At 34.5% G+C, this 72,089-nt stretch overlaps 1 protein-coding gene and 3 pseudogenes across 2 annotated transcripts; 3 read left to right on the top strand and 1 right to left on the bottom strand.

Annotated features, from left to right (window-relative positions):
* Window positions 1-13,465: 13,465 nt before the first annotated feature.
* On the bottom strand, window positions 13,466-14,029 carry LOC114279120 (uncharacterized). The gene has a single exon (XM_028221324.2). The coding sequence runs from the start codon at window positions 14,027-14,029 to the stop codon at window positions 13,466-13,468; it is 564 nt and encodes a 187-aa protein (XP_028077125.2).
* Window positions 14,030-14,827: 798 nt separating this feature from the next.
* On the top strand, window positions 14,828-16,494 carry LOC114279141 (UDP-glucosyltransferase 29 pseudogene; annotated as a pseudogene). The gene has a single exon (XR_014327644.1). The product of XR_014327644.1 is annotated as a UDP-glucosyltransferase 29 pseudogene (transcript).
* Window positions 16,495-36,363: 19,869 nt separating this feature from the next.
* Window positions 36,364-38,079, top strand: LOC114279140 (UDP-glucosyltransferase 29 pseudogene; annotated as a pseudogene).
* An 11,861-nt stretch (window positions 38,080-49,940) lies between these two features.
* Window positions 49,941-66,523, top strand: LOC114279139 (UDP-glucosyltransferase 29-like; annotated as a pseudogene).
* The last annotated feature ends 5,566 nt before the right edge of the window (window positions 66,524-72,089 follow it).

Raw genomic sequence — 72,089 nt, 5'->3', positions numbered from 1 at the left:
ATCAAATATTTTTTGAAAAAAAGTAGTACATATATTGCACGAGTCAACTGTTAATATATATATATATATATATGATAGGAAAATTACAATTTATAGTAAATTTTTAAAATTAATTATAGGTCAATAATAAATTTTATAAACAATAATAATTTAAGTAACTTTGAGTAATTAGATCAATGTCCCAAGAGTACTGACCTGTGACAAAACAATTCAAAATTAAAAAATAATGTACAAGTCTACTTTTTAGACTCACTTTATAAATTTAGTAATGTCTCAAAAAGATTATTAATTGATAATTAAAAAATATTTAATTATTAACTAATTATTTTCTTAATATATCACTAAATTTAAAAAATAAGTTTAACTTTTAACTCTGAATAACAAAATGTTCTCAAAATTATTCATCCGCGTGGGTCGCATGGGAATAAATCTTCTATAGTGATGATGACCTCGTGTTTCCAGTGGTATTTGATAACCCATCACTCTTCAACAAAAGCCTGCGTGGACCAGGATAGCGTGTCGACGGTGAAACCACCCATCAATAATAAACATGGTTAATTATTTAATAATTTCATAATATAAATACGTGATATTTTATAATATTGTAGTTGGTGAATAAAATAGGTAGGTAGGATATTACATTGGGTGTAAACAGCGGATGTACCGATCTGTCCAAGCTGACCGAACCGAAACGATCCGTCGCATTTTGGACGGATGTGTGATGACGAGCAGACGGTTGCGGATTAATTTTTTTTAATTTTTCTAGTTTTGGACGGATAACGGATTTGAAATTCTTTTGGCTCCAACCGAACCACTAATCCGCGAGTACCCCTCGTACTTTGTAAGACTTGTGTTTTCAATTTATTTATATATTTTGTTTGTGTTTTCAATTGAAAAAAAGTTTAAAGATTTTGTTAAACAAGAGTTTTCAACTTGAATATATTTTTTGAATTGAAAAAAATAAATGTATTATTTATCTATATTTTTTGGTTTTTAAATTTAACTCTAAAAATAATAAATAAATAAGATGATATATGTTGGTTGATTTTTATTTTAAAAAACAGATATATAGATGTAACAATACAGAAGCATACAATCTCTACTACTGCTCTATTCATGATTTTGGTGGTTTGAATTGTTTTTATATTTTAAGAACTACAGATTGTAATACTTTATGTGGATGAGACATACAGTGATTGTAGTATTCTAAATTTTCAAACTTTTAAATTTTCTTTCTTTGGATGAGGCATGCAATGGTTGTAAAACTTTTTTAAGTCATTAACTGTAATACCTTTTATTTTTATTTTTATTTTTATTTTTATTTTTATTTTTATTTTTTGAAGAAGTGCACAAGTTGAATTATGTTGAAAATTTGCAAAATTTTAAACTGCCAAACCGATTCGCATTCATCCGTCAATTCACCAATGTGCTCAATCCACATTCGCCGAATTAGCAGATGGATGCAAATTGATTTTCTCTAATCCGCCAATCTTGCCGAAGAATAGCAAATTGGAGGTTCCATGGTTGCATCTAACCCGCTTCCACCCCTAGCGTTGGGTGATTGGAGAACATGAGAGGACATATTAAATGATGATTGGTTAAGGAGTACAGACAAGTGATATTCCAAAAATATTGAATAATTTCCCAATAAACATATATATATATATATATAATGAATCTCACTTTGCTTGTTTTGAGAAAAAAATTAAAAGTTAATTTTTTAAGTTTTGTTATTTTTTTCAAAAAAAAAATTAAAAAAAATAAAAATATGGTGTGATTAAAAAAATTAAAAAAATAAATTTTAGTTGAGTCAGTAAATAATTATTAGATAGTGATAATATATCATTAGTACTGTGACGATCCCAAAATGTTAATCGTAATTATAAGTGATTAATGATGTATTGAATTTTAATTATGACATGTGCCAAGTGATTAATTGTGAATTATCTAATTTGATTCATTGTAAATATCTATTTAAATCGAGAAGCTATATGTTGTGAGATTGTCTTTGAAACTGAAGTTGACAACCTTAATGGGTTCAGAAACTAAAATTGAGTATATAGATATGTTAATGGGAATATTTAGAGCCATTTGGGAAGTTTAAATGAAAATTTATTTCGTCTAATTCGTTAAGGTGTGTTTGGGTGGATTAATTGCAACTTTACACTGCAAATTGAAAGTCGTAGTGGTTTCAGAAACTAGAATGGAATACATAATTATAATCAACATGATTTTTAGGACTTAATATGAAGTTTTACAAAAATCTGATTCAGAATGACTTAATTTGATTATATTAATTTAATTATGTGTTTAAATTTAATTGTGATATTGTGAACATATGTGTATGGATATGAAAATTGAAAGCCTTAGCGGCATTTGAAATCAAAATTGGTTACATGAATAAATTATTTGGAATTTTTAGAACATTATGATAAGTTTAATTGGAATTGATTCAATTTACTGAAACTGTCTGTAATCGGATTGAGCCTTAATTGGAAGTATTCTGAGTAAATCGAGTTTTATGATAATTTTGATTAATTGTATTTGCCCAAGATGTTACATGATTAGTGTCTAATTCAGCTGTATTCATGATTTAAAATTTGATTAAATGTAAAAAGTGTTTGAGCATTTTGTGATGGTGAGTGTAAGAGATTAAATTCTGGTGAGTGTACTGAGATCTGGGTGTGTGTGTGCAGAGAAACCAGTGTGCGTGTGTGTATGTGACTATTCGTGATGTGCAATTCAAATGGGAGGGTGTGTGTGTATAATTTGATGCTTAGAATGAAGGTTTTATTTTTTTGGTTCATTGTGTTGAGAATATATATATATATAGAGAGAGAGAGAGAGAGAGAGAGAGAGAGCTCAAGATTTTGATGAGAAAGAAGAAGAGAGCTAGGAAGAGATCACCCTATAATCTAAAATCAAGCTCTAGGTAAGTGTTTATTTATAAATTAGACTCATCATATCTTTGGATTTAGGAAATTATAGAGTTAACGTAAGAGAGAGCTCATAGATGATGAATATGAAAGATTAGCTCCCATGTATGAACATTTATGTGTTCTAGTGTTGAATTCATGGAAGTAATTTGGTCTCTTGCATATATTTTGTCATAGAAAATCAAGACATAGTTGAATTCCTTCATACATGGATGATTTCATGAAGATTTATTTATATATTTTGCAATTTATGCATGGGCTTTCAAGATTGAAGGAAAATGTCATGGATTTTGAGGATTTAAATTTAATCAAGAAGAAATCATGCATGAGTTTTCCAACTTGAGGAGGAAACCTCCATGAAGTCAAAGATTAAAGTTCAAGATTATGAGTTTGATGTTTTAATTTAAGGGTTTGAAGTCTTTTCATGGATTTTGAGTTTCAATTTAAAGTAATGAGTTTGTTGGAAGCTCTAGATGGTAAATTCAACATGTTTATGGGAGGTTTTGGGCCTTGATTTGCTTGAACATGAAGTTGAAATTGCGAATTTATATGTTTATGAATTTCTGATTCAGTAATTGAAATATGACTGAATAATTGTAATTTAATGTGCATGAGCCTAATTTAGGCTTGATTGTGTAATTAGTGAACTTAATAAGGATTGGTTTATGATTAGATTATTTATATTTAGTTACTTTGGTTATTACATACCTAAACATGTTTTAATTAGAGATTAAAAGAAATTAGTAATCTAATTAATTCATAATTCTAGTCATTTATATTTAAAAGCTTAAGTGAACTAATGTTTAAGATGATTGTGTATCGTGCTATGCATATTTGTGATTGTAGGTCACGAGTCAAGGACTGCTTGACCAACCGTTCTGGAAGCCCACTGTGAGTAGCGTTATTGTAAAGATATGTTCATATGAATTATGTTCCAAATGTGATTTGATAAGTTATGATTTTTGAAACGATATTTGTTTATGTGAACGAATGTCCTATATTTGAAATCTATTATGGCATCCATAGATAGTCCCAAGTCATGGAAGACGGCATGTTAATGCGGGTCCATGACATATATGTGATTACGACATCTCGTTAGCCACTTCATTGTGGTGATATGTGTTTAATCGGTATCCAGAACCGATTACTCTAGTCGGAAGACGATATGTGATATGTTCTATGAGATGTACCATTATGTTATGTTCTGATATGAGACTGATATGAATGATCGTGTCATGATTTGTTTTACGGATATGATATATTTGGAATTCGTTCATTAACCCTTTTACTTTAATGTTATTCATTGGATTTTAACTCATTGTTTATATATATATATATATGTATAGGTGAGTGTTCTGGAGGACAAGTCTAGAAGGAGTCTTTAGTCGAGCCATCGTTTTGAAATTGTGGGGACATATTTTTTGGGTAGTCCGCGTGGCCAAGGTTGTCAGCCGAGGTGCTACGTGGGCAGAACATGTTTGTCGAGATATTTAGGGGCACTACCGAGGTATTCTGCGGAAATACCGGAATCCGAGATAAAGCAGATAAGGGACAAGAGTCCTATAATGGGAGAAGACTTCAGTTTGGGTAAAGATGAGACTCTTAGAGAGTTTATCCTAATTCAACTGGGAGTCCAAGATTAGCAGTAATCTTAAGTCCATTAGAGCTAGGCTTCTATTGGGACTAGGATTGTGTTGGCTATAAAAGGGAGGCACCCCCATGGGTCTAAGGTATGCAATTTGTATTCTGAATAGTGAGTTGATCACTTCTGATATCATTGAGAGATAATTGACTTGATCGTCGGAGTGCCCCTAGGTGGACGAGTTACCACCGGGATCTCTTCTTTCTGTTGCAGGTCGCTCGGGCTTAGTCTATTCTGCCAGTGTTCTCCAGTTGAATGCTTGATTGGCAGTGTGGTCGGAAATTGACACACACAATTTGGCACCGTCTGTGGGAAATAAAGAAGAATAGATGGCCAGCGACAGACAGAAGAATAAGGTTGGAGACGAAATCCCTGTTGGGAACGGTAATCATGTTGGCCCTAACATGGAGGAAGATGGTTGGAACGAGGAGACTCGAAACCAGAATCACGGAGAGAAAGACGTCGGCCAGAAGGATGACATACCAAAGAAATCGGATCGAAGCGGGTATTACAATGAGGACGACCTCCAGGTATGGAAAGATAGATGCCTGTTGAGGGACAAAGAGGTGAAAGAGATGGCGAATAAATTGACAAACCTGCAATCAGTCATCAATTTCATGATGTAAAACAACGTCATGCAGTTACCGTTCCCGCTGCAGGACACGCCGATTCCAGCGGCCACTGCCCAGAAGGGAGGGCAGAAAACAGTCCCTGCAGTGCCCCAACACACCAGGACCGAAGAACACTCTCACCGACTTTCAAGGGAGGTTGGGCGAGGAGGGTCGAGAAGGGAAGAATCTTAAAGGACACACCGTACCAAGGAAGAAGACCCCAAAGAACATCGGCATGTTCAAGGGTAGGAGTTGTGCTTCAACACAACTAATGGAGAAAGGTCAAAAATGGCTCACAACGAAGCTGAGAACAGTGCACCGAAAAGATTAAAGTCAGGAGATAGCCGAGCTCCTGGGCGGACCAAGGAAGACTTGAGAGATCACCTACAGAAGAAGCAACAAGACGCCGAGGTAATCTCCCCGGTCAAGCCAAATTGGACAAATTCGAAGCCCCGAAGAGGTTTAGCATGCCGAGATTCCAGATCTACGACAGTAAGTCGGACTCCAACTTTCATGTCGGCTTGTACCTGAACTCGATGGCGTTGTACACCGAGAACGAGCCATTGTTCTGCAAGGTGTTCCCCTCATCCTTCGGAGAAATTGCATCGAACTAGTTTCACAAGTTACCGAAAGGAACTGTGAAAACCTAGGAAGGCCTGGCCGAGATGTTTGTGGCCAGGTTCGTGACAAACAAGCTACAGCCATTGAAGGTGGACGCCCTAATGGCCCTGAAGATCGGCGATGATGAAACCCTCAAGGCCTACGCCAAAAGGTATTATGAGGTATTCAACCGAATACCAGGATGCAACCAAGAGGTGGCGGTCGTGTCGTTTAAAAACGACTTGAAGAATGACTGCCCGCTTCAAAAATCACTGGTAAAGACATTGCCGAAAAACATGAAGGAGCTGATAGCCAAGATAGAAAAGTATGCTAGAGCCGAGGAGGACACGCCGGGGACAAAGGCGTCTAAACAAGAGAAGAGAAATGGTTCGCCGAAGCAAAGCCAAGATAACATTGGATACGAGAAGACAAGAGCTCAGCCCAAGTGAGTAGATCCCAGATCCCAGAAAATAAGATCTCGGCTTAGATGATTAAGTCCGAGAAGAGAAGAGCTTGGCCTAAGTTAAAGAATTTTTTCCACAAAGGAGTATGTGGAAACCATGCAGGGGGCAGATCCCTTGCCTATAGAGCAATATCAAGGTCAAAGCCACGTGCCTAATGAGAACCCAAGTGGAACTTAAGTTCACATTATGGGGCAAAGGGCTGAAGAATGATGCTTGGGAGTTGGAATTTCACAAGCCGAGATTATGTTTAACACTTGTTGAAATTCTGAGAGAATTTACAAGTTGAAGTTAAATCGAGATGATGTTTAACACTTGTTGAAATTCTGAGAGAATTTACAAGTTGAAGTTAAACCGAGATGATGTTTAACATTTGTTGAAATTCTGAAATAATTTACAAGTTGAAGTTAAACCGAGATTATGTTTAACACTTGTTGAAATTCTGAGAGAATTTACAAGTTGAAGTTAAACCGAGATCATGTTTAACACTTGTTGAAATTCTGAGGGAATTTACAAGTTGAAGTTAAACCGAGAAAAAAGATTGATTCAACACTTGTTGAAATTCTAAGAGAATTTACAAGTTGAAGTTAAACCGAGAAAGAAAATTGATTTAACACTTGTTGAAATTTTGAGAAAATTTACAAGTTGAAGTTAAATCCAAGGTTATAGAAGTATCTATACACGTGCCGAGGTGACTATGTTACCAAGACTTGGAAGATAATGGAAGAAAGAAGTCTTAAGAAGTAAAAGCAACACTTGTGAAAATATTTGTTACAATGTTTTCAAGTGTTAAACCGAGACCGAGATAAGCAAGGTCGGAAGTTTTGTCCGAGGTATGTTAACCTGGGGAGATTGCATAGTTAAAGTGTATGTTGAAGACATGCAAATTGTATTCTAAGTATGGAATCATACAAGGCATTAAGAAGAGGGCAAACATTCAAAACACTTGAAAGAAGAAGTTAAAAAATGCATTCAGATAAGGAAAGAAGGCACTTCGGCCTGACATTGAAGAATAAATTGTTTGAGTAACAAAAAAGTACAAGGTACAAAGACAGTAAATGTTCAGTACATGGTGAAATTCAAGATACAGGTTAAATGATCAAAAGACATGAACGAGTAAAGCAATGAAGCCGAAGTAAAGTTCACCGGGATCAAACGGTGGCCGTAAGCAAGGAAGTGCAGCAGAAGGCTCACCAGAGGGGAGAGTGAAACTGGTTGCAGACAACTTCGCAAAAACAGTAATATAGGATTTGAAAGAGAAAGTTTAAACAAAAACGAAGATACAGAAGTGAAGAGATTTTGATCAAATACGCAGATACAAGGTGACTTAATGACGCGTATCAGACACGGCTCAGTAGAGGAAAGATGCGTGGCAGAAACGATTGAAAAGTTGTACGTGCCAGCTCATACGCATGAAGAAAACTCTTGAAGTTCTTGATTTAATGAAACAAATACCTCGGCTAGAAGGACAGTTTCGGCTGAGAAACTTGAACGAATTTGGTTGTTGGTTCCAAAGCCTTGATGAAAGCAGACTATAGGTCTGGGTCATATTGAGTCGACGAGTTCTGACTTTGGCAATAAATGATAAAGCAAGCTTAGCCGACGTGCTAGATGAAAGAGATAATATAGGTTCCATCACCTCAGTTTGCCGAGGTAATAGAACCTAGGGAGCAGTTGTGGGGACATATTTTTTGGGTAGTCCACGTGGCCGAGGTTGTTAGCCGAGGTGCTACGTGGGCAGATCATGTTTGCCGAGATATTTGGGGGCACTGCCGAGGTATTCTGCGGCAATACCGGAATCCGAGATAAAGCGGATAAGGGACAAGAGTCTTATAATGGGAGAAGACTTCAGTTTGGGTAAAGATGAGACTCTTAAAGAGTTTATCCTAATTCTACTGGGAGTCCAAGATTAGCAGTAATCCTAAGTCCATCAGAGCTAGGCTTCTATTGGGACTAGGATTGTGTTGGCTATAAAAGGGAGGCACCCCCATGGGTCTAAGGTATGCAATTTGTATTCTGAATAGTGAGTTGAGCACTTCTGATATCTTTGAGAGATAACTGACTTGATCGTCGGAGTGTCCCCGGGTGGACGAGCCATCGCTGGGATCTCTTCTTTCTGTTGCAGGTCGCTCAGGCTTAGTCTATTCTGCCAGTGTTCTCCAGCTGAGTGCTTGATTGGCAGTGTGGTCGAAAATTGACACACACAGAAACTTACAGCGTAGTTTTGAGTGCCTTAGAGTTGAGGCTAGGCCTAGAAGGCCATTGTCAAGCTTTTGATCGAGAAATAAACTTTTATTATGTGCATTTGTTATGTATAAGATGTTAAGTTACAAGTTATGTAATGAATGTGGATAAATTAATGTTTTTGCATGTAAATATTTGTTCATATAGATACACAACTCATTGGACTATTGGTGTTTTTGTATATTGCTTCCGCTAGCCCCGATTATTTATGATGGTACATGAAGGCCTTTCGTAATCTCAGATGACTGATTGGTTACGACGCCAAACTTATAGGGGCGAGTTTGGGTCGCGACAAATACATATTACTGTTTTTTATTATTTTTTTTTAGCTTTTTTGTGAGAGAGGAAAATAGGTTAAAAGTTAGAAAATGACTTTTAACTCACTTTTCAAAATGATCCATAAGAGCAACCTCATCAAACTCGGTAGACAACTTCTCCAGCTAAACTAACGAGATGAACTCCAAAAAACCAGGCACATCAATCTCGCTACAAGCGCGCCAAAATTTGAGGATGCTACAGTAGCTCGTTATAACAAATGAGCTACTGTTCATCATTATTCAATTTTTTTTTCCTGCCAAACTCTACCCTCTTCCTCTTCCGCGCCAAAACTACATAGCGGCAACCACTCCACAGCATTTGCTTTCATCATATCTGAAACTCAGGTTCTCTCTCTCTCTCTCTCTCTCTCTCTCTCTCTCTCTCTCTCTCTCTCTGTGTTGTACTCTAAATTTGGATTAGATTGGATAAATTGGGGTCTGTAATTTTTATTTGAGAACCATCAATGGCTCTTTGATTGAATTAAGTTGTTTGAACATCGTTGAAAATTTGTATGCACAAAATTCTTGTATCACAACTGTTTGATAAATTGCCTCAATGAAAGTAAATGCATATGTTGATATTTTAAAGCTGAAATTACTTGTATATTTGTAAAATCTTTAAAATTGGGTAAAGAAAATTTCTATCATGTTGAGAAAGAACATATATAGTTTGTGATCTTTATGTTTTTTGTGATACACATTGTATACAACTATGGTATAATTTTAAGATTTTTAGATTTTTGTTGAGTAATTAGTGCATAAAATTAATTTGCCCCATTGTCTACCACTGTTGAGTTAAAAGTAATTAAGTGTGAAATGTATTGTTGATTGTTCATGTCATTAAATATAACTCTCAGAGAGAGGATAGATAAAGGTGAATTACTATGAGAACAAGTAGAAAAAAATAAAGGTGAAGTGTGTTCAAGTTAAACAACAAATTGAGCCAAAACCAAATGTTTAGCCTTTTATGTTTGTTACCTTCTGTATATCTAATTAAGGCATTGAAACTTTTCTGTTGTTTGAAATCTCAGGCATATAAAGCTAATGTTCTTGATGTGCATAGACAAATGACATTAAAGAGAAAGACAAAATCCTCTCGTGTCAAAGGGGCAAGAAATAGTCATCCCTAACTTTTTTTTAGTTATAATTAAGTCATCCTACATTTGCCTATTGTTTAATCTTCAACTCCACTTTTTGATCTCTATTTTGTTTAAGTGGAATAGAAAGGAAGTAGTGCTTTAAGATTTTAATCTTTCTCAGCATACCATTTTAGAGTATAACAATATAGATAAGTCATTGACAGTATGAAGTGTGGTGAATGTGCTAGTTTTCTAATGGATGCTTTGCTGCTATGGTGTGGAGTATCACCAATTTCCTGCACAACCTAGAGGGCATGTTCTGGCTTGCTGGGAGTTGGTTGTGTTGGTGCCTTACCAACACTTTTTTTCCAACCTTGTTTGCAGTTTTTGCTAGCATTTGATTGGGTAGTTGTTTCCATATTACCTCTGTTGGGATGTTAGCTTAGCTACCTATGATGCTTCCTTATATTAAGCTTTTGTTATGTAATTTTGTTTATATAATAAAATCTTCCTTTTGCCTTTCACAAAAGAAAAAAAATTCAAATTTTAGTAAACAATAATCAAAACACTCCTCCAAGCTCAACCCTTTACTCAAACTTATATCAACTTGAGTTATACTCAAAGGAAGACTCAAATTCTTCACTCAAATTCATATCAAATTTAATTTTTGCAAAAAAAAAAAAAAAACTGTTAACTCCTCTTATTTAATCCAACAAAAACTTAACACATGTGCTCTTTTCCCCAAAATTGAGTTAAGGGTTGGAGGTGTTCTTAGTAGGCTTCATTGAATCGATTTTATTTTATACGAAAGTGCTAACTTACTGTCTTGTTAGGATGGATTCAATTTGAAATTTTTCACTCTATCTTGAACGATGGATTCATTTTGATTTGATTCACTCTATCTTGTAGGATGGATTCAAATGGAGACCCCTTCTTTACCAATCTTTTACAAGAGGGCTCCAGCCTTGACAACCAATTCATGAAGTCTCAATGTCTGAACCAAGTTAGTCAAGGTGCTAGCCAAGAATCTCAGTTTTCAACCAAAAAAGAATCTGTTATGAAAAAGTCACGCAGTAGCAACATTTCTAAAGAAGAAGACAATTTGCTTATATCAGCTTGGCTTAATACTAGCTTGGATGCAGTGCATGGAAATGAGAAAAAAAGTAAGACATTCTAGAGGAGAGTTGGGGAGTACTTCCACGAGCACAAAACATTTATTAGTGAACGTACTGATAATTCTTTGATGAATCGGTGGTCAATCATTCAACTTGGAACCAATAAATTTTGTGGGTACTTTGCTCAAATTGAATCAATGTGTGAAAGCGGTGTGAATGAGCAAGACAAGGTATCAATTACATAGATATTTAAACATTTACCATTCAATATATTTTAAAATTTTGATATATATATATATATATGTATGTATATATATATTCCAGATTGGCAAGGCAAAACTCATGTACCAAGAGGTTCATAAAACCTTATTTCCATTCGAACATTGCTGGAATGTGTTGAGGCATTAACCAAAATGGTTTGAGACGTACCAAACAAAAAATCCAAAAAGGAGTTGAAATTCCACATCTTCACATTCAACACCAGAGTTAGTCAATCTAGAGGAAGATAAGATCTCATGAGATACACATATATAATTTGAGAGACCAATTGGCAAGAAGACAGAAAAAGAAAGGCAAAAAAAATTGAAGAGCTAAGATACTACAAGTTCTCCGATTGTAGACTTGCTAATTGACATGAAAGAAGAGAAAAAGAAAGGAACTGAGAAAAAACTTGAAATGCTTGAGAAATCATATATTATTCACGTTAAAAAAGCTAAATTCGAGAAATTGAAGGAAGAAGAGAGAATCATAATGATGGATACGAGTTGGATGTCCCCAATGCAACAAGAATACTATTATTAGCGCCAAATGAAATCATTGAGAATCGAAGAAAGAGCAACATTTCCGAGTAATTTATGAAACTGTTATGCTTTTTTGTAACTTTTGACTGTTAGTTTGGTAGATTTTGTTTGGATGAAATAGTTAGATACTTTTGTGCTATTTGGTTTGACGATGTAGAAACAAGGGTTTTTTTTGTGACTTTTGACTAAAGTAAGGTTTATGTATATTTTGTAACTTTTGCCTATATAATACATTGGTATTTTGTAAGCTCTACTTGTTGAAGTTTGGTGCTACAAAGATTATTCTATTTCTCAATAAGAAACATACATATATTATATAAGTTGATTTGCATTAATATGAAAACATGACAAATTAAAAACTACAGGTCGATAGACCAGTTTCTTGCATATAACACATAGGAAATCATAATGAAATTGAGCTGAACTGGGCTGGTTTTGGCTAACCGATTATCCCACCGGTTATCCGCCCAGATGTCCACCCAATGTATTTTCAGCCTCCTTTGTTCTGCTGCTGCTTGTGCTGTTTTGTTGCTGTTTCAGGGCCTGTTTTGCTACTGTTTTTGCTGCTGTTTTGGAGCTATTTTGCTGCTGTTTCGGGGCTACTTTGCAACTATTTTTGTGCTGAATTTGGGGCTATTTTGTGGCTTTTTTGTGCTGAATTTGGGCTTGATTTTCACCTCCAAAAACCACAAAATAATATGATGAATTAATATGGATAATTTATAACATTTTGATCAAATGAATTCATCAAAAAAAATCAAAACATAACATAAATAAAATCATCAAAATCAATATGTCTAACAAATGACTTTCCCAAAAATCAACTTACAAGCTACAGTAGTTAGAAAAAAAAACTTACAAGCTATAGCAAAGGTTGTAATCATGAGATGGATAATTAGTACTGAAAGCATTATAAAATGAACACATTAATCATATAAAGCTGTCAAATAGAAAATAGAACAATTTTTACAACCTAAGATTGGCTATAGATTTGCTACAAGTGCTCAACCAAATCCGATTGGAGTCGAGAATGAGTTTCTCTATCTCTTATGCGATGATGTTCTTGAATAAATTCCATGATATCAGGTGTACGTTCAAGTGACACTTGTGCATGAGGGATTTTATTGATTTGTGCATAATCAATGTTTTGCTCTCTTCCGTCATCTCTTTCAGCCTCAATGATCATGTTGTGTGGTATTATGCAAGCCTTCATAATATCTTTAAGAGTCTGAAGATCCCATGGTCATGTAGGTCCATGCACAATTGCAAAATGTGCTTGAAGCACTCCAAATGCACGCTTTACATCCTTTCTATATGCCTCTTGGGCCTCAGCAAAATGTTTATTCTTTTTTCCTTGTGGACAAGGAATTATTTTAACAAAAGTTGCCCATTATGGATATATACCACCAACAAAGTAGTATCCCATGGTATATTCATTTCCATTAATGGTGTAATTAATTCGAGGAGCACGCCCTTGAGCAAGCTCGGTAAATACGGAAGGCCATTCTAAAACATTGATATCATTATTATACCCAAGTAACCCAAAAAATACATGCCATATCCAAAGATCATATGATGCTACTACTTCCAAAATAATTGTTGGCACATGTGCATGGCCAGTATACATACATTTCCATGCAGTTGGGCAATTCTTCTAGGTCTAGTGCATACAATCAATGCTCCCTAACATCCTAGGAAAACTGCAACTTTCGCCAACAGCTAAAAGTCTAGCAATGTCATCGTTGTTCGGTGACCTCAGGTACTCATTAGAAAAAATTGCAACCACTGCTTTGAAAAATTTCTTTAGGCTTTTCATTGCAGTACTTTCTCCAATCCTCAAGTATTCATCCATAAAATCAACTGATACTCCATAAGCAAGCATTCTAGGAGCCGCAGTTATTTTTTGAAGAGAAGACAAACCGAGAACTCCAGCACCATTTCTTTTCTGGACAAAATATGGTTCATAAGCTTCTACTTCAGATTGAATGCAGAGAAAAAGAGAACAATTTATTCGAAACCTTTTCCAAAATAATTTGGGAGGATATACTGGTGGATCAGCAAAATAGTTGAGGAAAAGCCTTTGATGGCCTTGCAAAGGATTACGCCAAACGAACTCACGTTGTTTACGAGCAGCATGTCGTGACCTTGATGAACTCTCGACTTCCATAGAAGCTATTGTAACTATCTCCAACTCATTATCGGAGTCGGAGTCATAAAGAATCATGTCTAGAAAATGAAGATCCATATATAAAAAATTAATGAGGATAGAATGAAAGAAAAATATTTCATTTAGCTTGTCAGAACTAGAGAACATATGTTATTGTTTATAGTAGAAGGATATGACCGTTGATAAATATAGCCGTTGGAATGCACATCAGAATGATTGAAGAAAATGGTCCAGTTTTGGATTTGGGGTCTTTATATTTTGTGCGAAACGCACCAGTTGGCCACTGTGTCGATGCCTTTCTAATGATTCGATATGTTCATATTTTAGAGTTGATTGAGTAGATCAACCACAAAAATTTCAACTCAATCGGAGATCAACACAATGGCTATCCGAGCCAAACCGCAAGCCCCTATTTCCTCCAGTTTTACCATTATGTTTGGCTAGAAATGCTATTTGATCAAGCCAACTCATCAATTTAATAATAAAAAAAAAGAAAAAAAAACAAATATAATAAAAAAATAATATTTTAATCGGATTGAGTTAGAATAGAGAGTTTGATGAGGTGAGTACTAAAAATGTGACTAGCTAAAATAGCAAAATAACTTTTTAAGTTATAACTTAACTAAAAATTTGAAGAGATTTGTGTGATACTCTAATACCGTTATATTTAACATATTTATGTAAATCACGTGGGAATGAATTTTTTAAAATTATTGGCCTCGTGTTTTCGTTGGTACCATCATGCGTCAACATGATGTTATATAAATGCATATGTATATACTTTTGAGTGCATCACCATTCTTGCCTTGATCACCCATCACCAAAACAAAAGCCTCACCAGAGAGAGAGAGAGAGAGAGAGAGAGAGAGAGAGAGAGAATCATGGATTCAAAACAGAGCAAGATGAATGTCCTAATGCTACCATGGTTGGCCCATGGTCATATCTCTCCCTTCCTAGAGCTTGCGAAGAAACTTTCTGAGAGAAACTTTCACATATATTTGTGTTCAACAGCAATCAATCTCAAATCCATCAAGAAAAGAATTACAGATAAGTTCTCTCTCTCCATTGAACTAGTAGAAATCCACCTTCCATCCTTCCCTGAGCTTCCTCCTCACCACCACACCACCAATGGCCTCCCACTCCATCTCAATTCCACCCTCCAAAAAGCCTTTGAAATGGTAAGCCAAGACTTCTCCAACATCCTCAAAACACTAAGCCCAGACTTGGTTATTCATGACTTCAACCCATCATGGGCACCATCCATTGCCTCCTCGTATAATATTCCGGCAATTCTGTTCATGATTTGCGGAGCTACGGTGTTTTCCGTTACCCGTCATATGATTAATCACGATGGTGGTGTTGAATTCCCATTTCCGGCAATTAAGCTTCAGGGATACCATGAAACGCAATATCGCCATTTTCTCGAGAATGCTAAAGCATCCAGAGACAGGCAAGTTGCCCCTGTAAATGATCAACCATCTTGCAACTTAGTGTTGTTCAACACTTGTAGAGAGCTTGAAGGAAAATACATCGATTCTGTCGGTAATAGGTGACAAGAAGGTTGTCCCTGTTGGTCCACTTATTCAAGGCATGATTAACGACGAAAACGAGCAGTCTGATATCATACAATGGCTTGACAATAAGGGTGAGTCATCCACTGTGTTTGTTTCCGTTGGCAGTGAGTATATTTTATGTCCAAGGATGAGATTGAAGAGACAGCTAATGGGTTAGAGCTTAGCAAGGTTAATTTCATATGGGTTGCTAGGTTTCCTGATGGAGAGAAAGGAGAGCTTGAAAAAGCACTGCCAAAGGGGTTTATTGAAAAGGTAAGAGAGAGAGGAGTGGTTGTGGAGGGTTGGGTTCCACAAGCAAAAATTCTGGCTCACTCAAGCATTGGTGGATTTGTGAGTCATTGTGGATGGAATTCAGTATTGGAAAGCCTAAAGTTTGGGGTTCCAATTATAGGCATACCCATGCATTTGGAGCAGCCATTCAATGCTAAACTAGTGGAGGAGTTGGGTGTGGGTGTGGAGGTGAGCAGAGACATGAATGGAAGACTCAACAGAGAAGAGATAGCACAGGTAATAAGGAAGGTTGTGGTGGAGAAAAGTGGGGAGGACACAAGAATTAAAGCAAGAGAATTTAGTGAGAAGATAAGAATACAACAACAATGATTCATCCCACTAAAAACACTACCACTAATAGCACTAATGCATTAAAAAAGTAAAAAAAAAAAAAAAATACAACTCCAAGACCAAAACATCACATCACTACTGGCGGGACCCACTCCCACTAATTAGTGCTCCAAGCATTTTTCAAGAATACAAGGAGAGGAGCCATATAGATGATTTGGTGGCAGAGTTGTTGCAACTTCGTAAGTAGAATTATTTGGGTGATTAGAAGAGCTTTGAAAGTTGCCTTGATCTTGATGTAGAACAACGGCAATGATGTACCGCAGAATTTAGGCCAAGTTTGGCATATTTCAAATAATCAATTTTTATATCTTTTTTTCATCATATCACCTCTTTATTTTTTTGCACATCTTTTCGTAAAAAGACAAAAAGTGCACTTATTTAGGTCATCTCAAACAATCCCTAAGTTGCCTCGATCCGTGTACACCCCTATTCCCATTTTCTGAATTTTTTTTCATTTCTGTTTGTATAAAGGCAAGGTATTTGTTGTGTTGCCCCTGAAGTCTGGTGATTTATCTTCATTTCTGTTTGTATGAAGCCAAGGTATTTGTTGTGTTGCCCCTGAAGTCTGGTGATTTGTTTTCATTTCTGTTTGTATGAAACCAATGTCTTGTATCATGAAAATTTAACCCTAATTTTATCCTCAAAGTGTGGTATAAATTTAAAGTTACTGAAATATGGGTCGCACCCATAATTAGGTAAAAATAATTTAAATAAATTTAAAAAATATATAATTATAAGGAAGTTTGAGGAGGATTGCTTTCAATTTTTAAGCTATATCAAATAAGCCCATAGATGGATGTGCTCTAGCCGCTCTACACTCTTTGAACATGTCTGTTTGGAGGGATTGAGTCATGAGATATGATTCATATCCCGTGGATGGAATAATTTATTATTTGGTTTAAAATTTTGCACCATCAAACTATTAATCCCAAATATATTGGATTGGGGGTGGGACACAAATCCTAGGGTAACTCATACTATAGGATTAGATAATAAAATTATATTTTTGACCCTTTATTAGTTAATATCTTTTTAAAAATAAATTTTATTTATTAAATTATTTATAATTAGTAAAGTATAAATAATTATTTATTTTAATAATCATATGGTACTGAATATACTTAGTAAGATAAAATAAATTTAAAAATCCCAACTACAAATTACAAGAAATTTATATAATTTTTATTAATATTTTATTGATTTATTTTTTTAAAAGTTCTAGTAAAAAAATTAAATAAAATTTATAACTCAGATTTAATATTCCTATTATTTAGTAAATAATTCAAAAGGGCAAAATAATCTTTTGAACATTTATCCTTCTCTATAATATCCTAAACAAATATAGAATTCAATAAAATAGTTCAATTCAGACATCTAATTACATGACTAAACGAACATAAAATAAAAATGCAATTCAACCAAGAATAATGTATCAAAAAATTAATACTTCAGTGCATTACAATCCTCTTATCCAGTTCGTTGGTTGAAAGAAACACACCCCTTCGGAGAAGATCTCAATACGAAGGTTGACTTTGGGACAAAGCCCACAAAGTGTCCACTTGGGCACCCAAAAATTGGTCAAAAAAGGGGCCCGAAAATGTGTATTACTATGTTAATCCCCCCAAAAAAAGCTCACCTGATTTAAAAGGCCCTAATAAAATATATTAACATTTTAAAATTTATAGATAATTGATATGGTGAATTTATCGGAAGAAACTAAAAAATCAATTTTGTGATGATTTATTTTAAATTAATGGATGATTATTTTACCAAATATGTAAGAACATTATTGACTACATGAGTTACAACTACTTCTAATGATGGAAACTTTTCACAGTTAAGACCAATTACGTCTTACTTTCAGTTAACTAAATTATAAGAAATGTTGAATGGATTAACACTTTTATCCATTTAAAAAGATTTAGTTGATATCTAGTCATAAAAAGATTTAATTGATATCTAGTCTTATTCCTTTATTAAAGGAAATATCATTTTGCCCATCAAATTATTACGCAATAATCAATTTGGCATCTATATTTCATCTAATTTTAATTTGATACCTAAACTTTTTGAAATTTGATCGATTTACCCCCCCCCCCCCCACTATTTGATTTCATCTACAAGAAAATGGAATGTGCTAATGTGATACCAAACTTTATTTGGAATTTTATTTTACCCCACAAACTATACCTTAAAAATCAATTAGCCCTCCAAATATAAAATAAATAAACAAATAAATTTAAATATTTAACAAATAATTTTTTTTATCTCAATAATGAAAAAATTAAATTTTAAATAATATACTTTGCCAAAAAATAATTAAAAAATTATAAAAATCCTCATTTGGAATTGTTTTTTTAAGTCTTAAATTATCTTGAGTCGATCCTACAGAAACTAATTGAGCCGAAAATTTCTTGACTACTTTATGTGTGTGTGCGCGGGCGCAATTGTAAAGAATTTATTTCTCAAATTAATTTGGGGGATTAGGTGATAGCCCCCTCACTATCTAATTTGTCTTTCAAAAGGACAAGAATTATATAAGTACTTTCAAAACCCCTTAATATTTTAAAACTTGTTTCTTTTACTATATTACTCTCATATCTATCAGCTCTCCTATTAAGTCATCTTCACTATATATTTTAGAGTAAAATTTTACTTTATATAAAAGTAAAATTTTACATTCTGAAACTAAAAGTAAAATTTTACTCTGTATGAAAGTAAAATTTTACTCTGTATGAAAGTAAAATTTTACTCTGTATAAAAGTAAAATTTTACATTCTGAAACTAAAAGTAAAATTTTACTCTGTATGAAAGTAAAATTTTACTCTAAATAAAAGTAAAATGTTACACTCTGAAACTAAAAGTAAAATTTTACTCTGTATAAAAGTAAAATTTTACTCTGAAAAACTAGTAAAATTTTAGACTCTACACAAAAGTAAAATTTTACTCTGTATAAAAGTAAAATTTTACTCTGAAAAATGAGTAAAATGTTAGACTTAACACAAAAGTAAAATTTTACTCTGTATAAAAGTAAAATTTTACTCTGGTTCTGTCAAATAAAATTAGATACAAAACAACAAAAATAAATAAAAAACAAACAAACAAACAAAAACAAAACAAATTAATCAACAAATCAACATATCTAATTGAGAAGAAAAACTTCTAAAACTCAATCAACAATCACAAATCTCAATGAAAAGAATACATGTGTTCAACAACACTCATACACACAAATATATATATATATATATATATACATATATTCAAAACTCAAATCTGTGCTCAACTCCACCCGCACTCTTCTCCACGTGGTCATTGCGAACTCGATGGATCTTCAAATTGCAATAGAAGCTTCAAATTGAGTCTAATTTCGCTTCAAGATAGCAAACACAAGTCTGATTTCGATTCAGTTAGCGAAGTCGATCTGCAAGTCGTTCGAACTTAGAGTTTGTAACCTTTAAGCCAGATGCAAACTGAAATCGCAATTCCAATTAGAATTTGAAATCCAAAGTTCTCATCGAAGTTGACTCAAAGAACAACGAGTCACAAAAGAGAACCCAAGTTCAGATCGCGAAGGACTCCAGTTCGTAATCGCGAGTTCCAGAAGCTTGAATTCGGGTTGATTGTCGAATCAGATCAATTTTGCGATGAAGTCCTTGGTTTCTTAACAGACGCAAATTAGATTAAAGCTTCAAACTAAGCTTCAATTCAAATACATAGGTCAGATTGTGATTGCTTGAACCAGGTCAGTGTTCCAGGTCAAAGATTGAATGAATCTTAGCAGGAATGGCAACGGGCGCGGGGCGGGGCCGGGGATCACCCTCCCCGTCCCCGATCCCCGATGGTGAAAATTACCCTGGCCCCGGCCCCGATCCCCGACGGGGGACCTATCTTCGTCCCCGCCCCCGTCCCCAATCGGGGATCGGTTTTCCCCGACCCTGGAAATTCCCCGGGCCAAAAAAAAAGGAAAAAAAAAAAAGAAAAACAGAATAGCAGCAACAATGATCCTCTGTGTTAGATCTGAGATGAACAACAATCAACAACAATAATAATCTAACAATGATCCAAAGGGTTGAAAAAAAAATCTGCAAAAAAAATTAAAATAAAATAAAAAAATACTTCATCAAAGGACTGTCATCACTTTTCTTCATAGTAATACATCCTCTATCTATTTTGTTGGCTGGTTAGTAGTTTTTTGTAGCTTTAAAAAATTATTTATAATTTAACCTTTTATTTATTTATTGACCAAAATACATGACCAAAATACAGCAAGATCCAAATCGTTTCTCTCCTTCGTTGCTCTCATCTGTCGTTGCTTCGATGTCCTCCGTCGCAAGATCCAGATCCATAGCTCGTTGAACAAAGCTTAGATCTCAGTTTAGATCGTTACAGATCTCGAGTCGACGATGATGATCGTTGCAGATCGATGGTGATGGGAGGAGGGAGAGGAGAGTGGAAGGAAGGAGTCGGCTGTGATGATCGTTGCAAATCGGTGGTGATGAGAGGAGGAAGAAGACAGCGGAGGGAGGGAGGAAGGGAGGGAGTCAATGATGGCGGGAGGGTTTCAGAGAGATAGAGAGACCGTGGGAGAGAAGATTGAGAGGCATGTGTGACCTAAACATATAATATATATATATATATATACGGGGATTAGTCATATATATACGGGGATTAATCGGGGATTAGTCGGGGCGGGGCCGGGCCGGGGCCGGGTTTGGGAAACCTATCCCCGTCCCCGGCCCGAAAACCATCGGGGATTTGATTTTCAATACCATCCCCGGCCCTATGGGGATAATTTTCGAGGAAAACCCGTTCCAATCGGAGTCGGGGGGTTGGGTCCCCATCGGGCCGGGTTTAAATTGCCATCCCTAAATCTTAGGCTTAGATGAACTCGATTTTGGCTGGTCAGAGTCATAGAGACCAAGAAGGTGGAGAGAGAGTGGGTGGAGAAGGTGGGAAGATTTAGTTGAGGATATAATAGTCTGAAAAAATATTTAAATAATAAATTTTGTCCTTTATGCAAGATTTTATAATTATGAAGGGGTTTAGAAAATTTAATTTTTTTCTTAGTCCTTTTAACAATGAAAGGAAGGTAAAGGGGGTTTATAGCCAAATTTCCCAAAAGTCTAACACATCTATACTATTTATTAAGCAAAAGGGGGTTTTTAACGCCAAACTTGTGGGAGCTCCAATCTTCCAATCTAAATTTCTTGATTTTTTGATTTAAAAAAGAAAAAAAACCTTAGCATTTATTAACTTCTCCCAACCCCCAAGTCTTACCCTCATAATAACAATTTAATTAATTAAGAACAAGCATAAAAAAAATTCTTTGAAATTCAACATATGAATTCCTTGAAAAGTCCAAACACATATGATTATTATCAAAATATTAAATTTTAATATAATACAATAAAAAAAAGACATTTAATTCCTTGAAAAGTCTAACACATCTATACATATATTAAGCAAAAGGGGGTTTTTAACCCTAAGCCTTGTGGGAGCTCCAATCTCCCAATCTAAATTTCTTAATTTTTTGATTTAAAAAAGAAAAAAAACCTTAGCATTTATTAACTTCTCCCAACCCCCAAGTCTTACCCTCATAATAACATTTTAATTAATTAAGAACAAGTATAAAAAAAATTCTTTAAAATCCAACATATGAATTCCTTGAATAGTCCAAACACATATGATTATTATCCCTCATAATAACACTTTAATGCATTAAGAACAAGTATAAAAAAAAATTCTTGAAAAGTTTAACACATATGATTATTATCAAAATATTAAATTTTAATATAATATAATAAAAAAAACATTTAATTCTTTGAAAAGTCTAACCCATATGATTATTATCAAAATATTAAACTTTAATATAATCTATACTATCTATACTATATATTAAGCAAAAGGGGGTTTTAACCCCCAGGGCCTGTGGAAACTCCAATATGCCAATGCTAATTTCCTGATTTTTTATTTTTTTAAACAAAAAAAATTGACTTGGTGATTGGTTCAAAGATTATAATAATTACATTGACACCATGATTACATGGGTCTCATGGGGAAGCAAAATAGCCCCTCTCTCTCTCTCTCATTTCATTTATTGTTTTATTTCCCCACCCTCTATCTCCTTCATTTATCAATAGTGTAATTATAAAACAATAAACCAATCACCAAGCAATCCCAATATTATATTGAAAGAATTTATTAAGTGTTATTTTTTGTTTCAAAAAAAAACAAAAAAATTAAGAGAGAAAAAAATTAAGAGCCATTGACACCATGATTACATTCAGAAAAAAAAACAAAACAATTAAGAGAAAAAAAAAATTATATTGAAAGAATTTAATAAGTGTTTAAAAATTATATTTAAGTGTTTTTTTAAAAAAATTATTTGAAAGAATTTAATAAGTGTTTTGTTTTTCAAAAAACAAAACAAAAAAATTAAGAGAGAAACAAAACATTTCATTTATTGAAGCAAAAGTGGTGGCGTGGCCTCTGTCTCTCTCTCTCTCATTTCATTTATTGTTTTATTTCCCCACCCTCTAAGCAATCCCAATATTATATTGAAAGAATTTAATAAGTGTTATTTTTTTTTCATAAAAAAATTAAGAGAGAAAAAAATTATATTGAAAGAATTTAATAAGTGTTTTTTTTTTTCAAAAAACAAAACAAAAAAATTAAGATAGAAAAAAATTAAGAGCCATTGACAACATGATTACATTCAGAAAAAAAAAAAAATTAAGAGAGAAAAAAATTATATTGAAAGAATTTAATAAGTGTTTTGGTCTCTTGGGGTCTCTCTCTCTCTCACATTTCATTTATTGAAGTAAAAGTGGTGGCGTGGCCTCTCTCTCTCTCTCTCTCTCTCTCTCTCTCTCTCTCTCATTTCATTTATTGTTTTATTTCCCCACCCTCTAAGCAATCCCAATATTATATTGAAAGAATTTAATAAGTGTTATTTTTTTTTCAAAAAAAAACAAAAAAATTAAGAGAGAAAAAAATTAAGAGCCATTGCCACCATGATTACATTCAGAAAAAAAAACAAAAAAATTAAGAGAGAAAAAAATTATATTGAAAGAATTTAATAAGTGTTTTTTTTAAAAAAATTATATTGAAAGAATTTAATAAGTATTTTTTTTTCAAAAAACAAAACAAAAAAATTAAGAGAGAAAAAAATTAAGAGCCATTGACACCATGATTACATTCAGAAAAAAAAAAAACAAAAAAATTAAGAGAGAAAAAAATTATATTGAAAGAATTTAACAAGTGTTTTGGTCTCCTCCATTTATCAATAGTATAATTATAATCTTTGAACCAATCACCAAGCAACCCCAATATTATATTGGAACTCCACAAAAATTTATGGGTTAAAAATAGATATAAATTTTTTTGCATCCCCAAGAGACCCATGTAACTATTGTGTAAATGGCTCTTAATTTTTTTTCCCTCTTAATTTTTTTGTTTTGTTTTTTGAAAAAAAAAAAAACACTTATTAAATTTTTTCAAACCTTTATAACTTCTCCAATACACATATTTTTCTTAACTTTTCACATACCTTTTGTAAACAGTGATTTTCCTTTTTGCTTTCTCCTTCTTGAGTTCTCACTTTCATACTTTCAATTTCAGTGATTACGTATGCAAACAGTAAGTGTTATTTTTATTTTTCCCTTCTTAACTTTTTCTTTTGTTTACTATTTTAATATTAACAGTGATTTTCCTTTTTGCTTTCTCCTTCCTTAGTTCTCACTTCTAAACTTCCAACTTCAGTGACTACGTATGCAAACAGTAAGTGTTATTTTTGTTTTCTCCTTACCTTTTAATGTTATTTAATCTTTTTATAAACCCTCACAAAAAGAAAAATGTGATTATAATTTCTCCTTCTTAACTTTTTTTTTTGTTTACTGTTTTAATATTGTTCAATGGTTTTTTTGATTTTATTTTTGAATCTTTTTATTTATTATTTTAATTTTATTTTTAATTTTTTAATATGATTAAAGTTGGATAAATATAAACTCTCACAAAAAGAAAAATGTTATTATAATTAGTTGAATGATTCTTTTTTTTAATGTGATTGTAGTTAGTTTAGTAGTTAAAAAATGTGATTAACTAATTTTTAATGTTATTTAATCTTTTTATTTAATTTTTTAATATAATTAAAGTTAGATAAATAATGTTTTAATATCATTAAAGTTAGATAAATATAAACTCTCACAAAAAGAAAAATGTGATTATAATTAGTTGAATGATTCTTTTTTTTAAAGTTAGATAATCACATTTTTCTTTTTGTGAGAGTTTATATTTATCTAACTTTAATGATATCAAAACATTATTTATCTAACTTTAATTATATTAAAAAATTAAATAAAAAGATTAAATAACATTAAAAATTAGTTAATCACATTTTTTTAACTACTAAACTATCTACAATCACATTAAAAAAAAGAATCATTCAACTAATTATAATAATATTTTTCTTTTTGTGAGAGTTTATATTTATCCAACTTTAATCATATTAAAAAATTAAAAATAAAAATAAAATAATAAATAAAAAGATTCAAAAATAAAATCAAAAAAACCATTAAACAATATTAAAACAGTAAACAAAAGAAAAAGTTAAGAAGGAGAAATTATAATCACATTTTTCATTTTGTGAGGGTTTATAAAAAGATTAAATAACATTAAAAGGTAAGGAGAAAACAAAAATAACACTTACTGTTTGCATACGTAGTCACTGAAGTTGGAAGTGTAGAAGTGAGAACTAAAGAAGGAGAAAGCAAAAAGGAAAATCACTGTTAATATTAAAACAGTAAACAAAAGAAAAAGTTAAGAAGGGAAAAACAAAAATAACACTTACTGTTTGCATACATAATCACTGAAGTTGAAAGTATGAAAGTGAGAACTCAAGAAGGAGAAAGCAAAAAGGAAAATCACTGTTTACAAAAGGTATGTGAAAAGTTAAGAAAAATATGTGTATTGGAGAAGTTATAAAGGTTTGAAAGAATTTAATAAGTGTTTTTTTTTTTTTCAAAAAACAAAACAAAAAAATTAAGAGGGAAAAAAATTAAGAGCCATTTACACAATAGTTACATGAGTCTCTTGGGGATGCAAAAAAATTTATATCTATTCTTAACTAGGGCTGAACAAGGAATCCGTGAAATCCGTAATCCGATCCAGTCCAGTCCAGTCCAATCCGATAGGTTTGGATTGGTTTTTTGAATCCGCGGTTCGGTTCCAGATTGAAGAATTAAAAATCCGTAGTTCACAGATTGGTTCTGGATTGAATCCCACGGTTCCGGATTGGAACCGATCCGGACCGTATACAAATAGTCTATATGTTTATTATACATCCTCCCTTATAGTATCTTCTCTTATTCTATGTAAAATGTAAACTCAAACCTAAAACCGTATAATATCTTCTTTTATTACTTTTTTTTGTTAGTTTTAAGTTTTAATTTGCAATGGTCTAAATACTTATGGTGAAACCAGTTTTCTTATAGTTGTTTAAATTCTAGAACAGTATGTCGTTATTATAGAAAAACATGTTGCTATTATGGAACTAATATAGCGCTATGTTTTTATTTTTATGAAATTTAAGTGTTATATATATATATATATATTTGTTATTTAATTATATGAATCCGTGGTCCTAAACCAATCCAATCCGTATTTAAATGGATTGGTTCGGATTGGTTCCATGATTTAAACGGATTGGATTGGTTCCAATTTTTCAGGAACCGTAAATAACGGATTGGTCCTGGTTTCACCCCAATCCGGTCCAATCCGGACCATGCTCACCCCTATTCTTAACCCATAAATTTTTGTGGAGTTCCAATATAATGTTGGGGTTGCTTGGTGATTGGTTCAAATATTATAATTACACTATTGATAAATGGAGGAGACCAAAACACTTATTAAATTCTTTCAATATAATTTTTTTCTCTCTTAATTTTTTTGTTTTTTTTTTCTGAATGTAATCATGGTGTCAATGGCTCTTAATTTTTTTCTCTCTTAATTTTTTTGTTTTGTTTTTTGAAAAAAAAAAACACTTATTAAATTCTTTCAATATAATTTTTTTCTCTCTTAATTTTTTTGTTTTTTTTTCTGAATGTAATCATGGTGGCAATGGCTCTTAATTTTTTTCTCTCTTAATTTTTTTGTTTTTTTTAAAAAAAAATAACACTTATTAAATTCTTTCAATATAATATTGGGATTGCTTAGAGGGTGGGGAAATAAAATAATAAATGAAATGAGAGAGAGAGGCCACGCCACCACTTTTGTATCAATAAATGAAATGTGAGAGAGAGAGACCCCAAGAGACAAAAACACTTATTAAATTCTTTCAATATAATTTTTTTCTCTCTTAATTTTTTTGTTTTTTTTTCTGAATGTAATCATGGTGTCAATGGCTCTTAATTTTTTTCTCTCTTAATTTTTTTGTTTTGTTTTTTGAAAAAAAAAAACACTTATTAAATTCTTTCAATATAATTTTTTTAAAAAAACACTTATTAAATTCTTTCAATATAATTTTTAAACACTTATTAAAATGTGAGAGAGAGAAAGACCCCAAGAGACCAAAACACTTATTAAATTCTTTCAATATAATTTTTTTCTTTCTTAATTTTTTTGTTTTTTTTTCTGAATGTAATCATGATGTCAATGGCTCTTAATTTTTTTCTCTCTTAATTTTTTTGTTTTGTTTTTTGAAAAAAAAAACACTTATTAAATTCTTTCAATATAATTTTTTTAAAAAAACACTTATTAAATTCTTTCAATATAATTTTTTTCTCTCTTAATTGTTTTTTTTTTTTCTGAATGTAATCATGGTGTCAATGGCTCTTAATTTTTTTCTCTCTTAATTTTTTTGTTTTGTTTTTTGAAAAAAAAAACACTTATTAAATTCTTTCAATATAATTTTTTTAAAAAAACACTTAAATATAATTTTTAAACACTTATTAAATTCTTTCAATAAAATTTTTTTTCTCTCTTAATTGTTTTGTTTTATTAAATTCTTTCAATATAATTTTTAAACACTTATTAAATTCTTTCAATATAATTTTTTTCTCTCTTAATTGTTTTGTTTTTTTTTCTGAAAGTAATCATGGTGTCAATGGCTCTTAATTTTTTTCTCTCTTAATTTTTTTGTTTTTTTTTTTGAAAAAAAAAATAACACTTATTAAGTTCTTTCAATATAATATTGGGATTGCTTGGTGATTGGTTTATTGTTTTATAATTACACTATTGATAAGTGAAGGAGATAGAAGGTGGGGAAATAAAACAATAAATGAAATGAGAGAGAGAGAGAGAGAGAGGCTATTTTGCTTCCCCAAGAGACCTATGTAATCATGGTGTCAATGTAATTATTATAATCTTTGAACCAATCACCAAGTCAATTTTTTTTAAAAAATAAAAAATAAAAAATCAGGAAATCAGCATTGGCATATTGGAGCTTCCACAGGCTCTGGTGGTTAAAACCCCCTTTTACTTAATATATAGTACTAGCCTATCACCCGTGCTATGCACGGGACAATTATAGATAATTATATTTATTTTAGATTTTTTTTAATATATAAATTATGTTTTTTAAGATTTTTTATAAAAATAATTTAATAATCTTATCACTGACCATAGTGTATGAGAGAAGTTAAAAAGGATACTGCAGTAACTATATACAGATTGTATCTATAATTATTTATATGAGGGGATTTTAAATGCTAATCAGGATATTTTGACCAAATCAATAAATGCAGGCATGTGAAAAAACGTGTGGTTTGAAAAAAGTTAATAAATGCTGATCAGGGGATTTTGACCAAATCAATAAATGCTGATTTTTTTTTAATAAAAAATTTAAAAAATTCATATTGGGATATTGAAGCTCCCACAGGCCTTGGGGTTAAAAATCTCCTTTTGCTTAATATATAGTATAGATATAGATAGATGTGTTGGACTTTTCAAGAAATTTTTTTTATGCTTGTTCTTAATGCATTAAAGTGTTATTATGATGGATAATAATCATATGTGTTAGGACTTTTCAAGGAATTTATGTGTTGGATTTCAAAGAATTTTTTTTATGCTTGTTCTTAATGCATTAAAGTGTTATTATGAGGGTAAGACTTGGGAGTTGGAAGAAGTTAATAAATGCTAAGATTTTTTTTTTAAATCTAAAAATCAGAAAATTTAGATTGGGTGATTGGAGTTCTCACAAGGCTTGGGGTTAAAAACCTCATTTTGCTTAATATATAGTATAGATAGATAAATAGATAGATAGATAGATAGATAGATATATTTTTTATTTTTGTGTGGTTTCTATTTGGATATTTTTTTTTTAATTTATTTAAGATGGAGTTGTGGGTATCTTTTTTTAAAAAAAAAATTAATTTATCTGTGATTTCCATTTGTTTTTAATTATTATTATTTAGGTAAGTTATGATGTGAGTTAGATATGTGATAGACATGTGAGTTTTATTGATTTAAAGTTTATTAATAAACTTTAAAGATTGTTTTTTTAGTTTTTTTGTTTTTTTTGTTATGTTATAATATAATATATAAAATATAGGTAGATATCTACAACTTTAATAAAAAATATTATCTGATATTTTGGGGAAGAGAAAAGGAATGCAAGTTTTAATATTTTTTTTTGAAAATTTGTGAGAGAGATTAGGAGGGAGAGATTATGAAATATTTTTGTTATTAAATAAATAAATCAGTCAATAGTTTTTTTAAATTTATTTTGTAAATTAAAAATCAATAATTTTGAAAAATTGATTAATTTGTCCCATTAAGTGATTCAAAATTTTGATAAATATACATAAAAAAAATTACACAATTATATTATTAAATCATAATTCAAATTTAGATGTTATATCCTTTTGAGATCTGGGAAGAGAAAAGGAATGCAAGTTTTAATATTTTTTTTTGAAAATTTGTGAGAGAGATTAGGAGGGAGAGATTATGAAATATTTTTGTTATTAAATAAATAAATCAGTCAACAGTTTTTTAAAATTTATTTTGTAAATTAAAAATCAATAATTTTGAAAAATTGATTAATTTGTCCCATTAAGTGATTCAAAATTTTGATAAATATACATAAAAAAATACACAATTATATTATTAAATCATAATTCAAATTTAGATGTTATATTTTTTTGAGATCTATAGCTAAATTCTTATCTTTTTTTTTTAATTTTTGTGTGTAACCATAGTGTATGGAAGAAATTGAAAAGGGTATTACAATAATTATGAGAGAAGTCAAAAGGGATTGTGGTTTGGGAGAAGTCAATAAATGCTGAGATTGGATTGGAAGAAGTCAATAAATACTAAGGTTTTTTTTTTTTAAATCAAAAAATTAGAAAATTAGGATCAGGAGATTGGAGCTCTCACAGGCCTTGGGATTAAAAACCCCCTTTTGCTTAATATATAGTATAGACTAGCATATCACCCGTGCTATGCACGGATTGTGTTTACAATTATCTATCTATGTGAATTGTGATTTTTAAATGTCTTCTTTTTCTTTTTTTTTAAATGCCTTCTTTTTTTCATTTTTTTATATTATATTAAAGTTTAACATTTTGATAATAATCATATGTGTTAGACTTTTCAAGGAATTAAATGTCTTTTTTTTATTATATTATATTAAAGTTTAATATTTTGATAATAATCATATGTGTTGGACTTTTTAAGAATTTTTTTTTATGCTTGTTCTTAATGCATTAAAGTATTATTATGAGAGATAATAATCGTATCTGTTGGGACTTTTCAAAGAATTCATATGTGTTGGATTTCAAAAAAAAAATTATACATGTTCTTAATGCATTAAAGTGTTATTATGAGGGTAAGACTTGAGGGTTGTGAGAAGTTAATAAATGCTAAGGTTTTTTTTTTAAATAAAAAAATCAAGAAATTTAGATTAGGAGATTGGAGCTCCCACAAGGCTTGGGGTTAAAAACCCCCTTTTACTTAATATATAGTATAGATAGATAGATAGATAGATAGATATATCTTTTTATTTTTATTTTTATTTTTGTGTGGTTTCTATTCGGGTACTTTTTTTTCAATTTATTTAAGATGGAGTTGTGGGTATCCTTTTTTTTTTAAATTTAATTTATCTGTAGTTTCCATTTGTTTTTAATTATTATTATTTAGGTAAGTTATGATGTGAGTTAGATGTATGATAGACATGTGAGTTTTATTGATTTAAAGTTTATTTAGATAAACTTTAAAAAAAAATTAGTTTTTTAGTTTTTTTTGTTATGTTATAATATAATATATAAAATATAGGTAGATATCTACAACTTTAATAAAAAATATTATCTGATTTTTTGAGGAAGAGAAAAATAATGCAAGTTTTAATATTTTTTTTTTTGAAAATTTGTGAGAGAGATTAGGAGGGAGAGATTATGAAATATTTTTGTTATTAAATAAACAAATCAGTCAATAGTTTTTTTTAATCTATTTTGTAAATTAAAAATCAATAATTTTGAAAAATTGATTAATTTTTTCCATTAAGTGATCTAAAATTTTGATAGATATACATAAAAAAATACAAAATTATATTATTAAATCATAATTCAAATTTAAATGTTATATCTTTTTGAGATTTATAGCTAAATTCTTATCTTTTTTTTTTTTATTTTTGTGTGTAACCATAGTGTATGGGAGAAATTGATTGCAATAATTATGAGAGAAGTCAAAAGGGATTGTGGGTTGGGAGATGTCAATAAATGCTGAGGTTGGGTTGGGAGAAGTCAATAAATGCTGAGTTTTTTTTTTAAATCAAAAAATTAGAAAATTAGGATTAGGAGATTGGAGCTCCCACAGGTCTTGGGGTTAAAAACCTCATTTTGCTTAATATATAGTACTAGCATATCATCCGTGCTATGCACGGATTGTGTTTACAATTATCTATATATGTGAATTGTGATTTTTAAATGTTTTTTTTTTAATGTCTTCTTTTTTTTCCTTTTTTATATTATATTAAAGTTTAATATTTTGATAATAATCATATGTGTTGAACTTTTCAAGGAATTAAATATCTTTTTTTTATTATTATATTATATTAAAGTTTAATTTTTTGATAATAATCATATGTGTTGAATTTCAAGAAATTTTTTTTATGCTTGTTCTTAATGTATTAAAGTGTTATTATGAGAGATAATAATCATATGTGTTGAGACTTTTCAAGGATTTCATATGTGTTGGATTTCAAAGAATTTTTTTTATGCTTGTTTTTAATGCATTAAAGTGTTATTATGATGGTAAGACTTGGGAGTTGGGAGAAGTTAATAAATGTTAAGATTTTTTTAAAAAAAAAAAATCAAAAAATCAGGAAATTTAGATTAGGAGATTGGAGCTCTCACAAGGCTTGGGGTTAAAAACTCCATTTGGCTTAATATATAGTACTAGCCTATCACCCGTGCTATGCACGGGATAATTATAGATATTTATATTTGCTTTAGATTTTTTTTTAATATATAAATTATGTTTTTAAAGATTTTTTATAAAAATAATTTAACAATCTTATCACTAACCATAGTGTATGGGAGAAGTTGAAAAGGGTACTACAGTAACTATAAACGGATTGTATCTATAATTATTTGTATGAGGGGATTTTGACCAAATCAATAAATTCATTCATATGGAAAGACATGTAGATTGAAAAAAGTTAATAAATGTTGATCAAGGAATTTTGACAAAATCAATAAATGCTGAGTTTTTTTTTTTAAATAAAAAATAAAAAATTTAGAAAATTCAGATTGGGATATTAAAGCTCCCACAAGCTTTGGGGGTTAAAAACCCCCTTTTGTTTAATATATAACTAGCATGTCACCCGTGCTATGCACGGATTGTGTTTCACTACTTTGTCTTTTTTTATATTATATTAAAATTTAATATTTTGATACTAATCATATGTGTTGGACTTTTCAAGGAATTTATAGGTGATGGACTTTTCAATGAATTTTTTTCATGCTTGTTCTTAATGCATTAAAATGTTATTATGAGGGATAATAATCATGTGTTGGATTTTTCAAGGAATTCAAGTGTACTTCACAATTATTTCTATATATGTGAATTGTAATTTTTAAATGTCTTTTTTTTTAAATGTCTTTTTTTTATATTATATTAAAGTGTAATATTTTGATAATAATCATATATGTTGGACTTTCAAGAAATTCATATGTGTTGGACTTTTCAAGGAATTTCTTTTATGATTGTTCTTAATGTATTAAAGTGTTATTATGAGGGATAATAATTGTATGTGTTGGGACTTTTCAAGGAATTCATATGTGTTGGATTTTTCAATTTTTTTTTTTTATACTTGGGGGTTGGGAGAAGTTAATAAATGTTAAGGTTTTTTTTTTTAACATAAAAAATCAGGAAATTTAGATTAGGATATTGGAGCTCCCACAAGACTTGGGGGTTTAGAAACCCCATTTTTCTTAATATATAGATAGATAGATAGATAGATAGATAGATAGATATATCTTTTTATTTTTGTGTGGTTTCTATTTGGGTATTTTTTTTTTCACTTTATTTAAGATGGAGTTGTGGGTATCTTCTTTTTTTTTAATTTAATTTATTTTTGGTTTCTATTTGTTTTTAATTATTATTATTTAGGTAAGTTATGATGTGAGTTAGATATGTGATAGACATGTGAGTTTTATTGATTTAAAGTTTATTTAGATAAACTTTAAAGATTTTTTTTTGGTTTTATAGTTTTTTTTGTTATGTTATAATATAACATATAAAATATAGGTAGATATCTACAACTTTAATAAAAAATATTATCTGATTTTTTGGAGAAGAGAAAATGAACGCAAGTTTTAATATTTTTTTTTGAAAATTTGTGAGAGAGATTAGGAGGGAGAGATTATGAAATATTTTACTTATTAAATAAATAAATCAGTCAATAGTTTTTTTTAATCTATTTTGTAAATTAAAAATCAATAATTTTGAAAAATTGATTAATTTGTCTTATTAAGTGATTTAAAATTTTGATAGATATACATAAAAAAAAATACATAATTATATTATTAAATCACAATTCAAATTTAAATGTTATATCTTTTTGAGATCTATAGCTAAATTCTTATATTTTTATTTTTTATTTTTGTGTGTAACCATAGTGTATGGGAGAAATTGAAAAGGGTGTTGCAATAATTATGAGAGAAGTCAAAAGAGAATGTGGGTTGGGAGAAGTCAATAAATGCTGAGGTTGGGTTGGGTTGGGTTGGGAGAAGTCAATAAATGCTGAGGTTTTTTTTTTTTTAAATCAAAAATTTAGAAAATTAGAATTAGGAGATTGGAGCTCCCACATGCCTTGGGGTAAAAACCCCCTTTTGCTTAATATATAGTATAGATAGATAGATGTATTATCTATAATTAGCTATTATTTACATATAAATAAATTAGCTATTATTTACATTTATATTATTTAAATATATAAATAACACATTTTCCCTATTTTTTATGCATATTTTTACATTATTTCATATATAAATAATACATTTATTCTATTATTTAAATAAATGTTAAACGAGTCAGCTAATAAGCCGAATTAATGAACCGAGCTTTAATATATTTGGGATTTTTTTATTAAGATTTTAATGAGTTCAAGCTCGAGCTTGAACGCAATACAAATTTAACAAATTGAGTTTTAACGAGCCTTTACTGAGACGAGCTCGAAACTGTTCATGAACGACTTTGTTCATTTACAGTCTTAGTCCCAATAAAGACTTGCCACATGACAACAATGGCCCAATGTGTAACATTTAATTAGGGCAGCAAATGAACTAAGTCGCTCGCAAGCTAGTTCAGCTCGTTAAGGATTTGGTTATGGCTCGACTCGTTTAGTAAACAAGTTGGCTCATGCTCAACTCATTTATCTTTATTTAAATAATATATAAATATATATAAATAATAACATAAATATATTAAATAATATAAAAGAATCTTATCAAGTCCAGCTGAGCCGAATTCAAACCTAATTAGTTATTCAATCAAGATCAAGCTCAATAAAACTCGGTTCGACCCGATTTATTTATAGCCCTACATTTAAACTTAGCGGAGGTTAACGTTTTCAACTCTTCAATTTCCTCTTTAACGTTTCAGATCCATTATTTCTGTCCTTTTTTTTTTCTTTTTTTTTTTCTCTGTTTTTTGATACTTTGGAAATTTTCCTTATTAACGTTCTTTAATATTTTTTCATTTTTATTTTTCAATCTTCTTTTGCCACTCATGAAATATTGGGGCGAGAAATCAGCATGTTGAACCATTTGATCATATTTCGTACACAGCTTTGAATCTTATGGTTGGAATGGAATGTCTATGATATAGGGATGGTTTGTTACAATTTTTAGAGTGATTATAACTTATTTTGATTTGAGAGTTTATACTAGACTGTTTGGTATCGTTTTCACTTATAGCTTATTAAACAGAAATAACTTAAATAAGTTGAAAAAGTTGATTATTTGAAAGTTAGGATAAGGGTACTTTTAATTTTTACTTTCTGATTATCAATTTTTAACTTAAAAAAAGCTCCACAAAACAGGACCATATATGTATATATGTATATATACACAAAGTAATAAAGTTATCGTTTCGGAAGTGGGTTGGCTTTTTGGCTTTTTGGCTATTTTAGCCTGGGCTATTTTAGCCTGGTTTGGGAAGGGCTTTTTGGCTTTTTTGGCTTTTTTTGTGAGAGAGGATTGTAATGATTATGGGTTGGATTTGATGTTTTGTTTTTTGTGGCTAAAATAGCCTATTTTGTTTTTTGTGGCTATTTTAGCCCCAAACCAAGTTCCCAAACAATGGTAAAATAACATTTAACAGAGAGAAATAGAGAGGAGATCAAGGATGAGAAGGGTAATGGCAAATAATAAATTAACTGTTAGGGAGATTAAAAAAAAAAAAAAAAGAAGAAGAAAAAAGAAGGGTAAATAATAAATAATAGTATAAATACATTATCTATTAAATAATATAAATATAATTTTTTATTTAAATATTTTTATTTAAATAATATAAATAATATTAAAAAAATTATCGAGCGGAATCGAGCCGGGCTCGAGTTTCATTACTATTAACGAGCTGAGCCGAACTAAGCTCGAGTCCAGTTCCTTATCAAGTCAAGCTTGAACTCAATAAATGAGCTCGATAAGTAAACGAGCAGACCTTAAATTTAGCAAAATTTAACTCGGTTCGATTCGTTTGTAACCTTAAACACAGCACCCCTACGGTAGAGCAAGCACCCCTCCTCCATTTCCCAAATGCAGGCCTGGCTCAAGAGGGAAGGCAATGAAGCACCTGCTTTAGGCCCCTGGTTTAATAAAGGCCTCATTTTGAACTAAGGTGTCATATAGACAATTAAAAAAACAAAAACAAAAAAGAACAAGGCTTCAGTAGCTTTTTTCAAACTATAATAAAGAAGTCACATTGGCTTACAAAAGAAAGGAAAAAGGCTCCGTATAGCCGATAAAAAATAAGAATAATGCTTGGGACCCCTTTTGGGGTCACCCCCTCACCCCCTTTGCCACGTGGTGGGTGGTGATTGGAGGAGTAAGAAAAAAAAGAAAAATAAAAAGAAAATGTGACCAATGAGAGAGAGAGGGGGTCAAAGGGGGTGGGGGGAAAAGGGGGGATGAATCATTGTTGAAAAAATAAAAGCCAAAAAAGAGATTATATATTATCGGAAGATATTTATTATTATATTTTTATTTTTTTATGTGTATTCAAATAACAAATGTTATGTGTATATGTAAAATTTATTATATTTAAAAAATTATGACAAAAAAATATACACATAACAAATGTTATGTGTATATGTAAAATTTATTATATTTAAAAAATTATGACAAAAAAATATACACATGACATTGTTTGTTTTTTTATTATGAACCCAACATATACACGTGTTTGTTATATGGTATTGAAATTCATCTAATGACAAATATATTTTTTCTTGTGTTCAAATAAATTCTGGATCATCAGTGTTTGTTTGAAACTCTACATTCAAAAATTATGATTTACTATTACAATATGCTCTCGACTAAGCATATTAAATAATAATAATAATAATAATAATAATAATAATAATAATAAAAACTTTGAACTTTTGCTTTAGGCCTCACATGTGTTGAGTGGGCCCTGCCCAAATGCATATGTATCATTGAGTGCATCAACAATATCCTTGTCTTTTATATCATTGAATGCATCAACATTCACCACAACAAAAGGCCTAACCAAGGAGAGAAGAGATCATGGATTCAAAACAGAGCAAAATGAATGTCCTAATGCTACCATGGTTAGCCCAAGGTCACATCACTCCCTTCCTAGAGCTTGCCAAGAAACTCACACACAAAAACTTCCACATATATTTCTGTTCTACACCAATCAATCTCAAATCCATCAAGAAAAGAATCACAGACAAGTACTCTCTCTCCATTGAACTTGTAGAAATCCACCTTCCCACCTTGCCAGAGCTTCCTCCTCACCACCACACACCAATCGCCTCCCACTCCACCTCAATTCCACCCTCCAAGAAGCTTTTGAAATGGCAAGCCCAAACTTCTCCAACATCCTCAAAACGCTAAGCCCAGACCTTGTTATTCATGACTTCAAGCCGTCATCGGCACAATCCATTGCCTCGTCCTATAATATTCCTGCAGTTCAGCTCATGACTTCCGGAGCTGCGGTGGTTAGTTTTGGCAGTCATATGTTTAATCACCCCAAAGTTGAATTCCCATTTCCGGCAATTCATCTTCACGAATTCCAGGAAAAGCTGTTTCGCCAGATGGTCGTGGATGTTGCAAGAACAGCCAAAGAAAAACAATCCACCCCTGTGAACAATGATCAACCACCTTGCAACATCACGTTGTTCAACACTTTTAGAGAGCTTGAAGGAAAATACATGGATCACTTGTCAGTTACAGGTGATAAAAGGGTTGTCCCTGTTGGTCCACTTGTTCAAGGCATTGTTGATGATGAAAAGGAGCACTCTGAGATCACACAATGGCTTGAGAACAAGGGTGAGTACTCCACTTTGTTTGTTTCATTTGGGAGTGAGTATTTTATGTCCAAGGAAGAGATTGAAGAGATAGCTCATGGGTTAGAGTTTAGCAAGGTCAATTTCATATGGGTTGCTAGGTTTCCTGAGGGAGAGAAAGTTGAGGTTGAAGCAGTGCTGCCAAAGGGGTTTATTGACAGGGTAGGGGATAGAGGATTGATGGTGGAGGGTTGGGCTCCACAGGCAAGAATTCTAGCCCATTCAAGCACCGGTGGCTTTGTGAGTCACTGTGGGTGGAATTCAATATTGGAAAGCCTAAAGTTTGGGGTACCAATTGTAGCCATGCCCATGCATTTGGAGCAGCCATTCAATGCTAAACTGGTGGAGGAGGTTGGTGTCGCTGTGGAGGTCAACAGAGACGTCAATGGAAGACTCAACAAAGAAGAGATAGCACAAGCAATAAGGAAGGTTGTGGTGGAGAAAAGTGGAGAGGACATAAGGATGAAAGCAAGAAATTTTGTGGAGAAGATAAGAAGGGAAGGAGATGAAGAGATGGACGAGGCAGTAGAAGTGCTGATGCAGCTTTGTAAGGATTCGAAATTGCTCAAAAATTAGTATTGCGACTTTATTGAAATATTTAGGTGGTTATAAGAGCTATTGTTTTGTTGTGATTTGTTCTTTCTGTAATAAATCTTATTGTCTTATGTAATATATGAGCAAAGATTTTCAATCTCCAAATATTCCTGTCCTTCTGTTCCAAATTACTCATAATCATTGGATTATATGAGAATCTTAAGATTTGGTAATCTCAAGACATATCCAATGGTTGTGAGTGATTTGAGATAGGGGGACAAGAATATTTAGGGACAGGAGATCTTTAGGCGTAATATATATACAAGCTAATCCTTGATTTGGTTGTATACGAGTTAATGATGTTTGTTATTGTGGGACTTGGTATTGGGTTTGGCTGCTCTTTTTCTTAGTCACATTAATATCTTATTTTATGAGTAAGCATATTATTGGTGTAATAAGTTCTACAATCATGTTTACCTCTAATGCAGTATTGATATATAAGGTGATATATTAAATGTGATATAAAATGGGCTATGATGGTGGTGTTTGCGGAGGTGGGATGGCTAAGGATAGTGCTCAGTTAATGGCGGTGGCATCACAAGTAATGGTTGAGGTGAGTGTGAAGTTAGGATTAAAAATGTGTGAAGGTGTAAACAAAAGGGATCATGTTAATATGTGTTTTTAAAACACAGGTTAAGAGGCTTAAAAATTTGTACATTATTTAGTTTTTCCATCTACATTGAAGGTTAAAATTAATAATTTTAAGTAAGTTGTCAATTTTGAAGTATACATGTTAATAAAATTAACAAAAATTTAGATGGAATAACCAAATTAAAATTAGTCTAAAAATATAGGAATTGAATTATTAAAATTAAAATTATAGAAATTAAAGTAAAATTTGAGTCAAACTACATAAAGGTGAAAAGTGTAATTAACCCAAAAATTAGAGAAGAACAACGAAGGCCATCGAAATCGAAGACAATTGCTCTCATATTTGAGATTGAATGACTGTTTCAGTACACTCAATAATGCTCTATTTCCCTCGATTGGGGACATTGAGAAACATTACGAGATATTTTTGATCCCCTCTTTGTTGGTTTTTGTACAAATATTGTGTTTGATTGCTCTTGTATGATTGCTTTGGATTTTATTTTCTTAGAATCTTTAACTTCTCTTTGTGCCTGCTAGGTGTTTGAGCAAATGCCGCAAACAGACATTGTTAATTGTCACAAACTAAAATTAATTACTGGGTTAATTGTCAAAGTGCAAACTTCTTTGAAGATGTAGAAAAGTTCATTTGTTTTATAATTAAAAAAAAAAAACTAAAAATAAACAAAAATAATTTTTGAAAACCAAAGAAAATAAAAATCCTTTATTTATTTTATTAGGTCTTCTTGAAGCGATCTTGAATAAACAACTCTTACCCAACAACTTTGGCGAAGTGTCTGATATATATTTGTCTGATAATAACATGGGGCCTGTATTGGAATTGCTGCTCTATTTTTGTCCCCTTTAATTCTCATTTTTCGTAATAAATAAATAAATAAATAAAATAATTCTGTTTTCATATAATGATGTAACTAAACACAGTAGGGTTGTTATATTCTTTTTGAAAAATGATTCATTTCTCTAATTTTGTCTCCTCAATTTCACCCCTATTGATGTGAAATTAGGGGTTAAAGATGAAAGAGAGAGGAGTGTAGAATCATTTCACATAGATCTTAGTCACGTCATTAGCAGGGAAATTAAGGGCCTGGATTAGGGGATGTAGCATCTCTAATTTTTTTTAGGTGTAATTTCCAACTAGTTTCATTAGGTAGATTTAAATACCATTAAGTCCTATTGACTTTTTGAATGCACCAATAAGTCTTATAATATTTATACCTATCAAGTTCTTTCATATTCTCTTCTCTTTTGTCTCTTTATCTCTGTCTCGGTCTCTATCTCCATAATTTTTCTAAAAGCTTCACACCATCATTGTCTACCGCCGTTGTCTCAGTCCACTCACCATCACCGCTGTCGTCTACCTACCACCACCACTACCATCGTCATTATTTGAATGCCACCATCGTTCACCATCTGTTTGCCACCATTGTTACTGATCTACACTCTGTCATTGCCGATCTACACAACTACCATATCACCACCGCTTTCTTGTTTCATGTTCAAATTTAATTTTCAGGGATAAATTTTATCAGTCTATCTTGTTCTTTGTGTATATAGAAGAGGATGGTGGATTTCTTATAAGTGAGTGAGTGAATATGAGTAAGGATGACAGTTATTAATGAATAAATTTACAGTAATAAATTTATTAGTTAGAATTTATAAGTAAATAAGTCCAGTTAATAGAACCGGTTTGTAAATGCCTCATTTTTTTTTATTTATAATTATTAATAGGGTAAATTACAAATATATTCTATGAGATTTGTTTAAAATGCATATTGCTCCCTATGGTTCTGGAAATTACATCATGCCCTTCAAGTTTTTAATCGCATAACCAATGACTCATTTTTTAATAAGTTATTTAGTCAATTAACTGTTTTTAATGATGTGAGAAATATATTTCAATTAACAATTTAAGTAATTTTATTATTGTATAAGAGAGTAATTAAAAATTTTATTTTTTTATATTAATTTTTTAAAATAATTTTTTTTGACAATGAAATATTTATAATTTTTAAGACTATATGAAACAATTAGTATTTTAAATAAATTTTAAGAAATGTAATAGTATTTTACTCTTATTATTAAAACAGCATATTAATGAATGAGAAACGACAGCAAACGAATGTGGAGTATTTAATGTAAGTAAACCTTGGGCTCGTACGCAAGCACCTGATTGAGATGAAATTTTAAGAGTCATATAATTAATTTTTATTATTCATTAATTAATATTTCATTAAGATATTTTACATTTTTTCTGTTACTATTAATAATGGAAGTAAACCATGGGGTTCTTCAAGATGAATTATTGTGTTTGGTAACGTTTACGTTTTCAGTTTATATTTACAAAAATTTTATAAACTGGTTTTTGTTTATTTTTAAAAAAACATAAACTACAAACGCGTTTGGTAATTGACAAAATGTTTAAAAAATTTTAAAAATATAAAAAGAGTGAGAAATAACAAGTGGTGACAAGTGGCGGCAGAAGACGGTGGTGGAAAGTGATGACGGTGGGTGGTGGGTAGCTGGTGGTGGGTGGGTGGGTGACGGTGGTGGGTGGTAGCGAGTGGGTGGTGGTTGTGGTGACGGCGGGTGGCAAGTGGGTGGCGGATGGCTGGTGGTAGTGGGTGGGTGGGTGGGTGGGTGGGTGACGGTGGTGGGTGGTAGCGAGTGGGTGGTTGTGGCGGGTGGTGGGTGGTGGTGGCAGGTGGGTGGCGGATGGGTGGTGGGTGGTGATGGTGGGTGGGTAGGTGACGGTGGCGAGTGATGGGTGGTAGCAAGTGGGTGGTGGTGGTGGTGGTGGTGGGTGGTGGCGAGTGGTGGTGGTGGTGGTGGTGGGTAGGTGGGTGGGTGACGGTGGCGGGTGGTAGGTGGTAGCGAGTGGGTGGTGGTGGTAGTAGTGGTGGGTGGTGGCAGGTGGATGGCGGGTGGGTGATAGGTGGGTGGTGAGTGGTGGCGGCAAGTAGGTGGCGGGTGGTGGTGGCGGGCGGTGGATGATAGTGGCGGGGGTGGGTGGTAGCGGGTGGATGACTGGTGGGTGGTAGGTGGTAGGTGGTGGTGGCGGAAGACGGTGGTAGAAAATTATGGCGGGTGGTGGCTAGTGTTGGGTGGTAAAAAAAAAAAAAAAAACTCAAAACTTAAAATAGAAACACATTTTTTGGCCAAATTTATAAACTGAGACCACTGATTTATAAATCAAAAACTTTACCAAACAAATTTTTATTTGAATTTTTAAAATTTTTGTAAATATAAATAGAAAACAGAAAACGTAAGTGTTACCAAACTGTATATAATCTGTTTTTTTTTTTTTTTTTAAAGATTTGTTATATGATCTAAGCATTTTACATTGTGCTACTTCAGATGTTGAGAGCAACCTGGAGGGCTTCTGTGCTTTGTTGTGAAAATGAGATTTAGCGGTTTTTAAGCTTTGTTCTGTGACCATTAATGCTTAATGGTGGGATCCGTTTAAGGGTTGAAATCTTTATAATTTTTATAATTTATTTTACATTTGAATAAATTAAATTAATCTCAATTTACTTTTCAAACGAGACCAATCAGTGTGTTTGGTTTGAATTTTCTGGATTAAGTTTTTTAAAAATTGACATTTTTGGTTTTCGTATTTTTTTATTTTTAGTAAATATTTTTTAAATTTTATACATTTTTTTTGTTTTTTTAGATGCACCTTACTTAGATGTATCCAAAAAGTAAAAAAAATTGTGAAAAAATATTTTTAAAAATTAATAAATACATAAAAATATAAAAAATGTATTGAATTCTTATATTTTTTTTTTATATTTTTGGTATTTAGTGAATTTTTAAAAGATTTTTTTTATAATTTTTTTACTTTTTAGGTATATTTATGTTAGGTGTGTCTAAAAAGTAAAAAAATTTGTTAAAATATTAAAAAAATTCAGTAAAAATAAAAAAATACGAAAAATAAGAAAGTAAAATTTTTTAAAAAATGAAAACAATCCAGGTGAATAGTGTTGGACGGTGGAGCGGGATGAGGAAGACCAAAACAAATCCAAAAAATAAATAAATAAATGATTTTTATTTCAAGTGGTGGGCCCTATTGTTGGACTTACGTGCGGTTCCACCTAATACGGGATCAGTTTGCGTTGCGAGTGTTTAAGTGTGAGGTTGAAGCATTTTTCTTTAGGTGATTTATAGAGAAGAAAAAAAAAAAAAAATCCTAAACATATTATTTTATATTTTTTTGAGTGATGTGTTTATGCGGTAAATATTAAATAGATGTAAGGTAGAATCTAAATATAAATAAATTTAAGACATAAATTAATATTTCGTGTAAAATTTTTAAATTTATAATATAACTGATAACAAAATTATAATGCTCTTGCAATACAACAGGGCCTTACATTTCTATCCCCAGAGTTCATAATTATTATTAGTACAATACTATAATTCCAGAAATAAAAATCTAAAAAATATCTAGATTTACTGTTTATATGGACCCACAAGAATGACTTTAAATTAGGGGTGAGCATGGTCCGGATTGGACCGGATTGGGGTAAAATCAGGACCAATCCGTTATCTACGGTTCTTGAAAAATTAGAACCAATCCAATCCGTTTAAATCATGGAACCAATCCGAACCAATCCATTTAAATACGGATTGGATCGGTTTAGGACCACAGATTCACATAATTAAATAACAAATATATATATATATATAACACTTTAATTTCATAAAAATATAAACATAGCGCTATATCAGTTCCATAATAGCAACATGTTTTTCTATAATAGTGACATACTGTTCTTGAATTTAAACAACCATAAGAAAATACAAACAAAAGTAATAAAATAAGATATTATACGGTTTTAAGTTTGAGTTTAGATTTTATATAGAATAAGAGAAGATACTATGGGGGAGGATGTATAATAAAAATATAGACTTTTTGTATACGGTCCGGATCGATTCCAATCTGGAACCGTGGGGTTCAATCCGAAACCAATCCGTGGACTACGGATTTTTAATTCTTCAATCTGGAACCGAACCGCGGATTCAAAAAACCAATCCAAACCTATCGGATTGGACTGGAGTGGATCGGATTACGGATTTCACGGATTCCTTACTCAGCCCTACTTTAAATGCGAATCATGAATATGATAGTCTCATTTATTTATTGGAAAATGAGCGGGAGCTCTAATTAGAGCTACCATTAATGATATGATAGTGGGTCTTACCCACTGTCACAGTATGTGTTGTGTCTTTTTTTTTTTTTTTTTTTTTTCATCTCGTTAGTGGTGAGTTTAGAGCTACCGAATTAATGATCTCTAGCATGGTTGTTATTTATTTTTTGATTTTATAATTTGCTTTTTGAGCCAGACTTTTCGACTATATTATGAGCCTCATGTTTGGTCCATATCTTCCAATATCAACAGTGTTATCGAAATGTGTATATATAATATTCATATTTTTAGACATAAATTCATTCAAGTGATGTAATAAGAGAATTGCACCTTATATCATTGAATATCAACAGTGCTATGCACCTTATTAAATGTGTACATATAATACTAGCTTATTATCCGTGCTATGCACGGAATAATTATACATATTTATATTTATTATAGATTTTTTTTAATATATAAATTATGTTTTTTAAGATTTTTTTTCTTATCACTAACCATAATATATGGGAGAAGTTGAAAAAGGTATTGCAGTAACTATACACGAATTGTATCTATAATTATTTGTATGAGGGGATTTTAAATGCTGATCAGGAGAGTTTGACCAAATCAATAATTGCAGGCATGTGGAAAGATATGTGGATTGAAAAAAGTTAATAAATACTAATCAAGGGATTTTGACCAAATCAATAAATGCTGAGTTTTTTTTTTAAATAAAAAATTTAAAAAATCCAGATTGGGATATTAAAACTCCCATAGGTCTTGGGGATTAAAAACTTCATTTTGCTTAATATATAGATAGATAGATAGATAGATAGATAAATAGATAGATCTTTTTCTTTTCATTTTTATTTTTGTGTGGTTTATATTCGGGTATTTTTTTTTTCAATTTATTTAAGATGGAGTTGTGGGTATTTTTTTAAAAAAATTTAATTTATCTGTGATTTCCATTTGTTTTTAATTATTATTATTTAAGTAAGTTATGATGTGAGTTAGATATGTGATAAACATGTAAGTTTTATTGATTTAAAGTTTATTTAGATAAACTTTAAAGATTTTTTTTTTAGTTTTTTAGTTTTTTTGGTTATGTTATAATATAATATATAAAATATAGGTAGATATCTACAACTTTAATAGAAAATATTATCTGATTTTTTGGGGAAGAGAAAATGAATGCAAATTTTAATATTTTTTTTTGAAAATTTGTGAGAGAGATTAGGAGGGAGAGATTATGAAATATTTTTGTTATTAAATAAATAAATTAGTCAATATTTTTTTTAATCTATTTTGTAAATTAAAAATCAATAATTTTGGAAAATTAATTAATTTGTCCTATTAAGTGATTTAAAATTTTGATAGATATACATAAAAAAAAAATACATAATTATATTATTAAATCATAATTCAAATTTAGATGTTATATCTTTTTGAGATCTATAGCTAAATTCTTATCTTTTTATTTTTTATTTTTGTGTGTAACCATAGTATATAGAGAAATTGAAAAGGGTGTTGCAATAATTATGAGAGAAGTCAAAAGGGATTGTGGGTTGGGAGAAGTCAATAAATGCTGAGGTTGGGTTGGAAGAAGGCCTATGCAAGGTAAGAGGAGCCAGCCTGCTTATAAGGTGGGAAAGTAGTCCCTCACAGACCGATGTAGGATTCCCCGTACGTTAGCCCCCAGCCGCGCTGGCTCCGGCACCGGCACCGGCGCAATACCTCCAGATGCCAAATGGAGTTCCCACAGACGGCGCCAAATGAAGCAACTACTTCCCGTGCCTTGCACATATTGTCCGCTTTGGCGAAACCCGCCTCACGGTTTTGTTCCTCCCCCACTGGGGGGAAAGGCCTATGCAAGGTAAGAGGAGCCAGCCTGCGTATAAGGTGGGAAAGTAGTCCCTCACAGACTGATGTGGGATTCCCCGCACATTAGCCCCCAGCCGCGCTGGCTCCGGCACCGGCGCAATACCTCCAGATGCCGAAGGGAGTTCCCACAGACGGCGCCAAATGAAGCAACTACTCCCCGTGCCTTGCACATATTGTCCGCTTTGGCGAAACCCGCCTCACGGTTTTGTTTCTCCCCCACTGGGGGAAAAGGCCTATGCAAGGTAAGAGGAGCCAGCCTGCTTATAAGGTGGGAAAATAGTCCCTCACAGACCAATGTGGGATTCATCGCACATTAGCCCCAGCCGCGCTGGCTTCGACATCGGCGCAATACCTCTAGATGCCGAAGGGAGCTCCCACAGATGGCGCCAAATGAAGCAACTACTCCCCGTGCCTTGCACATATTGTCCGCTTTGGCGAAACCCGCCTCACGGTTTTGTTCCTCCCTTACTGGGGGGAAAAGGCCTATGCAAGGTAAGAGGAGCTAGCCTGCTTATAAGGTGGGAAAGTAGTCCCTCACAGACCGATGTGGGATTCCCCGCACATCTATATATGTGAATTGTGATTTTTAAATGTTTTCTTTTTTATTTTATTTTTTAATTTTTTTTCTCTTTTTTATATTATATTAAAGTTTAATATTTTGATAATAATCATATGTGTTGGACTTTTCAAGAATTTTTTTTTATATTTATTTTTAATGCATTAAAGTGTTATTATGAGGAATAATAATTATATGTGTTTGGACTTTTCAAGGAATTCATATGTGTTGGATTTCAATTTTTTTTTTTATACTTGTTCTTAATGCATTAAAGTGTTATTATGAGGGTAAGACTTGGAAGTTGGGAGAAGTTAACAAATGCTAAGATTTTTTTTTTTAAATCAAAAAATCAAAAAATTTAGATTGGGAGATTGGAACTCCCACAATGCTTGGGGTTAAATTTAGCGACCCTCACCTTAGTCTTGTCATACTTGGATACATCCATACATGATCTTGTCTTGTTATGTTGTTTTGCAAGTCTTGCCTTGCTTTGTTTTGTTTAAGTATTGCTTGCATGATTTTGTTTCTAGCTTGGTGTGTGGCCGAGGTCATCTTGAGCTTAGTTCGCCCTTGAACCTTCGTACTTAGAGCTGTTTTGGGACCTTGGTCGACCCCCATCTTCACCTCGGGCATGTTGCCGAGATGTTTTGCACTTAGTGATCCTTGTTCTTGGGCAGATATGGCCTAGACCGAGATGTGGCACACCCCGGCCAAGGTGTGGCACAGCTTAGTCAAGTGTCGTCCTCCCTAGCCGATGTCTTTGTTATCCTGTTGCCGAAGCTTTGACTTTAGTCGATGTTATTACTTGCCGATGTGTCTTGCCCTAGCTTGCTGCATACGCTTTGTCATAGACTTGTCTTATCAATCAATCACCTTTTGAGTTGAACCAACCCGGTAGCGCCACGTGTCCGAGCTGATTGTTAAGACAGCCGGTAGACCTAGAAACAAATCATTTTGTCTCAAATCTTTGTCTTTAGAGAGAGAAGCTCTAGAGAAAGGAGAAGAAGTTCTTGAGTGAGAGTAGATCTTCCAAGCTTGATCTTCGAGGTTTGAACCGTTAGATTTGAGTTTTGAGGTTAGAATCTTGATCTACTTTGGTTGTTGTTATTGATCATCTAGCTGCATTGCATGATCGGATTTGTTTTGCATGTCATGCATCGATTTGAAGTTGGTTTTGGAAGAGAAAAACAGTATTCATGTGTTCTTGAAGAAAAGTCTCGTTTTGATCCGAAAGTTTGGAACAAGAACCATGTTTTTGTATTCGTTCTTGCATGACCTTCTTGTATGGGTACCCAGGTCCATGTTTTGAACTCATGGCATGAAATCTCAGATTTTTGTAACAAATTATGATCTTGCATTAATCTTTCCTCATGATCATGTTCATCATGTTCTTCATGTTCTTTAAAGGGAAACCCAGGTTTTCCCGACTTTGCTTTTGAATGAGGCCATCGGGACCACACCTCGGCAAGGAGGTGTAGGACCTCGGCAAAGACCTGGTTGGTACCCAGTGTGTTTTCATGAGACGGGAGCAGTGCTTAAACTCCCAGCATGTTTTGCTTGTCTTTGACTTGGATCTGGTGAGAATGCCGGGATCATTTGCATGCACATAAAGCTTGTTTTGAGAATGTGATTACCATGTGATTGTAGGTCTTTGATCTTTACTTTGAGCCTACACCCGAGGAAAACTATGTGAGTGGTATTTCTAATAAAGCTATGTTATACTGTTTTGATGAATCTTGCTTTGCTTTGTTTTGACGAAAGTATTTGTTAAGCATGAATGAATAGCTCTGTTTTGATGTATCAAGTATAAGCCTTGTTTTGATGTCATTCTTGAAAGGTCCCTCGTGCTGGAGGACTCTAAAATTTCACAGCACTAAGTATAAAAGGATACGGTCCTTACTTGGAAAGACTATCGTGTTAAGGCGGGCTACGGGCCTAAGTAGCATAAGTTCCATCATGTTAAAGCGGGCTACGGGCCTAAGTAACACAAGACCATCGTGTTAAAAGGAGCTACGGGCTTAAGTAACACAAGTCCCTTGTGCTGGAGGACTATAATCTTTCGCAGTACCTTTGACTAATCGATTACGGATCGTGCAGTCCTTATTTTGCCACTGACGGTTTATCGTGTGGGCTTGTTTGTTCGGAAAGCTTGATTTGTGTTTTGCCGATGTCAGTAAGCATCCCTTGAGATTTGTAAGACTTTGATAGATGAATACGGTTCATCCCTCGTTTTGATAAAGTTTTGATGTGCTTTGCTCTGAAAGGATCTCGGCTAATATTCGTATGGTTTTGACATGTTTTGTTTTGAAAGACTTCGGCTATATTCATGTAAAACCTTTATTACTAGTACCATTCACTGAGTATTCAAGCTCACTCTCTATATATATATGTAGGTGACGAGCAGGACGTCAGCGACGCCTAGAATGTGTTTTTTTGAAAGCTTGTTCTGGATCCATGTTTAGGTCGGCTTTGTTTTGTATTCACGTCGGTGATGTCATTTATCTTTATGTCGGCGAATCTTGAAAATCATGCTTCTTGGCTTGTATTCACTGCATTTTGTATATGTCGGCTCGAGAAACCTTTTGATCAAGATGTAATACGTATTTTACCTTGTTGTATTCAAGTTGTAAAGTTATTTAAAGATGTATGCCATTTCATTAGACTTATGCACTGCTCTTATGGACCACTTGTATTTTGATTTATTGCTTCCGCATTTGTGAGCCCCCTATATCCATACTCTGATTGTGTTAAGCTTTTGAAAGTTGGCCTTCGGTAATTACGGATTACTGGCCATCACGGCACCAAACTACTAGGGGCGGTTTGGGGTCGTGACATTAAAAACCCCTTTTTACTTAATATATAGTATAGATATAGATAGATAGATAGATATATTTTTTTATTTTTATTTTTATTTTTGTGTGGTTTCTATTCGGATATTTTTTTTCAATTTATTTAAGATGGAGTTGTGGGTATCTTTTTTTTTTTAAATTTAATTTATCAGTGGTTTCCATTTGTTTTTAATTATTATTATTTAGGTAAATTATGATGTGAGTTAGATATGTGATAGATATGTGAGTTTTATTTATTTAAAGTTTATTTAGATAAACTTTAAAGATTTTTTTTTTAGTTTTTTAGTTTTTTTTTTGTTATGTTATAATATAATATATAAAATATAGGTAGATATCTACAACTTTAATAAAAAATATTATCTAATTTTTTGGGGAAGAGAAAAGGAATGCAGGTTTTAATATTTTTTTTTGAAAATTTGTGAGAGAGATTAGGAGGGAGAGATTATGAAATATTTTTGTTATTAAATAAATAAATCAGTCAATAGTTTTTTTAATCTATTATGTAAATTAAAAATCAATAATTTTGAAAAATTGATTAATTTGTCCCATTAAGTGATTTAAAATTTTGATAGATATACATAATAAAAAATACATAATTATATTATTAAATCCTAATTCAAATTTAGATGTTATATCTTTTTGAGATCTATAGCTAAATTCTTATCTTTTTATTTTTATTTTTGTGTGTAACAATAGTGTATGGGAGAAATTGAAAAGGGTGTTGCAATAATTATGAGAGAAGTCAAAAGGGATTGTGGGTTGGGAGAAGTCAATAAATGCTGAGGTTGGGTTGGGAGAAGTCAATAAATGCTGAGGTTTTTTTTTTTAAAATAAAAAATGTAGAAAATTAGGATTAGGAGATTGGAGCTTCCACAAGCCTTGGGGTTAAAAACCCCCTTTTGCTTAATATAGTATAGATTCATATTTTTAGACGTAAATTCATTCAAGAGATGTGATAAGAGAATTGCACCTTATATCATTGAATGAGTAATAGATAAGAGGTTTTTTTTTGGTTAGCCTTAAACATTTTCCATATGTCATTGAGTGCACCACCATTCTTGTTTTGATCACCCATCACCAAAACAAAAGCCTCACCAAAGAGAGAGAGAGAGAGAGAGGGAATCATGGATTCGAAACAGAGCAAGATGAATGTCCTAATTCGACCATGGTTGGCCCACGATCATATCTCTCCTTTCTTAGAGCTTACCAAGAAACTTTCTGAGAGAAACTCTCACAGATATTTCTGTTCAACACCAATCAATCTCAAATCCATCAAGAAAAGAATTACAGATAAGTACTCTCTCTCCATTGAACTAGTAAAAATCCACCTTCCATCCTTGCCTGAGCTTGCTCCTCACTACCACACAACCAATGGCCTCCCAATCCATCTCAATTCCACCCTCCAAGAAGCCTTTGAAATGGCAAGCCCAAACTTCACCAACATCCTCAAAGCGCTAAGCCCAGACCTTGTTATTCATGACTTCAAGCCAGCATTGGCACAACCCATTGCCTTCTCATATAATATTCCTGCAGTTCATCTCATGACTTCCGGAGCTATGCCGGTTTGTTTTAGCCGTCATATATTTCATCCCGAAGTTGAATTCCCATTTCCGACAATTCAACTTCATGAATTCCACGAAAAGCTGTTTCACCAAATGATGGAGACTGCTGCAAAAACATCCAAAGAAAAACAAGTCATCCCTGTAAATAATGATCAACCACCTTGCAACTTCATGTTGTTCAATACTTTTAGAGAGCTTGAAGGAAAATACATCGATTACCTGTCGGCTATAGGTGAGAAAAGGGCTGTCCCAGTTGGTCCACTTGTTCAGGGCATTGTTGATGATCAAAACGACAACTCTGAGATCATACAATGGCTTGACAACAATGGTGAGTACTCCACTGTGTTTGTTTCCTTTGGGAGCGAGTATTTTATGTCCAAGGAAGAGATTGAAGAGATAGCTCATGGGTTAGAGCTTAGCAATGTTAATTTCATATGGGTTGTTAGGTTTCCTATGGGAGAGAAAATTGAGGTTGAAGAAGCACTGCCTAAAGGGTTTATTGACAGGGTAGGAGAGAGAGGATTGGTTGTGGAGGGTTAGGCTCCACAGGCAAGAATTCTAGCCCATTCAAGCTCCGGTGGTTTGTAAAAATTATTGGGTGCAGATAGGGTACCACATGGCATGTCACATGGTGCCTTCAACCAATCACAAACACTATGGCCTCCCATGTTGTCTCCTCATCACCCAACACATAAATGTAGTCTCCACTCACTCAACCAATGAGAGAAGATAAAGGTACCACATGACATCTACCCTATCTACACTAAAAAATTTCTTGGTGGTTTGGTTAGTCACTGTGAATGGAATTCAATATTGGAAAGCGTAAAGTTTGGGGTTCCAATTGTAGCCATGCCCATGCATTTGGAGCATCCATTCAATGCTAAATTGGTGGAGGAGGTTGATGTCACTGTGGAGGTCAACAGAGACATCAATGGAAGACTCAACAAAGAAGAGATAGCACAAGCAATAAGGAAGGTTGTGGTGGAGAAAAGTGGAGAAGACGTAAGTGTGTGAGTGATTTTTTGACCACACTGCCAACTCAGTAATCAGTTGGAGAGAACTGACAGAATAGATGACACCTGGCTAACTTGCAACAAAAAGAGAAGATTCCAGCAGTGGTTCATCCACCCGGGGACAGTCCGACGATCAAGTCAGTATATCTCTCAAGGATAATCAATAATGCTAAATTCACTGTTCTGAGTATCAATTGCATACCTTAGACCCATCGGGGGTGCCTCTCTTTTATAGTTACCTCAATCCTAGTCCCCATAGAAGCCTAGCTTCAATGGACTTCTGCTCAGTGCTTACCCTAGACTCTCTGATAGATAAAGATAAACTCCCTAAGAGTGTTATCCTTATCCATGCTAAAGTCCTTCATCATTCTAGGACTCCTTGTGCCTTATCCGCTTATCTCGGATTCCGATATCTTCAGAGATAACCTCGGCCTAACCGAGATCACCTCGGCGTCATAACCTGGACACGTGGCACCTCGGCTGACACGTCGGCGTCACCTTGGCCACGTATTGGGACTCAGAAAATATATCCCCACAACTACCCCCTAGGTTCTATTACCTCGGCATTCTGAGGTGATGGAACCTATATCGCTACTTCCTGCCAGTATGTCGGCTTAAAGTGTCTTAACCGAGGTCATCATTCAGGCCGACATGTCTTTTAAAGAACAAGAATTCCATTGAACTCCTTCATGCGTATGAGCTGTCATGCATCACAATTCAACCATTTCAGCCACGTGTCCTTCTCTTACTATATCGTATTCAAGACGTGTTTACAAGTCGTCTTGCACCTACATGCGCCGTCTGACAAATCCGTTTTTCTAGGCTCATTAATTCTGTTTTGCCGCCATTTCAACTTTTAACAAAACTTTTTCCCCCTTTCCTTATTTTTTCACTTTTCTCCATCGTCTCTGAAGCTTTCTCTCTCTAGCTTTTTCTTCCAAACCCTCCATTGTTCAAGCTTCTAAAGCTCTGCAACTCGTTCCGTCCATCTCCTCCGACGAGGTTCTTGCTAATCCTTTCTGCAGCTGCCGTTCATCAGACTTCGGCAAACTCAACACCGGTTTCCTTTCTTCGGTGAGTTTACAGTTTCTCCTATTTTCAGTTTTTGTTGTGCTCCAAGAAATTTTGTTTCATCATTAGTCGCCATTGCTCTTTTACTCAAATATTTGATTCATGAATCATGCATCTGAGTGTATTTATTTCACGATTTTGCTCTTTGCCCATGTCTTGATTACTCGCACTGCTCACAACTTTTCTGCACTTTTGCCATTGTTATTGACCTTATACCCTTCATACTTTCAATGTTCATGATAGTCCATCTTTGTTCTTGATTCTGAAACGCATTCTTGCTTTTTTGTTTTCCAGATTCGTGCCTTCAATCTTCATTTCCATAGATCTAGGTTTGGGATTTGTTTGTAGAACCCATGATTTTTTAGGAAAAGCTGAAACTATTTTCACAAATTCTTACCCAGCTATAGCGATCCCGGTTGTCCCTTTACTGTTCTATTGTATCCCGGACTCGGTTCCGTGAAGTTGGTAGTTGTATCTGTCTTGTTGTCGTCCTTTAATTCCACTTGATTGAGTTTTAGGATGTTTTGGGCAGGATTGTTACAGGTTGGTTAGGCCTTGGTTTCAATTCCTTGTTGCCCAGTTTTTAGGCGGTTCGCTCGAGCGGGTCTTCTTGCGCTCGAGCGGGGATTGCACACCCCCAGTATTTCGTGTCTCTACAAAACTTCTGCAGGTGTGATTTTTATGCTCGAGCGGGTTTCTTTACGCTCGAGCGGGTACTCTAACGCTCGAGCGGGTACTCTAGCGCTCGAGTGGGTAGTACTTTTGGGTGTAAGTTCTGGGAGGGGGAGATCTACGCTCGAGCGGACTGGTTTTCGCGCTCAAGCGGATGTGCTTTATTCTTGTGTCTTAGAGCTCGAGCGGGCCTTCTTGCGCTCGAGTGTGTCCAGATTTTTGTTCTTGACGCTCGAGCGTTGTGTTCTCCGCTCGAGCGGGAATGTCGTATATCAGTTGGCAGCTGGACATTTTAAAATCACTCTTTGCATTCTATCTCTCTTTCTTACTTTTCCAAAAGCCATTTGAGAGCTCCTCTCTCTAAAATCATAACTTCTCTCTAAGTGTTGATCTAGCTAGGGTGCTTTCCTCACTTTTGGTCTTCACAAGAGTTGGGTTGATCGTCGAGGGCTATCTATTGATCCGAAAATATTGAGTTTTGGAGCACGTCAAGTTTTCTCACCTTCTTTCCTTGAGCTCCGAATTTGAGGTAGGGATTCCTACTCACTCTTATGGTCTTTGACATAGATTTTTGGTTGTTTTGATAAAGTGTTGTAGTTGGGTAATTTTGGGACTTAGGGTTTCAAAATGTGTTAAAGAGAGTTTTGTGATTTTGAGCTCACAATATGTATTTTGGGTTTCAAAATAATGATGTTGTTGTTGGTTGTTGATATATAGGCCATTGGTTTAATATTGGGAAATGGGGTAGAAAACCCTAATTGGTTGTATAAATTAATTTGTATGATTAATTTGAGAAAATGATGGTTATATGGAATTGAGATGGGAATAATGAAATTGACTCATTATGTTGTGAAATGATGAAGTTGGATTTATAAATCGCTCACTTTTGGAAACATTGATATTTTATCTGTTGGAGCTTTTATTATCTGTTTAGAAATAATTGCTTGGGCTACTGGTGGAGGGTAGTTTTGATTGTTGTAGACAATGCATGATGATTAGGCAAACTAAAACTAATCAATTGGATATGTCATAGAGTATGACGGTTAATAGAATACATTAACGTTATGTATTGATTGATTGTGTATATGACCTATGTGTATATACATTGTGTGTGTGGGAGGAGATAGGGGATGTACTCCACGGTTTAGGGGAAGATAGGGGATGGACCTCTAAACCGGATGTTGTTTGGGAGGAGATATGGGATGGACTCCACTGATACAGCTCATATGCTTGTTAGATAATGTGTTGATATAGCTCATATGCTTATCTTTGGAAGTGTTGATACAGCTCATATGCTTGTCATTGGAAGTGTTGATATAGCTAATATGCATATCTGTTGAAATGTGGATACAACTTGTATGCTTATCTGTTGGGATGTTGATACAACTAGTATGTTTATCTATTGTAAAAATGGGAAATGTTTAATATGAGTCACTGTCTCATATAAGTGGTTGGCCAGGTTCTGAGCCGTGACGTAGATTGTGAAATTGATAAGAAATGAAAATTGAAATGAAACATGAACATAGTGGTTATGAAATGGAAATGGGTTATGAATTGGTTTATGAGAATTGAACATTTATCAATTGCTAATGTCGTAGTCATTGCTCATACTGCGTTTAGCATATCTCTACTGGGCGTTGGCTCACCCTTTATGGGGCATTATTTTCAGGTACAGATAGTATGCCACCTCCAAGGACATAGCTTGGATAATGATGAGAGTTGAAGACCCTTTTTGTTTATTTTGATGTATTACATGTAAATTCAAGCCAAGGGCTTAATATGTATTGAGTTAGCACTCTTCCTTTTTGTAACCAAGTGTTAACTTGGAAATCTGTAAGCCCATAGGGCATTTGCTTTTGTTGTTAACATGTAATACTTTTGTAAGGAACTACTCTGATGAATAGAAGAATGTTTATCTTTTATACCGATGCATGTTTATGTTGATGGGCTTTAATGTTATGATTTTGAGGGCGTTACAACTTGGTATCAGAGCGTACCGGGTTCGAATACTTTGGGTACGTGGGAAGTGATTAGGATCACAATGGGTTTGTCTCGCTTGATAGAGACTTAGATGTAATGTCATATGCTATGTGCTTAATTGATAACATGCTTATGTGACTATGTGGGTATGGGATTTAGTTTCTAGGATGTTGATTGGATCCTTGGGTATTTGGGAGTCTTGTTGGAAATGCACTTGATCAATGCTGTTTCTAATCGGAACTCTAGTAACGCCTCGGGACTATCATTATCCGGAAATGAAATTCGTAAGTGCTTATGTGTTTATGTGCTTACGTGGAGTGAATTACAGTTGTCCATGCATTAAGACGCGAGTGTTATAGCTTCGGCATATTTGTGAATGTGCTAATAGTCTTGGTTACCTTTATTAGGATGTCAGGACGAGGGCGTGGTAGGCGTGGCAGGCGTGGTAGGCAGGAGATGCCTTTACCGGATGACGTTCCGGCACTGTAGGAAGGAGTTGGTCAGGCCAACGTGGCCGAGCCAGCGAGTCAGCAGGCTATGGGCACCTTGGCCCGAGAGATAGCAGGAGCTTTGGGTATTCTCAGAGCTGAGAATCAGGTTGTTGAGGCAGGGCCTTCTTTCTTGAAGAGGGAATTCTTCCGGTCTAACCCGGACGAGTTTGTTGGGGATCCGAAAGAGTCACTTAAGGCTGACGAGTGGTTGGAACAAATGGAGAAGACGTTCGAGATGCTGGGCATCGAGGACGGAACCTTAAAGGTGACCTTGGCATCCTTCCAACTGAAGGGAGATGCGGGTCAATGGTGGAAGTACGAGAAGGGCAGTGTTGGTGGTGCTTGGGGGGCTTTTGTGATTGCTTTCCAGGAGAAGTTCTTATCTTCGGCTGCCAGGGAGAAGCTGAGGGAATAGTTTTGCCAGCTTAAATAGCAGGACTTGTCAGTGGCCGAGTTAGGCTACTTTTACTAGTCTGTCCAGGTTTGCACCTGAACTGGTGGCGTCCGAGGAACGCCGTTGCTTTGAGTTTGAGCGAAAGTTGAGGCGCGGACTCAAGCTGAGGGTTGGAGGGTCGTTTATTCGAGAGTATAGATGTTTGGTAGATGCTGCTGCTCATATAGAGATTATGATGCATGAGGAAGACGAGGGGCAGAGAGGCTCCAAGAGGAGCCAAGATGGTCAGGGTGACGGCAGGAGACAGAGGGGTTCTAACCCTCAACAGTCTCAGGGTGGTTTGGCTAGATCGACCTTTCCAGTGCCGAGTGCGGGCTCTGGGAGAGGTAGTCAGGGAGGTTTGACTTGTTAAAGATGAAGACTTTGCAGTTAAAGATGAAGACTTTGGAGGATCAGGCCGAGGCTGCCATCAAAGCTCAAAACGACGCCGAAGAAAAGACGGACTCTGTTGAGGCCATCAAGAAGGTGCTTGAGGCCGAAAAGAAGCATGCCGAGGAGAAAACGGCCCAGGCCCAAAAAGAATTGCAAGACGCTCTGGCCACAAAAGAGGCCGAAGTCAAGGCAGCCGATGAGAAGGGCTACAACGAAAGGGTGGCCGATGTCACGGCAGACTATGAAAAGCAAGTGAAGCAGGCATGCAACAAGGGTTTCACCCTTGGTTGGACGTCTCTTCTAAAAAATCTTGAAGTCCCCGAGGACTCGCCTCTCAGGAATGCCGACGCCATTCCTCTTCCATTCCCTCCTACTCTAACTCAATCCGATGACGACTTTGAATCTGAGGAGGAGGTTTTGGTGAGGAAGTCAAAAGACGCTGCTAGGGCCAAGTCCCCTTCTCTGAATGAGCAAGTCCTGGACTTGACTCAAGATGAGGAGGTTGAGGAGGTTCCCAAGATGCTACAGCTGAGAAGGCATCAGCCGACGTGACCCTTGTCGACAAGAGCCTTGACGAAACCCTTCAAGAAATTGACGCTGAGCTTGCGGTTGAGAAGGCCGCCGAGATGTCTTCTCAGCAGTCCTCCGTGGTCCAAACCCAACCTGCTAATGATGCTAAAGAATATTAATTTTGATGTCTTTTTCTTTTGTCTTTTGTACTTTTGCTTTTATTCTTTCTGGAACAACTATAAGCTTTTGGCCGACGTGCCTTTTTTGAATATTAATACAACTTTCCTTCTCCGAATGCTTGTATCTTTGTCTTCTCTTTACTGCTTTTGGATGATTATACTTAGAATATTTTGCATATCTCTAATATGTACTTCAATCTTTGTGCAACCTTCTCGGGGTGACACACCTTTGTTTATACAAACTGATGATTTACCTCGGCGAGTACCCAAGTACTTTTCTTAGCATAACCTTGGTTTCAGCTTGTAAATTTTTCATAAAATTTCAACAAGTGTTTAACCTTAGTCTAACTTCAACTTGTAAACTTTTCTCAAGTTTCAACAAGTGTTAAACATCATTTCAGTTTAACTTCAACTTGTAAACTTTTCTCAAGTTTCAACAAGTGTTAAACATCATCTCGGTTTAACTTCAACTTGTAAACTTTTCTCAAGTTTCAACAAGTGTTAAACATCATCTCGGTTTAACTTCAACTTGTAAACTTTTCTCAAATTTCAACAAGTGTGAAACATCATTTCGGTTTAACTTCAGCTTGTAAACTTTTCTCAAGTTTCAACAAGTGTTAAATATCATTTCGGTTTAACTTCAAATTGTAAACTTTTCACAAGTTTCAACAAGTGTTAAACATAATCTCGGTTTAACTTCAACTTGTAAACTTTTCACAAGTTTCAACAAGTGTTAAAACCATTTTTCTTCTCTCTGCCTCCTAATGTAAACCTAAGTTCCACTTGGGTTCTCATTATGCATATATTTTTGAAACATCGGCAAGTATTTTATCAGTCATAAATATAGAAAAATTCTGCTAAAATTTTATTCATTACGTCGGCAAAAAACAAGAAAAATCTAGTGATAGAAAAACTTCAGATTACAAGTATTCTAGGGTCTTGGCAACTCTTTGCCCTCATTATCTTCAAGCCGATATGCCCCATTGCCCAATACCGAAGTGATTCTGTAAGGTCCTTCCCAGTTTGGGCCAAGCTTGCCCTCCCTGGGATCCTTCTTGTTGCCGACGACTTTTCTCAAGACTAGGTCGCCGACTTGGAACTCCCTTGGGTTAACTTTTTTATTGTAAGCCCTGGCAAGCTGCTGTTAGTATGCTGCTAACTGAATTGCAGCCCTTTCTTTTCTTTCTTCTAATAGATCCAGATCTCGGGCTAAGAGTACATCATTAGTCCCAATCTCTACTCCCTGGGTTCTGATCCATGGGATGCCGACCTCTAGTGGAATGACAGCTTCTGTGCCATAAGCCATGGCAAAGAGGGATTCCTCTGTTGATCTCCTCGGCGTAGTCCGATATGCCCATAGTACACTTGGCAGTTCATCCACCCATTTTCCTTTCACTGCTTGCAGCCTCTTCTTTATTCCATCCAGGATAACTTTGTTGGATGCTTCTGCTTGTCCATTGCTTTGAGGAAAGCTTGGGGTTGAAAAATAATTCTTGTTCTTGAATTTTGCACAGAAACTTTTGATTAGCTTGCTGTCAAATTGTGTTTCATTGTCGGCAACTATTGCTCTCAGAATCCCAAATCTGGTGATGATATTCCTCCATAAGAAGTTCTTCGCATCCACATCTCGGATCTTGGCTAGGGGCTCAGCTTCTATCTATTTGGTGAAGTAATCTGTTGCTACCAGCAAGTACTTCCTTTGTCCAATTGCTTGGGGGCAGTTACCCAACGAGATCCATGCCCCATTGGGCAAACGGCCAAGGACTGGATACTGGGTTTAGGTCTGCTACTGGTTGGTGTATCAGTGGTGCAAACCTTTGGCATTTTTCACACTTCTTGACATAGGCCTCTGCATCTTTCTGCATGTAGGGCCACCAATACCCTTGGGTAATGGCCCTATGGACTAGTGATCTGCCCCCGGTGTGGCTTCCACAGATTCCTTCATGCATTTCATATAAAAAATCTTCACCTTGTGACAGGTGTACACACCTTAAAAGGGGTTCAGTGAAAGATTTTCTGTAGAGATGTCCTTTTACTGTCAGACTGAATCTTGCTGACTTCAACCTGATCTTGTGTGCCTCCTTGTGGTCATCTGGCAGCTTTCCTTCTTTCAAGAATACAACAATTGCATCCATCCAGCTTGGTCCCATGTCAACACACATTGTTTCATGCTCTGTGGTCAGTGGTTCGATGCTTGGGCCCGACAAGTAGTCAGCCATTATTGTCGTCGCTTTTTCAGGTTGTACTGTGCTAGCTAGGTTGGCCAATGCATCGGCATGACTGTTATCATCTCGGCTAACCTGAAGTAATCGACAGTTCTGAAATGAGGCTGCCAATCTGATAACCTCCTTTGCATAGGCCGACATCCTTTCATCTCGGGCTATAAACTCGCCTGTTGTCTGATTAACTATAAGTTGTGAGTCACAAAAGACTATTACCTCATTCGCTTGTACTGCTGCTGCTAGCTTCAGTCCTGCAATGAGTGCTTCATATTCTGTTTCATTGTTTGAGGCCTTGAACCCCAAACGAATTGACTGTTCTAGTATCTGCCCATCTGGAGATACCAGTACTACTCCTGGCCCCGCTCCCTGTCGGTTGGAACTCCCATCAACAAACAGTCGAAAGGAGTCGTCGATGTAAATGCTGCAGGGTCTGAGTTTTTTCTCTTTGTTTTGTTCTTTCACCTTTGACTGGGCTCCTCCTTGCTTATTTGGACATCGTTCACCTTGGCTCAACGGAGCCCGATGTTCGATGGATTCTGGCGTGAACTCCGCCACGAAGTCGGCCAAAACTTGGCCTTTGATTGTTGTTCTGGGTCTGTACTCTAGGTCGTACTGGCCCAAGGCGACTGCTCATCTAGCTATTCTTCCTGTCAGGTCTCCTTGTTGCAGTAAGGACTTCAAGGGGTGTTCAGTTAGCACCACAATTTTATGGGCCTGGAAGTAATGGTTCAGCTTCTTTGAAGCCAATACTAAAGCTAGTGCCAATTTCTCTAAGGGTAGATACCTTGTTTCTGCATCGGCCAGGGTATTACTTACATAGTAAACAGCCATTTGCTCCCCTTTTTCTTCTCGGATTACTACTGCGCTTACTGTGTGTTTTGAAACTGCTAAGTATAGGAATAGCTCCTCCCTAAGTTCTAGATTTGAAAGAACTGGAGCTGTGGTCAAATATTTCTTCAGGTCGGCCAAAGCGGCATCGCACTCCTCGGTCCATAGGAAGTCTGTGGCTTTCTTCACTAAGTTGAAGAAAGGTTTGCACTTATCTGAGCTTCTGTTGATGAACCTATTCAGGGCTGCGGCCCTTCCAGTCAATATTTGTACCTGTTTTGCCGACGTCGGGCTCTTCAATTCCAGGATGGCCTTAATCTGATCTGGGCTGGCCTCAATGCCCCTTCTAGTCACCAGGTATCCCAAAAACTTACCAGATCCCACTCCAAATGCACACTTTGCTGCATTGAGTCGGAGCCGATATGTTTTAAGGATGTCAAAGACTGCTTTTAGGTCGGCCAGATGACCTTCAGGTTCCTTGATCTTCACGACCATGTCATCAATGTAAACTTCCACCATTCCGCCAATCAGGTGTTTGAACATCTTGGTTACCAATCTTTGGTAAGTTGCTCCTGCGTTTTTCAATCCGAAAGGCATCACTCTGTAGCAGTACAGCCCTTTGAGAGTGATAAACGCAGTCTTCTCTTCATTTGGAGGGTACATGGCTATCTGATGGTACCCCCTATATGCATCCAAGAAGCTCATCCTTCTATGCCCCGAAGTGGCGTTTATCAACTGGTCAATCTTGGGTAGAGGTAAACTATCTTTGGGACAGGCTCTGTTCAGGCTGGTAAAGTCTACGCAGACCTTCCATTTACCATTCTTTTTCTTCACTACTACTGTGTTTGATAGCCATGTCGGGTAATTTACCTCTCGAATGGCCCTGGCCTCAAGAAGTCTGTCTACTTCCTCCTCCACTACTTCGACGTATATCAACGTCGGTCTTCTTGCTAACAGGTTTGGCCGACCTCTCAACGTTCAGCTTATGGCAAGTGACCTCAGGGTCAATGCTAGGCATTTTGTAGGGTGTCCACGCGAACACCTCAATATTTGCTCTAAAAAAAGCTTCCAACTCTTTTTTCTCTTCTTCGGCTAAGCCCGAGCCGAGAAGAAAGAAGCGTTCTTCATCCCCCTCCTGGACGGGGATTTTCTTTAGTGCCTCTTCACTTTTTTCGGCTGGCTCCTTGCCGACATCCTCTAGGACCTCCACGTCCTCGTCTTCGATTTCTACCTTTTCTGGTTCTCGAATACTGCAGGTGGATTTCATTGCTGCCATGGAACAATTCTTTGCCTGCAGCTGATCTCTTCTGACCTCCTCAATCCCATGCTCTGTTGGGAACCGCAATAGTTGATGCAATATTGAGGGAACAGCCCCCATTGCATGCAACCATGGCCTTCCCAAAATGATGTTGTAAGGGGAGGGTGTGTCGATTACGGTGAACTCTGTTGTTGTCTTCCTGGTGCCTGCCTGCACCTCCAAACTGGTTATTCCCAATGGCTATGTCGGCGTTCCATTGAACCCGACCATTGGGCTATTGGATTGCTCCATATCATCTGGGTGAAAGCCGAACTCCTGGTAACATCGGACGTACATGATGTCACAAGAACTGCCTTGATCAATCAGGATGCGCTTTACTTGGCATTCCCCAACCTAGAGGGATACTACCAAGGCATTATTATACGGATGCTGCACCATCTCAAAGTCGGTTTCAGAAAAGGACACTACTGGTCCTTGGCACTCCTCTGCCCGATGTCTCTTCTCCCTGACTTGGTAGACATGCTGCAAGTGCTTCACCTTCTGGGTCTCCCCCCTAATTTCATTCTCGTTAACCTTCGAGTGAATTACATTAATTACCCGAGGTCCTCCTGCTTGAGGTTGCTGTGCTGGGGGAGGCAGAGCTGCTAGTGCCTGAGGCAGTCTTGCCTATTTTTCCCTTGTTCTGGCCTCATCGACAAGGTCTCTCAGATGGCCTTGCCTCACCAGGTCTTCCAAGTGTGTTTTCAGGGCTCTGCAGCCCTGAGTCATATGCCCGTTTTCATTGTGGTAGGCACAATGCCTGCCAAGGTTTCTTCCCATGAATTCTTCTAGTGCCTTTGTTGGTGTTCTGAAATAGGGTTGATTCCGAATTTGATCCAAGACTTTGTGAATTGGGATTCGGAACACAGTTGTCACTGCCTGTGTAGCTCTCAGTTCTGGTTCTTGCTTGCTTGATCCATTGTTACCTCGGCCTCGCTTCGGCGAGCCGTTTCTTTTCTCTTGCTTTGTCTCCTTAGTCCCCGATGTATCTTCCTCGGCTCTGGCATATTTCTCGATTTTCACCATGAGCTCTTCCATACTTTTTGGCAATGTCTTTGCCAAAAATTTTCGTAGTGGACAGTCGTCTTTTAGGCTGTTCTTGAAAGATACGATCGCCACCTCTTGATTACATTCTGGTATTCGGTTGAACAGCTCATAGTACCTTTTTGCATAGGCCCTAAGGTCTTCATCCTTACTGATCTTCAGAGCCATCAATGCATCCACCCTTAATGGGTGCAGCTTGTTTGTCACGAACCTGGCCATAAACATCTCGGCCAGGCCTTCCCAGGTCTTCACACTTCCCTTTGGTAGTTTATGAAACCAATGTGATGCAATCTCCCCAAAAGATGAGGGGAACACTTTGCAGAGCAACGGCTCGTTCCCACTATACAACGCCATTGAGTTCAAGTATAATCCAACGTGGAAGTTGGGGTCTGATTTACTATTGTATATTTGGAACCTCGGCATACTGAATCTCTTCGGCGCCTCAAATTTGTCTAACTCCACTGAGAATGGTGTTCTCGGTTTATCAGGGGAAGTTACCTCGACATCGGCATTCTGCTGCTTCCTCTTGAGGTAATCTCTCAAGTCTTCTTTGCTCCGCCCAGGAGCTTGGCTATCTCCTGATTTCAGTCTTTTCGGCATACTACTCTCAGCTTCATGGTGGGTCCTTTTCGATCTTTTTCCGTGAGTTGTGTCGAAGCAGAGTGCCTACCCCTGAACATGTCAATTTTCTTTGGGGTCTACCTCCTTGGCGCGATGCGTCCTCCGTGACTCTTCTCTCCTCGTCCGACCTCCCTTGAAGGCCGGTGAGAGTATTTTTCGCTCCTGGTGTGCTGGGGGATTTCTAGGATTGGTTTCTGCCCTCCCTTCTGTGTATTGGCCGCTGGAATCGGCGTGCCCTGCAGCGGAAACGGTGGCTGCATGACATTGTTTTGCATCATAAAATTGACGACCGATTACAGGTCTTCCAATTTGTTCGCCATCTCTTTTACTTCTTCGTCCCTTCGAAGGCATTTATTCTTCTACACTTGGAGGTCGTCCTCGTTATAATACCTGCTTTGTTCTAGTTTCTTTGGTACGCCGCCATCCTAGCCAACGTCTTTCTTGTTGTGATTCTGGTTCTAAGTCTCCTCGTTGCAACCGTCTTCCTCCACGTTTAGGTCAACGCGTTTTTTGTTCCCAGCAGGGGTTTCGTCCCCAACCTTATCTTTCTGTCCATCAATGGCCATCTACTCTCCTTTCTTTCCCACAGATGGCACCAAATTATGTGAGTGATTTTCTAACCACACTGCCAACTCAGTAATCAGCTGGAGAGAACTGGCAGAATAGATGGCACCTGGCTAACCTGCAACAGAAAGAGAAGATTCCGGCGGTGGTTCGTCCACCCGGGGTATAGCGATCCCGGGTTTACCCTTGTTGTACAGTGATCCGGACATGTGTCCGTGGATGATAGTAGTTGATTATTACCTGGTGTACATCATTTCTTACTTTGTGTTTGGGTTATAGGATGTGTTGGGCAGGTTTGTTACTGGTTGGTTGAGTTTAGAAACCAAAACTAGTTGTCCAGATTTTGACCTGTCCGCTTGAGCGGGGGTTTTGGCGCTCAAGCGGGAATTTCATCCATCCAGTATTTCTTGTGCAGTGTTGGACGCTCGAGCGTGGGATTGGCCGCTCGAGCGGGATTGTGTGAGTGCCGCTCGAGCGGGGAGTTGGACGCTCGAGCGGGAGACCTGTCTGCAAAAGTGCTGGGAGTGTGCATCCGGAGCTCGAGCGGGGGATTGGCCGCTCGAGCGGGAGTCTGTGAGTGCCGCTCGAGTGGGGAGTTTGATGCTCGAGCGGGGCGACTCTTATTTAAAAGTGAGATTCGACTTTTGTATCACTTTTTCAAGATCTTTTCTCTCTCTTACTTTTCCAAAAAGCCATTTTCAGAGCTTCTCACTCTAAAACCGGCCCTTCTCTCTTAGATTTGATCTAGTAGGAGTTGTTTGCTCACTTTTGATCTTTACGAAAGTTGTGTTGATCGTCGAGGGCTACATTTTAATCTGAAAATTTCGGAATTTGAAGCATTTTGGTTTTGGTCTTCATCTCCATTGGAGCTCAAACTTTGAGGTAGGGATATCCTACTCCTCTTTATGAGCTTTGCCTTTAAATTTTAGTATTTTGAGATGTTGGGGTTGGTTTGGTAATTTTGTGAAAGTTTGGGGCTTTTGTGTAAATTTACGAAAGTTGGGGTTTTAACTATATAAAGCCTAGATGCATGTTTGGTATGGAAAAAGTGAAATTAATGTTAAAACATTAATGAAAATGGAACCTAAGGGTTGTAATGTAAATTATGGAAGATGCCCTAATTACATTGGTTAATTAATTGGTATAATTAATTATGAGAAATGAGGAATTGATTAGGAAAGATATGGGGTTAAAGGGTGTTGTTGGATCATGTATCACTCACCTAGTTGAAATGTTGATTATATATCCATTGTTGTATTTATTTTCTGTATAGAAATAACTGCTTGGGCTATCGGTGGAAAATAGTCTTGATTGTTGTAGATAATGCATGATGATTAGGCAAACTGGAACTAATCACTGGAATGTGTCATTGAGTATGACGTTTGAAAGAACACGTTAAATTTATGTGTTGTGTGATGATGTGTATGATTATTGTTTATATGCATTGTGTTGTGTTGGAGGAGATAGGGGATGTACTCCGCGGTTTAGGGGAAGATAGGGGATGGACCTCTAAACCGGATGTGTTAGGAGGAGATAGGGGATGGACTCCGTAGATAGAGCTCATATGCTTATCTAGTAATGTGTTGACAGAGCTCATATGCTTGTCACTGGAAGTGTGATAGTGCTCATATGCATATCTGTGGAAGTGATGATATAGCTTGTATGCTTATCTGTTAGTATGTGATATAGCTAGTACGCTTATCTATTATGAAATGGGGAAGTGCTTGATATGAGTTATTGTCTCATATAAGTGGTTTCGCCAGGTTTTGAGCCATGATTATAAATTGAAAATTGAATAGAATTGGAAAATGGATTGTAATATGGACTTGTATGTCATGAAACCGTAAAGTGTGATAAGGGGGAATATCAGTGTTGGCCATCTATCAACTGCTAATCTTTTAGTCATTGTTCATATTTGGTTTAGTATGTTTCTACTGGGCTGTGGCTCACCCTATATGGGAATATCATATTCAGGTACAGGTAGCATGCCACCTCCGAGGACATAGCTTGGGAGGCTAGAGGCGGACACACTTTTGTTGTCATATTTCTTTTGATGTATTACATGTATATCCAAGCCAAGGGCTTAATTTGTAAATGAGTTAGTACTCTTTTGTTGTAGCCAAGTGTTAACTTGGAAAGCTGTAAGCCTTTAGGGCATTTTGCTTTTGTCGTTAACATGTAATACTTTTTGTAATGAAACTCTGATGAATAGAAGAATGTGGAACTTTTATATATCAATGCATGTCTATGTTGATGGGTTAATGTTATTATTTTGAGGGCGTTACACGGGGGCACTCCGACGATCAAGTCAGTATATCTCTCAAGGATAATTAATAATGCTAAATTCATTGTTCTGAGTATCAATTGCGTACCTTAGACCCATTGTGGGTGCTTCTCTTTTATAGTTACCTCAATCCTAGTCCCCATAGAAGCCTAGCTTCAATGGACTTCTGCTCAGTGTTTATCCTGAACTCTCCAATAGATAAAGATAAACTCCCTAAGAGTGTTATCCTTATCCATGCTAAAGTCCTTCCTCATTCTAGGAATCCTTGTGCCTTATCCGCTTATCTCGGATTCTGATATCTTCGGAGATAACCTCGGCCTAACCGAGATCACCTCGGCGTCATAACCTGGACACGTGGCACCTCGGCTGACACGTCGGCGTCACCTTGGCCACGTGTTGGGACTCAGAAAATATATCCCCATAGTAAGGATTAAAGCAAGAAATTTTGGTGAGAAAACCAGGATGAAAGGAGATGAAGAGATAGACGAGGCGGTAAAAGTGTTGCTGCAGCTTTGTAAGGATTGGAAGTTGCTCAAAAATTAATGGTGCAAATTTATTGATATATTTTATTGGTTAGAAGATTTGTTTTTTCCTTTATTCTTATTGTCGTATGTGTGAAAAATTGATCCTTAAGTAGGTTGTACATGAGTTAAAGAATAATCGTTTTGTGATAAAATTATATGAATTTGTGTTAGGGTGTTGTAAGACCCAATAAATACTCTTACATAGATTGTAGAGATCTAACGAAGAGATGAGTTTTGTCTCGTAAATCTGTAAACATAAGCATGGTCGGCGTCACCCAATCGGGGTTACTGGTCCGGAGACATTCCGATGATAAAGTTAGCAACTTCAATCAAATAGGGAAGATGATGAACGGAAGAGAGTAAGAGTACTGTGTGGTATAGAGATATGAGGCATACCTTTATTCCATGGGATGCCCTCCTTTTATAGATAGAGGTGTGATATTTACTTGATGGGTTCCTTTGTTTGGGTTGGGTCCATTGTTTAGCTCCGATTTTGATGCGGTCTGTGGTTTTGAACTTGTCTCAATGAGTAGGGTAGGGTCAAAACTTGATTTTGACAGCTTCGAAAATGTGGTCCATTTCGCAACTATCGGCGGACTTTGGTTAAATTTTGGTTCTTCAAGTTTTTGAGCTTGGACTCCTCTAGTCGGCACAAACCTTTTGGTTGGCCAAGTAATGCCTATTGTATTGCCGAAAAATGGTTCAAATGAAGAAGAATGTAGACCCAATTTTAGAGAGAGAAAATGGTATGTAAACGCAATTAGCAACGTTTAAATGGCCGAAATACTTGGTTGGCAAGTCGGCAATGTAAGATACTTGCAACTGGTGTGGCCGACATGATTAGAACTTGGTTCTCGGCATTGTAGGTGACTTGATTATACGTCCGATGGAGTTGTAACGGAATGACCAAATTACAGTTTAAAGATGAAAGAGAGAGGAGTGTAGAATCGTTTCACATAGATCTTAGCCACGTCATTAGGAGTAAAATTAAGGGCCTTGATTAGGGGATGTAACATCTCTCATTTTTTTTATGAGTAATTTCTAACTAGTTTCATTAGGTGCACTTAAATACCATTAAGTCCTATTGACTTTTAAATGCACCAATAAGTCCTATAATATTGATACCTATCAAGTTCTTTCATATTCTCTTCTTTTTTGTCTCTTTATCGTTGTCTCTGTCTCTATTTCCATAATTTTTCTAAAAGCTTTACACTATCGTTGTTTACCGTTGCCGTTGCCATCCACTTGCCATCACCACTGCTGTCTACCACCACCATCATTATTCGAATGACGCCATCGTTCACCATCTATTTGCCACCATTGTCACTGATCTACACTTTCTTGTTGCCAATCTACACAACTACCATATCACCACCGCTTTCTTGTTTCATATTCAAATTTAATTTTTAGTGATAAATTTATCAATCTATTTTGTTCTTTGTGCATGTAAAAGAGGATGGTGGATTTCTTATAAGTGAGTGAGTGAATATGGGTAATGAAGGCAGATATTAATGAATAAATTTATCAGTTAGAATTTGTAGGTAAACGAATCTAGTTAATAGAACTAGTTTGTAAGTGTCCCCTTTTTTAATAATTATTAATAGGGTAAATTACAAATATATCCTATGAGATTTGGTTAAAATACAAATTGCTCCCTATGATTCTAGAAATTACATCCTGCCCTTCAAGTTTTTAATCGCATAACCAATGACTCATTTTTTAATAAGTTATTCGGTCAATTAACAGTTTTGAATAGTATTAGAAATATATTTCAATTAATAATTTAAGTAATTTTATTATCGTAGAGGAGAGTAGTAAAAAATTTTATTTTTTATATTAATTCTGTTAAATAATTTTTTTTTTGACAATGAAATATTTATAATTTTTAAGACTAAATGAAATAATCCATATTTTAAATAAATTTTAAAAAATGTAATTGTATTTTCAACAAGGGAAATGTCTTGTAACTCAAATTTTGTGGCTCAAAAGTGGCTCAAATGGCCAAAACGACGTCGTTTTGACCATTTGAATGTTGTTCTGTACTCAAAACGACGTCGTTTTGGCTATTTGAGCCACTTTTGAGCCACAAAATTTGAGCTACGTAGCATTGTCGTTTCAACAATGCTAGAGGGCCACAATTTTTGTGGCCACAATGGCTCAAAACTGCCAAAACGACGTCGTTCACCCAAAACGACGTCGTTTTGACAATTTTGAGCCATTGTAGCCACAAAAATTGTGGCCCTAAAATATTTTCCTTGTATTTTACTCTTATTATTACAACAGCATATTAATGAATGAGAAACAACAGCAAACAAATGTGGAGTATTTAATGTAAGTAAACCTTGGGGCTCGGAACTGTTGTCACTACTGTGCCTTTACTGTTATGTTTTAATTTGAGGTACATCATGGGTTTATTTTTATGGTATAAACCGTTCATATTGTAAGATTTGTTGAGTACTTCATGCCTACTAAAAATTATATTAATCGGATATCAATAATTATATGATCGATAACAAAAAAAATAAACAATAAGTTTTTCTTTTGAGATTTAACATAAAAAATATGCAATTCGATGATATAGTTATTGATATCCGATTAATATGATTTTTGGTATGCATGAAGTAATCAACAAACCTTACAAAATGAACGGTTCAGATCATAAAAATAAGTCCATAATGTACCTTAAATTGAGGCACAACAATCACTATTGTGCCTTTAACAAAGCAGTGACCCCATTTCCTTGGGATTAAGCACCTGATTGAGATGAAATTATAAGAGTCATATATTTTATTTTTATTATTCATTAATTAATATTTCATTAAGATATTTTACATTTTTTTTTTACTATTAATAATGGAGGTAAACCATGGGGCTCTTCAAGATGAATTATTATATAATCTTTTTATTTTTTATTTTTTATTTATAGATTTGTTATATAATCTAAGCATTTTACATTGTGCTACTTCAGATGTTGAGAGCAACCTGGAGGGCTTCTGTGCTTTGTTGTGAAAATAAGATTTAGGGGTTTTTAAGCTTTGTTGTGTAACCATTAATGGTTAATGATGGGATCCGGCTAAGGGTTTAAATCTTTATATTTTTTAGTGTTAATTACACTAATAGTCCCTATAGTTTGGGACTTGTGTCACTTTGATTCCTGACTTTTCAATTATAACACATTTGACCCTGAATTTTGAATTTTATTCAAAATAAGGACAATTAAAAATATTATTAGATTTTTCAAGGGTAAAATCATCAATTTGATAAAATATAAACTAATTTGACAAAAATAAATATCAAAAAAATATTTTTAATTTTTTAAAAATTATTTTTATCCACCAATGATAAAATTATGTAAAATTAATAAAAATTACATGATTAATTTTTTAAAATTAATTTTACATGATTATCATCCAAACACATAATAAAAATTAATTTGGTAAAAAAAATAAATAATGTCTAAAAGTAGGGGTGAGCAGCGGATATATCGATCCGCCAAAACCGACCGAACCGAATCGATCCGCCGCATTTTGGACAGATGCGTGATGACGAGCGGACGGTTGCGGATTGATTTTCTCCAATCCGCCAATTTGGCGGACGGATGGCGGATTTGAGATTTTTTGGCCGCAACCGAACCGCCAAACCGCCAAATCTCGAACACCCCTAGTAATTTATAAGACTTTGTATTTTCAATTTGTTTAAATATTATGTTTGTGTTTTCAATTGAAAAAGAGTTTAAATATTCTGTTGAAAAAAAGTTTTCAACTTGAATATATTTTTTGAATTGAAAAAAATAAACGTATTATTCATCTATATTTTTTAGTTTTTAAATCTAACTCTAAAAATAATAAATAGAAAATATGATATATGCTTGTTGATTTTTGTTTTCAAAAACATATGTAGATGTAACAATACAGAGACATTCAATCTCTACTACTGCTCTGTTCATGGTTTTGATGGTTTGAATTGTTATTATATTTTAAGAATCACAGATTGTAATACTTTATGGGGATGAATCATGCTGTGATTGTAATATGTGGATGAGGCATGCAGTGATCGTGATATTCTAAAGTTTCAAACTTTCTTTCTTTGGATATAAGGCATACAGTGATTGTAATACTTTTATAAGTCAGTGACTGTAATACTTTCTTCTTCTTCTTTTTTTTTTTTTTTTTTTGAGGAAGTGCACAAGTTGAATTATGTTGAAAATTTATAAAATTTTAAACCGCCAAACCGATTCGCATCCATCCGCCAAACCGCCAATCCGCTCAATCCACATCCGCCGGATTGGCGGACGGATGCGGATTGATTTTCTTCAATCCGCCAATCTGGCGGACGGATAGCGGATTGGAGGTTTTGTGGCCGCAACCGACCCGCACCCACCCCTATCTAAAAGATTTATCAATTTTACATAATTTTATTTTTAGTATGTAGAAATAATTTTTAAAAATTCAAAAATATTTGTTTGACATTTATTTTTGTCAAATTAGTTTATATTTTATCAAATTAATAATTTTACCCTTGAAAAATTTAATTATATATTCAATTGTCTTTATTTGGAACAAAATTCAAAATTTAAGGTCAAATGTGTCACAATTAAAAAGTTAGGGACCAAAGTGATATAAGCCCCAAATTATAGAGACTATTTGTGTAATTTGTCATATTTTTTAATTTATTTTATTTTTTAATAAATTAAAGTAATCTCAATTTACTTTTCAAACTTTGACGGTGACGAGGGATATTGATTTTTTTTTTTCTTCTAGTGGTGGGCCTAGTGTTGGACTTACGTGCAGTTATACGGGGTCAGTTTGCGAGTGTTTTAGGGTGGGACCGAAGCATTTTTCTTTTAAGTGATTTATAAAATGATTTTTTTATTGATAAATTTCATTTAAAAGGGTTTTAACTTAAGAAATTTATGGATAATTTTTTTTATTTATTTAGTCTCATATATTTATATTTTTATTTCGTAAAGTCGTTTTCTTGATTTACATTATTTTCTTAGACTCTTGTACCCTTGTATTTAATATTGATATTTAATGTTGGGACAGAGAGAGAAGGAAAGGGACTAAGGCATAGTAAATTTTATACACAAATTAAATAATATTGATATTATTATTTTATATTATAATATAATGTGAATATATTTTTAATTGACAACACATTAAAAACAATGTGAATATTCTCTCTCATCTGATGTGAACGTTTACAACAACTTTCTAAAAAATTCTCTCTCATCTAATATAGTGATGTGAACGTTCATAACATGTGAATCTTCTTATTTTTAATTGATTACATATTAAAAGAACGTTCATTATATTTTTAATTGACAACACATTCGTAATTACAATATGTAGTGATATAAATATTCATAACATGTGAACATTCTCTCTCATTTAAAATAGTGATGTGAATGCTTACATTCGTATGTTTTAGTATGAATATTCACATCATGTCATTAACAATACAATGACAAAAATTCATTTTAAATTAATGTGACAACACAATGATAAAAATTCATTTCAAATTAAGATGAATATAATGATAGTCAACATCTTGATGTATGGAAACTACTAAAACATAATGACAAT

Source organism: Camellia sinensis, chromosome 1 (assembly GCF_055761805.1).
Source record: "Camellia sinensis isolate YWXY chromosome 1, ASM5576180v1, whole genome shotgun sequence".
Lineage (NCBI taxonomy): Eukaryota > Viridiplantae > Streptophyta > Magnoliopsida > Ericales > Theaceae > Camellia > Camellia sinensis.
This window is presented reverse-complemented; position numbering and strand designations above follow the sequence as displayed.

Bases quoted from the DNA above. Each gene is read 5' to 3' on its own strand.
- LOC114279120 (XM_028221324.2), bottom strand. From the start codon at position 14,029: ATGATTCTTTATGACTCCGACTCCGATAATGAGTTGGAGATAGTTACA.